This window comes from Salvia splendens, chromosome 2 (genome assembly GCF_004379255.2).
Source record: "Salvia splendens isolate huo1 chromosome 2, SspV2, whole genome shotgun sequence".
Lineage (NCBI taxonomy): Eukaryota > Viridiplantae > Streptophyta > Magnoliopsida > Lamiales > Lamiaceae > Salvia > Salvia splendens.
Window position 1 is genome coordinate 11,333,597 of NC_056033.1, and position 69,677 is coordinate 11,403,273.

Consider the following 69,677-nt stretch of genomic DNA (forward strand, 5'->3'; position numbering starts at 1 on the left):
CTTCTCCTTACTGTTATTTCTCCACAGCAGGGGATCCAACCCCCTACTTGAATTATATTGAGTAGTTTGGAAATTATTTAAAATTAAAACTAACTTTATTTTCTAGTACTCCGGTACCACCTTTTTGCTGCTGTTGATTTTATTGTTAGTTTCAATTTTCTAGTTCTTTCTATCCGTTTATTTTATTTATGCAAAAAAAAATTTTATATTTTATGAAATATTAAGAATAAGAAAATGAATTTATAATTTTTTTTTAGTTCAATTATGCAAAAAATTACTCCCTCCACCTCCCAATTTAGGAGTTTCAATTTACCATTTTCAGGTGTCTCACTTTAGGAGTCCCGATTAGAATAGTACTTCCTCCGTCCCACATTACTTGAGGCGTTTCTTTTCGGCACGGAATTTAAGGAAGTTATGTTTATTGAGTTAAATAAAATATAAGAGAGAGTAAAGTGAGAGAGAGAATGAAGGATAAAGTAGACTAAAAGTAGACTAAAGTAGGTGTGATTAGATGTTTTGTTTTTAGTCAAAAAGAGAAATGACTCAAATAACTTGGAACAACCCAAAATGGAATACAACTCAAGTAACTTAGGACGCAGGGAGAGCATAAATGATAATAGGCCACACATTTCACTAACATTTTCATACTCATATTTTATTGTAAAACTAATATATAAAAAAATGACTCACATTCCACCATCTTTTTCACCAATTGTTTTTACATTTCTTAAAACACATGTCGAACTCAAATGAGACTCCTAAAGTGGAACTGATGGATTATTTTTTCTGTCATTTTTCATGAAAATTTGAGAATAAGAAAATGAATGTGTAAATATGAATTGTTTGATTCTTTTGAATAGGTAGTGTTTCTGTCAAAAAAATTATTTATGCATTTTTTAGTTTTTGTGATAGTAATTTTTTATATGCTAGTATTAGTTCCATTCATCCTTTATTACGTGTCTCCCTTTATCTCGGTGTATATTTTAAAAACATAAATAAGAGCTATTTTAAAAAGGTAGAATGAGAGTCCTATTTTTATATACTCTATTATTTTTATAATAAACTCTAAGTAAAATGAGGTAATATGATGCATGGTCCATTTTAAAAAATAGTAAAAATTCAAAAAACATTTAATATGAGACATTTCACATAGAAAAATGGAACACATAAGATAAAATATTTTTTTAACAACATAAATTTTGACTATATAAAATATGGTGGAGTCTCTATTTGCAAAAATTTCTGCGTCCGCCACTGAGATGAAGCACATTTGCCACGGAAGTATGAATTGCTGCTCTCATGTATAAATACTCTCTGAATAAACATAGAACTACCCAAAATTCAAATGCCAATAATTAACAAAATAAAAACTTATGCAGCTTTTCAATCGTGAACACCAAAGAAAAGTTAGTTCATGTACATAAAAGTTTTTATTGGGATTAAAAGGAGTATTTTGTTAAAAGTGGTCACTATTATGAACAAGATTTACAGTTTATCCCAAATAAAAATCACACTCCCTGTGATTAAAAGTAATTAATAATAAATCTAATATTTAATGTACAAAGTTACTAAAACCGGTTCGATATAGAGTCATAGACGGACTGGACAAGGATTGGCCATAGGCACTGTCCACATTGTGTGATAAAATGAGATTTCGCTTTCAAATTGGCTCGTGAGTGGGAATGATAAAAGTAGGACTACTATAAATAAATGACAACCATGGATTATTAATACTCCATTAGTTGTTTTTTTCTACTTGCGTAATCAAACTAAATTATATCCGTGGCTCATTTTGCTCCCATTAAAATCCACCCTACTAGATACTAGTAGAGGCATTTCCATCTTCCACAATCTTCTGTGCCAAATATTTATTTGTATTAAAATTATGAATCTGTCAATCCACCCTACTAGATACTAGTAGAGGCATTTCCATCTTCCACAATCTTCCATGCCAAATATATATGATTTTGTATTAAAATTATGAATCTGTCACATGATATTATTTTATAGTATTGCATTTTTACTATAGGAACTTATCAAACCATGTATATCCGAAAATAGATGGATATGTTCCATAGTTATCTCGAATTTAGGCTAATCATTAAGTGAAGTGGATGGAGTACAAACTTCTCCAAATTTATTGTGTCTAATTTAAAATTTGCTTTATCGTTAGTTTATGAGTTTTAATCTACAGAACCAAATAATAGTACGACTACTCGTAGTATATATAGTCCACAGACAAGAACATGATGGAGTATAAGGTTAGTTGAGAAGTTGAAATCGAATTGGAAAAATGGGAGGGCAGCTTGACATAATGTTTCTTCCACTGATGGCTCACGGGCACATGATTCCAGCACTAGAAATGGCCAAACTCTTCACTTCCCGCGGCCTCAAAACCACCATCATCTCCACCCCTTCCTTCTCCTCACCCGTAATAAACGCTCAAGCCGCAGGCCTTGACATCGGCCTTGTCTCCATCTACTTTCCCCCGCATGATTCCGATCTGCCGGACCACATCACCAGCCTCGACCAAGTCCTCTCCGACGACGCCCTCATCCCTAAGTTTTTCAAAGCCTTGTCCTTGATCCAACACCCGGTCGAGGACCTGCTCCGGCAACTCAACCCCAACTGCCTCATCTCTGACATGTTCTTGCCGTGGACGGCTGATTCCGCCGCCAAGTTCGGCATCCCACGCTTAGTTTTCCACGGAACCAGCTACTTCTCCCTCTGCGCCGCCGAGGAGCTGCGGAGGCACAAGCCTTTCCGCGGCACCGACCACTTCGTCCTCCCTAATCTTCCCCACCGGGTGGAAATGGCGACGACGGAGGTCGCTGATTTCGATCTGAACGAGGATGCCGATGGTTTCTCCAAATGGATGAGGGAAATGAGGGAGGCGGATGGGAGAAGCTACGGCGTCGTGGTGAATAGCTTCTACGAGCTCGAGCCCGATTATGCTGACCATTACAGGAATGCTTTGGGGAGAAGGGCTTGGAACATAGGCCCTCTTTTGCTCTACAACAACAGTGCTGATGGAGGAGGAGGAGAGAGAGGAAAGAAGCCTAGTATTGACGTGGCCGCATGCGTGGCGTGGCTTGATTCGAAGAAGGCGAATTCTGTGGTGTATGTATGTTTTGGGAGCATGGCCAAGTTCAGCTCGGCTCAGCTGAAGGAGATTGCAAACGGCCTCGACGCCGCCGGCCATGATTTCGTGTGGGTTGTGAGGGAAGGCGGGGATGAGGAATGGGTGAAAGGGATGAGAGGCCTGATCATAAGGGGGTGGGCGCCGCAAGTAGTGATTCTTGATCACCCGGCGGTGGGGGGTTTCGTGACGCATTGTGGATGGAATTCGACTCTGGAAGGGGTGTGCAGCGGCGTGCCTATGGCGACGTGGCCGCTCTTTGCGGAGCAGTTTTACAATGAGAAGCTGGTGACGGAGGTATTGAGGATTGGAGTTTCTGTTGGGAATAAGAAGTGGCGGCGGGCGGGGCACCAAGGAGTGGGCGGGGAGGCGGTGGCGAAGGCGGTGCGGGCGGTTATGGAGGGGGAGTCGGCGGCGGAGATGAGGAGGAGAGCGGCCGAGTATAGAGAAATGGCGAGGAAGGCTGTTGGAGAAGGGGGGTCGTCTTATAATGATATAACTGATTTGATCCAACAGTTGACTGCCTATGGCTTGTAGATTCAGACTTTATTTTCTTCTATGTTTGCAAGAAAATTATGCGCACATTATGAGAGTATTTATTTTGAGTGTTTCTGTTTTCTACAAATAATGTTGCCAAAATTCCATCTCGGTTACTTATTCTATTTAAATTATTTTTTAGAAATGGAATTGATAATAAAGTAAGAAAGAATAAGATAAAAGAAGTTGAAGGGAAGGAAGGGAATATTCCCTCCGTCTCATAATAAAAGTTATATTTTATTATTTTTTTTAAAATAAAAGTTCTATTTCAATCATACCAATTGATTTTATATTTTATTATTGTTCATATTTTATTATAAAATTAATATAAAAAAGTTTGTATTATATTATGAGAGGAAGGGAGTAAATAATATAGGGAGTACTATTTATGTATATAATAGTACTTTAAAAAACAATAGTAAAATGGAAGAAAGAAATGCGTGAACTTTTATTCAGAGCAACGTGTACTATAACCAATGTTTTAAAAACCGGACCGGACCGGCCGGTTCGACCGGTCGGACCGCGAACCGGTAGATAGTCCGGTCCGGTTCACCCCTTTAAACCACCACTGCATTGAACCGCCATGAACCGGTGGAACCGGCCGGTCGGACCGTTGGACCGTGAACCGAAAACCGGTTTTCTATTTTTTTTTCAAAATTTTTTAAAATTTGTTGTTGGTAGAGGTTGAACTCATGACCTCTCTTCTAGTTAAAAAGACCTCTACCACTCCACCACATGGGCTCATTGGACAATATGAACATTAAATATTTTTATACATTAACCATTAATTTTATCTAACAAACTAATAATTCATTTTAATTTTATTATTCTTTAATATAATTGTTAATTATAATATATATAATTATCATCCTTTAATCCTTTATATTTTAATGATGCTCTACTTACTACCTATATTATTATTAGTACCATATAAGATTCATTAATTACTATAAATAACTTTTTTATATTACATACTTAATTTATATACCCTAGCTATTGATATTAATGAATAATATTATCTAAACTAATTAATAAGTACTTAATTCATATTTAATTATATATTATTTTACAAAATAAATTTTCTTAAATTAATATAAACATTATCTATTTTAATACATGAAATATTAAATTTTTTATCTAGACTAACTAATATTAAATATATATATCTGAATATATTTACTAAATTTTAATATTATTTATATTTATACATCACTAATTATCTATAAGGTTTAATGTTTTGTGATATATTATTAATTGTAAATCATTTACTAAATTTAATATATTTTTATATATATTTGCAACAGTAAAACTGTTAGACCAGTGGTTCGACCGGTTGGACCGGTTGAACCGTGAACCAGTAACGTCGCCGGTTCGCTTGCCGGTCCGGTTTTTAGAACGTTGACTATAACTCACTTTCCAAAACGTTTTTACCCACAATCATAAACCGTTGGGGAGAGGGGTTAGTGAAAGATAGGAGAAATCGAAATGGAGGGCGCTTCGTACTAGAGATTCCCCAAAATCAAAATCCGGGAGGTGAAAGACGACTACATGAAGTTCGAGCTGCGAGAGACCGACGCCAGCATCGCCAATGCGCTCCGCCGCGTCATGATCTCCGAAGTCCCCACCATCGCTATAGATTTGGTGGAAATCGAGGTCAACTCTTCCGTCTTGAACGACGAATTCATCGCCCACCGCCTTGGCCTCGTCCCTCTCATCTGCGACCGAGCCATGGCCATGCGCTTCTCCCGCGACTGCGACGGCGATGGCCAGTGCGAGTACTGCTCCGTCGAGTTTCATCTCCGCGCGAAGTGCATTAACGACTCAACGCTCGATGTCACCTCCAAGGACCTATACAGCTCCGACCACGCTGTTGTTCCCGTCGATTTCTCTGATGCTTCCTCCACAATCGATAATACAGAGTCTCGGTAGTAATGCTATTTTCGATACTAGTATGTTTTTTTATGTCTTCCCTGCTACTTTTTCTTCTTGCATTATTATTAGCTCGGGCTTTATTTCGATAAAAGGGGCCTCTGTTTGCTCGTTTCTGAGAGTTTTTATTGTTGTTGGATTACATATAAATTATTGATGCTCTTTCGGCTGTGAACTGGGAGGTAGTTATGCTTAGTGTAGAGCACAATAAGGGGGAGAAAGGGTTCTTGGGAAATAGCCACAATGTAGTTGAATTAAAGGGAAAACTGATAGAAATTCTCATTGCACGGCCTACAGTCTAATTCAAGCCTTCAAGGTCCTTGATATTAAGCGAATCAAAGGGAAAAACTGATAGAAATTCACATTGCATGTCCTGCAGTCTAATTCAAGTTCCCTGATATGAGGGAGTCAAGTAAGTATCATTACAGTCTTTGTACAAACTTTTATTATATACAGGTTCAATATAGTTAGCAAATGCAATGTGTGTAATCCTCTGAGGCAGGTACATTTCAATAACATAAGTTTTTCTTATCTCTCTATCATTTGCTCCCTCCCTATGGTAGGTGGTGGGATGTCAGTGATGGGGCTGAAGGCAGTGTTGGCTGACCCTGGTACCAAATACAAGCTTTGACATTAATTGACATTTTCATTACTCAAGGCATGAAATGGTTATAGGTCTTGACGCTAGTGGGGGAAAGGGAATTGGGTTTGAAACTCCGTTCCTTTTTCTTCTTTTATAGTTTTTTTCTTTTTTCTTTTATTTGGGAGGTGGAGAAGGGAAGATTGTTTTGGTCGCACTCCCCACTTATTCCTAGTATAAATGGTTGATGTTCTGTTTCTAGTGTTTCTACAAGTTTTCCTTTCATTATTTCTGTTCATCTTCTATTTCGTTTCCCTGGTCTACATTTTCCCCCCACCAGTTTGTGCTATATAAATGATCTGACAAGTTTAAGTTATTCCTTATATAGGGGAATTATCATAGTAAAGCTTTGTCGAGGTCAGGAGTTGATTTTGAGAGCCATAGCACGCAAAGGAATTGGCAAAGATCATGCAAAATGGTCGCCTGCGGCAACTGTCACTTTCATGTATGAACCTGAAATCTATATCAATGAAGAGTTGATGGAAACCTTGACTATGGCGGAGAAACAAGAGTTTGTTGACAGCATTCCCACGAAAGTATTTGACACTAACCCCCTGCAATGGACAGGTAGATCATTCATCTTGGTAGGCTGTTTTTGGCTTGGAATAGTGCAATCTTTGTTTACTCTGCTGGTTATTCCCTGATTGCATTTCTTGATAAGCTTGGTCTTATACAGTTTGTCATCATATAAATCCTTTTGTGCTCATAAAACAGCTCAAATGACTGTTTACGTGGGCATGTCCAAGTGTTTATTTTGATATATTTAATTACTTCTTATTGTTAGTTTCATACGCGAAGAAGCTAAACTAAGTTATTATGATTAATGGTCATTCATGTATTTGATTGTCTTGATATTATAACGTGGCCCTCTTTGATATGGATGGATATGAATCCATGCCTTTTAGAGCATCCACGGTGGGGCGCCCTAAGGCGCGCCCTAAAGCCCGCCCTATGCACCGCCACGTCAGCATTTTATCCTCTTGCCCTTCCACCTGCAGTGGAGCGCCCTATAGGTTTTACAACTGTTTTGTTAATTAATTTAAATGTTTTCAAATATATAAATGCAAACTAATTAAAAAACACAACGATTAACTAAAAACGGTCAATACTACATTGATTACAAAAAAGTTACACGAGTTAGAAATAAAAAAAAAGTGGCCTACTCCCCAACTTCCGGTGCAGCTCATCGATCAACCCCTAGAGATATTCGGCTCTGGCTGGATCCGTGTACTTCATAAGAGCGTTGTGCGTATCCAACAAAGGCCGCGCCATCGAAGCCATTGCCAACTCCGAGTAGGCAAGTGCCGCCGCGTTCGGGGTAGGGGTCGGGGTCGGGATCGGCGTTGGGGGCGGCTTGCGCGGAGGATGTCGCCTTCGCCTTCCCCTTGTTCTTCGCGGCCTTGACGCCTATGGGACGCCGGGAGGACATCGGTGTGCCGGAACTCTCTTCCTCCGTGCACGTCCGGTTGAGCTCCAACGGACGAGTTCCGCTTTCGCTGCTCGTGTAACCACCAGTGTCGGTGGTCTTCGTCCTCTTTGTCGCACCGGTGTGCAGAATCCCGCCTTGAAACTTCTGCTTGTCCTTCAAGAGCGCCCAGACGTTGAAATGCTTGAAGTCGTCGTACATGGACTGGTACTACAACAACGTTTTATCGCGCACATCGCTCAAGCTCTCGCCGCTTCCCTGATCCCTCAGGCACTTCTCGTACTCCGCCGCGAACAGGTTGACTTGCTTCTTCACCTGGTCCCAGTGCTTGCGGAGCTGCTTCCTTTGGCGCTTGTACGCGCTCGGCGGCTTCGCCTCATTGTAGCGCTCGGCGATGCGCTTCCAGTACTCGAGCTGCTTTTGGTTGTTCGCGAATATCGGGTCCTCCGATATATCCACCCAATACCTTGCCAAGACGAGGGTTTCCTCCGATTGGTAGTTCGTCCTCCCGTGGGTGAACTCTTCATTCGTCGACCGAAGTGGCAACTTGTACGCCCGGTGCTTGGTCCGCTTCTTTCTGGAGGGGGCGGGGGCGGCGCAGCGTGAAGGGGCGGCAGGCCGAGTTGGAGACGGCTCCATGTCAGAGAGGCCGTACGAATCCGTACTGAAATCTGGATAGTACTGCGTGTTGGGGTCGAACGATCGATATTCGTCACGTTGTGTACACGGCCAACGTGCACGATCTCCAAACATCGGGACTTGAGTAATCACCGAAATCCATTTTCTAGTGTAAATTGAGAGTGAAAATGCGAATGAAAATGTTACAAATGAGAAGGTGGGGTAAGGGGGTATCTATATAAATGAATTTTTCAAATTAAAAAATAAAAAATAAAAACGTGTTGCATCGTCCGTGCCATCGTCCGCGTTGCCCACAGTGGGCGGACGATGGCGCGGACGATGCCCTATCGTCCGTGCTTCTTCCGCGGACTAAGCGTAGGGCGCGGACGACGCATCGTCCATCGTCCGCGCACCCACAATGGCGGACGATGGTGCGTCCGAGGCATCGGGCGGCCTATCGTCCGCCCCACTGTGGGTTCTCTTAAGGTAAGAATAATTTTCATAAATTTTTTTTATTTATGATCAACTGTTGAACTTGTTTGTGGTGGCTTGATATCCTTAACTCAGACCAATCGTTAGTTCAGACCATCATTTTCTTCTTGAAATAGTTTAAATCAGGCTAATGGAATGTTATCTAATATGTTTTACATCATTGCCAATGCTATTTTACTCCTTTTCCTAGGTCTATGTTCACAATGCTGAGAATTATTTATACATGTGACGATGAAGTGCTCAAGAAAGCAGAGGCAATGGGGAAACCCGACTTTGTTGAGATCCAAGCCAAGGAAGACAGTTTCATATTCACCGTTGAGACAACAGGAGGCATAAAAGCATCACAATTGTTAATCAACGCCATTGAGATCTTGAAGCAGAAGCAGGACGTTGTTCGCTTGTCAGCAGACACTGTGGAAGCTGATGAGCAGTTTGGTGAGTTGGGAGCACATGCGCGGGGGCTGTGTAGCACCCCGGAAAATTTTTGACTTTTTTTTATTTGATGGCTTATTTTCGTTTTATTAATGTGGATGTTGATGCATTTTTGGAAATTGATTTCTATGAGGTTGTGTTAACGATGTGAAATTAATGGTTGAGAGTTATGTGGAATAATATGATATGTTTTCCAATGGGCGGGATTTAATTAAATAGGATCATGCATATTTGTGCCAGCCACTTTATTCAAATTCTTTTCGGCATTTCTATTTATTGGAAGTAATATCTTCTTTCTTGGATTTATTTAATTATTTTGGGATATTTATCCAAATTAAATCCAAAACCAAAATATTCTTATTTACTTTTCCATGATTTTCGAAATCTCCTATTTTTGGGAGAGGAGAAATTAAGTATTCTATAATTGATTTCTTACTTATTTCTTTCCATGAATGAATTGGAATATTCTAGCCAATCTTGTCTTACTTTATTCTATTAAAGATTTGGAATTTTTTCTGGTGGGAGGAACCTTAAACCACACGTCTACTTCTCATTATTTTTGGAGGATTTTACAAATTTCTCTACTCCGTATTATTTTATTCTACTCTGTGAAATACCAAATTAAATCATAAGCTAATTAAATAGCTATGATTTTCAAAAATCCTCCCCTTATTTCTCCCCATAATTCACGCCTCCCCCCCAAATCTCTCAAATCTTTAGTTGATTTATTCTCCCAAATCTTCAATTAATTGTGGGATATATTATTTCCTAACTCTATAAATAAAACCAAAAACCTAACCCTAAACCCATCTTACATGCCTCCCTCTCAAATCACACGCCCCTCCCCTTGCTCCATCTTCTCCCACACTTGTTTTTCTACTCTACTCAAGATCCTTTCGATTCGCCAAGAGTTTGTTGAAGAATCAAGAGTTATATTCGTTTCTACCGATTGTTTCGTTCAAGAAAGGTACAATCAAACCTCTATTCTTCATTCTTCTCCATCCAAACATTCTTTCGACTCCCTCATGCATCTAGTGAGTGTAGGGATTTCAAATCTAAGGATTTAATCGGTGGGGAATTTGTGTTTGCATTTATGTATGCGTTTTGAATGCAATTTTGTGAAGTTTGATTTGAATCTTTGGTGAATGATATGAGTTTATGGGCAAACATGTTTAAGAGAGTTTTATCAAACATGATTGTGTGTTATAAGCATGAGAATTGGTGTTTGGATGATTGAGAAGGAAACCCTAATTTAGAAATTGTGTGTCTGTTATCTATGATGTTCGACCAGTAGCTTCTGATGAGTAATTGACCTCTCAAACGAACTAATTTTGATATGAAAATTTTAATGAGTAAACTTCAAGGTGTTTTCCGTGTCTCGTGTAAATTTCAGCCCTTTTTATTGAAAAATAAATTTTTAATAAATTTTTTAAGTTGACTGCGCAAATCTGCCAGAAACTCGTGTTCTCGCCAATAATGTTTCGTTTTTCTGTTTGACTGACCAAATGACCTCCAATTGATGTGATTCTTGAACTAGATGAACAACTGAAGTGTCTTCTGAGTCGTGTTAAATTTTCAGCCTTTTTGGGCATTGGATGAATTTATGGTAAATTTTTCAAATGAACTGCGCAGTGCTGCCAGAAATTTTATGTTCCGACCAGAGAGTTTAATTATTGTTTTGACTGACTAAAAGACGTTATTTCAGTGTGAAAATTTGTCTGGATGAACTTGAATGTGTATTCTGTGTTGTGACCAAAATTTAGCTTCATATGAGGTCAGGTGAATTTTTAGTGATTTTTATAAAACGGTCGCGCAGTTCTGCCAGTTTTCTGCTTTGATAAAAGGATATTTATTTTCAAGTTTAAAAGTATTATATGATGCATGTATGTACAAGGAACGTTTTTAATGATGTGATCACGTGAGATACGTTGAAATATATTATGGTGTGTTTTTCCATCTTTGTGACGAACATTGGGTTGGGTAAATTGAGAGAAACGATGAGAGAGAAACGATAGGACATGCATGGTAATATGATTCTGTGGAAGGCTGACTTGTGTTGTCGTTGACAAGGGTGATTGTATTCGTGAACTCGAGGAACGAGAGTTGCCATAAGTTGGATTGTGAATTGTTAAGCAAACGAGGTGGGCTTTCTTTTCAAACCTCTTTATTTTTCCGAAAATATGATGTGGTGTTATAAGGGTGGTTTAAAGTGTTATGTCATGCCATGATTGTTTTGATGTTGAGATTTTTGCCTGATGCCTAGTTCGTTTGAGCTTGCTCCGTTAGGCTATAGGGCTATGTTGAGATTGTGCTTGATGCCTAGTTTGTGAGTTCGCTCCATTAGGCTATAGGGCTATGATAAACGAATTCGGGTCTGAGTAGGGCCGCAAACCCTATCAGGCTGTGTACACAGAGGGGATCGTGAGCCGTCCTTGCTAGTCGTCCGGTCACGTGGGCGAATAGTGTGGCCACACTTTCGTCGCACTATGGTAAGAGGATGTTATTGATTGATTGATGAGAAAGTGGGGAGATTGTTTTGACCGGCCGGTCTGTGAAAAGTGTTTTTGTGATACTCGTGATATTTCTTAAATAAACATAAAAACTCGAGTTCACCGGTATGGATGACATAACTGTTATAAAATGTTTTCGGCATGAGCCCATTGAGTACAACAAGTACTCAGCCCTGCATATCCTTTTTCTCTATGTGCAGGTTGAGGGGTGATGTTGCGGCGGATGTTGAGTGAGCTTTAGGAATTCCCGGATGCGTCGTGTCTTCAAACATGGGCGTCATCCTATGACTCTCCTCTGATACTTGTTTTTCCGCTGCCGTGTTTCGAATCGTTCTTGTTAAAGTCTTTCGTTTTGCCCCACACTACTTTTTAACATTATTTACCTTGAGATATTAACCCGCTCCTTAAATGTTTAATCGTTTAAAACTCTTCTTTTGAAGCTTTGTTTAAGATATTGTCTTTCATTGCTTTCCCCTTTTTCTTCCCTGCTCCTTCGTTCCTTCCCTAGTCACGATTTCCCCGTCTTTACTATCCTTAGTGAGGACGGTCGTGACAGGCTGATTTTATGTTCGGGGACTGTTATGACTTATGACTGCATCTTTCTTATCAAGGTGTGCATTTTGATTGAATTAACTCAATAAAATGAAATCTGATACTATGCTCTGTAATTACTGTTGGGAAATAAACACAGGCAATCACGAATATGAAAGATAATGAACACAAGAAATTGTTTACCTGGTTCGATACAATGTGTATCTACGTCTGGGGGCGATGTCAAGCCAGGGATTTCACTATATAATTTCAGAATGATTTAACAATGAGGGAGCACCTCTATTTATAAGCAACTAGAGAGCCCTAATTATAGTCAAACTAGGAAACATATATCACAAGGAAAAAATACTTCAAGAAAATAAATCCTAAACATGGTGGGAGATAAATTAGGCTCCATAATTAACAATCTCCCACTTGGAGACTAACAACTCCTAAACAACCATTTCCTCGTGATCTCATCCCTTCATCCGCTTAGCATCGCCTAACCTTCTCTTCAAGTTCCAAGGCCAATTGAAGCTATGCATAGCTTCAATTTCTCTAAGGTCGCCACCTTAGTAAACATGTCTGCAGGATTCTCACTTACAAGTATCTTCACAAGTTGCAGGATTTTCATCTCCACTAGGTGTCAGATGTAATGATACTTCAACTCCACATGCTTTGTCCTAGAATGAAACGCTGGATTCTTCGCCAAGAAAATAGCACTCTGACTATCACTGTAGAGTATGCTACTCTTGTTCTCCTTCCCAAGTTCATCTAAGAAACTCTGCAACCACACCATCTCCTTGCTTGCCTCTGTTGCAGCTACATATTCAGCCTCCGTAGTAGACAAAGCAACGGTCTTCTGCAACTTAGAAGTCCATGAAATAGCAGTACCACCATAAGTAAATACATACCCAGTTGTGCTTCTTTTCTCATCAAGATCATTGGACGCCAAGTCTGCATCCACACAACCTGCCAGCTCGACATTCTTGCCATTGAAACATAAGACACTTTCTGTAGTACCTCTCAAGTATCGAAGGATCCATTTAACTGCTTCCCAATGTTGCTTGCCCGGATCACCCATGAACCGGGCTCACTACCCCTACTGCTTGTGCAATATCAGGCCTCGTACACACCATTGCATACATAATACTGCCAATTGCTGAAGCATAAGGAATTTTCTTCATTTCAGCACGTTCTTCTTTTGTACTCGGCGACTCCTTCTTCGACAGCTTAAAGTTACTGCCTAAAGGCACACTTACTGGCTTCGAATTATCCATGTTGAATCTTTCCAATACCTTACCAATGTAAGCAGCTTGCAAAAGATACAATTTTCCTGCCGCCTTGTCACGCTCGATTCTCATGCCCAAAATTTGATTAGCCACTCCAAGATCTTTCATGGAAAATCGTTCAGATAATTGCCTTTTCAACTTATCCATCTCCTTTTGATCACCTCCTGCGATCAACATATCATCAACATATAATAACAAGATAAGATAGCTCTTATCAAACCTCTTGTAGTAACAACAATGGTCAGCGTAGCATCTTTTATAGCCAATCTCCATCATGAATGTACCACTGCTTTGGAGCTTGCTTTAAACCATACTCTTCTTCAACTTGCACACAAGATTTTCCATTCCTTTTACTACGAATCCTTCAGGCCGTGTCATGTACAACTCATCCTCCAAATCACCATGAAGGAATGCCGTCTTTACATCCATCTGATGTAACAATAGATTTTCTGCAACTACCATACTCAACACTAAACGAATAGTAGTTAGTTTCACAACAGGAGTGAACAGATCTGTATAATCAATACCGTATCGTTGCTCAAATCCCTTGACAACCAGCCTAGCCTTGTAGTGCTTGCTACCATCAGCTTCACCTTTGATTCGATAGACCCACTTGCAATGCAATGCCTTTTTCCCTTTAGGAAGTTCCACAAGCTCCCATGCGCCATTCTGGAGAAGAGAGGCAAACTCGCCATCCATGGCAATTTTCCACCTTCGTTTATCAAGGCCTTCTCCTGCCTCTGCATAACACTCGGGCTCACCACCATTAGTAAGTAACAAATAGAAATTAGAGGGCGAGTACCTATCAGGTGCACGTCGCTCTCTAGTCGATTTAGGCAGTGGAATAGTCGGTGGTGGAGTGCTTGGTTCTTCTTCAAGCACCTCTTCAGCATTCTGACTCTCCTTGCTCCCACTCGAGTTTGAGATGTCTAGCTCGACCACTTGGGGCTCAGAACTGCTGGGACTCGACGCCTCCAATCTATCCTTGTACAATACCTGTTCATTGAAAATGACATCTCTACTGCGAATAACCTTATGGTTCAGCTCATCCTAGAGTCTATAACCGAACTCATTGCCTCCATAACCAATGAACGTACACTTAATAGATTTAGCATCCAACTTACTTCTCTCAACGAAACTAACATGAGCATAAGCAACACAACCAAAGATGCGTAGGAAAGATAGATTTACCTCTTTTCCTGTCCAAACCTCCTCGGGTATCCGAAACTCCAAGGGAACTGATGGACCTCTATTAATTAGGAATGCAGCTGTGTTGACTGCATCTGCCCAAAAACTCTTTGGCAATCCACATTTCAACCTCATGCATCTTGCTCGCTCATTCAACATTCTGTTCATACGCTCTGCGATTCCATTCTGCTGTGGAGTTCCTTTCACAGTTTTCTCCATGCGGATTCCATTCTCGGCGCAAAACTCCTTGAACTTTGCAAGTTTATATTCTCCTCCATTATCGGATCTTAGACACTTCACCTTCAGCCCGGTTTCAGTTTCAACAAGGGCTTTCTACTTCCTAAAAGCGTCAAATGCATCGGATTTACTCTTCAGAAAATAAACCCATAGCTTTCGAGTAGAGTCGTCGATGAAAGTTATATAATATTCAGAGCCTCCTAGGGACTTCACAGGTGCTGGTCCACATAGATCAGTGTGGACCATCTCCAACTTATGTGTCTTCAATTTTCTGCCTCCTCTTGAGATACTCACCTTTTTTTCCCAAATACGCAATCCTCGCACAGGCCAACTTCAACAGTTTTCAGGCCAGGCAGTAAACCTCTTGAGCACATTATCTTCATCCCTTTCTCGCTCATGTGGCCAAGACGACAGTGCCACAAATCTGCATTATTTGTCTCACTTGCAATATCAATGCAATCTTTGGAGTTAGTTGTGGTATACAACGTACCCTCCTTCTTACCTCGAGCTACTATCATAGCTCCCTTGGTAATCTTCCAATTGTTGCAGCCAAACGTCACGGTGTACCCTTCTGCATCAAGCTGCCCAATCGAAATCAAACTTCTCTGCAATCCAGGAATGTGTCTGACTCCATTCAGTTTTATCACGGATCCATTGGACGTCACTACCTTCACGTTTCCCTTTTCCATGATATCTAAGGGCTCGTCATCAGCCAGATGTACCTTCCCAAAATCGCCAGAAACGTAGTCTTCCATTATCTTCACATTGCTGCAGGAGTGAAACGACGCTCCATAATCCAATACCCACGATTCCATCGGACTACTGACACTCAAGACCAACGTCTCGCCATCGTCATCAGACATGGTAGCGTTTGTTGTCTTCTTGTTCTTCTGATCCTTATTCTTATACTTCTTCGGTGCCTCACACTGATTTCTAAAATGCTCAAACTCATCACAATTCCAGCATTTTACTTTATCCAAATCCTTCTTGGATTGGCTCCTTCCTCTGGAATTTGATCTTCCACGATTTTGCTTTCCCTTCGATCTGCCTCTCTGTTCTGTATTCAGTGCGGATCCCGAAGTAGAAGATCCTGATTCTCTCCGGCGAACTTTCTCACCAATCATCAGATCTCTTACTCTGTCAACTGTTAGGTTTGTCTCTGCAGCAGTAACTGCTGTCACTGTGCCAGCCCAACTCTCAGGCAGAGACGATAGCAAAATCAGGGCACGAATTTCATCATCGAATTTTATATCAACCGAGTTCAGTTGCGAAGTAATCATGTTGAACTCGTTGAGATGTTGCGGCACCAGCTTTCCCTCTTGCATTCTAAAATTAAACAATCGTCTAATCAGATGTATCTTGTTTGCCGTTGATGGTTTCTGATACATGTCATCCAAGATCTTCATCATCTCCTTTGTCGACTTTGCTGCAGTCGTGTGATAAGCCACATCCTTGGACAACGATAGTCTAATCGCGCTCATCGCTTTTCTGTCCAGCAGCTCCCACTCCTCTTGTTCCATCTTTTCGGGTTTGGTTTTTAAAGGCTTCCAGAGATCTTTACCGTACAGGTAATCCTCAATCTGCATCTTCCAAAATCCGAAATCAGATCCGTCGAACTTCTCTACAGCAATTTTCTCGTCGATCCCCATCGTGATTTCTGCCTCTTAAACAGTAGGCTCTTGATACCAGTTGTTGGGAAATAAACACAGGCAATCACGAATATAAAAGAGAATGAACACAAGAAATTATTTACCCAGTTCGATATAATGTGTATCTACGTCTGGGGGCGATGTCAAGCCAGGGATTTCACTATATAATTTCAGAATGATTTAACAATGATGGAGCACATCTATTTATAAGCAACTAGAGAGCCATAATTCTAGTCAAACTAGGAAACATATATCACAAGGAAAAAATACTTCAAGGAAACAAATCCTAAACATGGTAGGAGATAAATTAGGCTCCATAATTAACAATTACTTCAAATTTCACTAGACTTAGTGATGCGATATGTTACTCAAATACTTTTCCAGTCTTTTCTAATACATTGTACTAATGTTTATTGTGGTCTGTGTGTATATAACTGTCATTCTATGAACGTTACGTTGCATTTATCATGTTTCACAAAAATGAACATTTCAAACCTGCATAATAGTTGGATTTATCTTATGGAGTAGTAGTATTCTTTCGTTGAGGAAGAGAAGATTGAAATCCATATATCGCCTTTCACGGGTCAAAAGGTTACCTAATTATAATGCACGGGGTACTAACAAAATTTTGTTTTCAAATGGGAACCAAATTTTTATCTTTCAAATATGATAATTATCTCTTTTTTACCCTTATAAATATTTTAATATTGTTTTTCTTTTGCAATATGAATAACAATGAAGGGATGTATTCAGATCCTTTTTCTATCTTTTGTTCTATTATTCTTTTTAATCTCAGCCCCACGATTTTATCATCCGGCGGTTAGATTGATGTCACGTGTTATTTAATAATGTAGATTTTCAGTTGAATAATGCACACCGACTAATAATGCACCATTATAGTGTAATAATGCAAATTTTCATTCTAATAATGTAAACAGGCCAATAATGCAGATTTTTCATCAAATAATGCAGATCATCACAACCATTCAATTCAATGATCCAAGGGTTGTGATCTGATTGAAATTTGCACTGAAAAGCTGTGAAGGACCTTAACATACCTCTAACAATGAATACAGTATCTTAAAATATAAATTTTAAAATATTTTAAAAACATTTTAGAGAACATTCTGTCTCATTAGTAACGTCTCAAAATAAAAATATTAGGAAATGTAGTTCTTAACTTTTTTTTTAGAATCTATACTAATCTAAAGTGCAAGTTTGATGAAAAGTCCTTAATGTCCTTTTTGGAGGGAAAATGGAAAGATGAGGTGTCTTCTATTCAAAAATAATTTTTTAAGGCAAAAACAATTGGACAAATAATAGCCCAATAAAATGCTAACTTCTTGAAAGAAGCGTTAAAACACATTTAAATAGTGCACTACCATTAAAAAAAATTTATAATTAAGTTATTAAATTTATATATTAATTAGTCTTATATTTGAGTTAAATTGGAATTGTGCTAGAGAGTTTAGTTTGCCTTCCATTTATTTAGGTTAAAATTGAGATTTAATCATTTATTGCAATACTTTTTCTCCGAACTAATTCACAAGCTAAACGGCAACACATATATGTAATGCTTACAATTTCCATCCTATATTTACTCAATTAAAGTTTTTAGTTCTTATATTTTAATTCGCCTCTAATTAAACCATACTACTAAGTTTATAGATTAAACTAAGAAATAAGATGACATTATATATATTTAAAATTAAATCTAACTTAGTATAGCTTCTTAATATAAAGAGTAGTCTAAATTCTCACATTATTCAAAACAAAACAAAATGCATAAAATATTATCGTTATTTTAAGTGATAGTAGTAGTAATTTACTTTTTATACGTATATGTGGCGGGAAGTAAGAAATTTATTCTTTCCAATATAAAAAATCCATTTAGTCTTTGGCAATGTATATCAATTTATGTTATGATCTGAAATTAAAAGAAAGAAATAAACAGTCAACTAAAATGTTATTATTGGACAATACAAATTTTCTAACTTGACTTCTCAAAGAAGTTTTAAATTTATATGATTTAAATTATTCATATATTTAATGTGGATATGTTTAATATTCCATATATTTTTTTCGAATTACTTTTTTATAAATTAAGCTATTAAATTTATATATTAATTTACCTTTTATTTGGATTAACGACTTGCATAGCACTTTCAATAAACATCTTTACTCAAACATATTTTCTTTATTTGTATATCTTATTCTAATTAATTCATACTCTTTGATCACTACCCACACATCTTATTTTTGTCATTAATTTTATTGTTTTTACTTCACTTAGATTATAAATTAAAATTGCATAAATGTTTCATTCACTGGGGAGTAGTAAATTCTTCATTTTGAGTGAGACAAGATAAGTACATTTCTGTTTTTTTAAATCTTCATATTGCTTTCAATTCTTATTTTCAATATATTTATTATATTTTATATTCATTATTTGAAACTCTTATGTCTCGTGTATAGCTCGGGTGTTAATACTAGTATATGTTAAATGGCACTTTTAAGATAATTTTAAGCATATTTTTGAGTTTGACAAATTAAAATGGACCGCCGTGTCTGCGGACTTCCTCTCCTTTTTGACCAAACTGAACCGTCGACTTCCAGCATGGTAGATTTCAAAGAAATATAGCACTCCTGTTTTTTTTTAAAAAATAATTGTATTTTAAAGTGTATATAGTGAAAAAAATTAGTACTAGTACTAACTTCTATTTGCTTAGGTCAGAATCTGAATTTGATAATTAAATTATTAAAGAAAAACATTTTAATGACATTATAACGGCAAATGTATACTCCCTCTTCTTTGCTCCTTGACAAATTTATCAAGAGTGTTATTATTGATGCTCCTTGACAAATTTATAAGTGTTATTATTGCAGCAAAAAAGGGATTCATTTGCCTTAGGCAGCCTCCACATTCCGGTCCGACATTATGTGGCTTGTGCTTGACATCATGTGACTTGTATCTGAGAGATTGAAGCAACTACTATTATTGTATCAAAAAATGAGATTATGTCGCATTAACAGCCTCCACACTCCGGCCTGACATCATGTGACTTGTGCCCGAGAGATAGAAGCAACTACACGACAGTAATGAGATTCGAAGTCATTGTTTATTTGCTATCCATACATTTCTTGTTTATTTGCTATCCATACATTTCTTGTTTATTTCTATGTCATACTATCACTTACTCCACCTAGATGAACTTCAAGGCATTTATTTTGGTAGAACTTCAAGATAAATGCTGGAAAATGCATACCCATGCTCACGGTTCACATCATTACTGTTGCATAACAAGTAGACGTAGACTCTATATTACATTAGTGTGACATAAAACTATACTATAATACAGTACATGACAAAACATGCTCGTTAATGTTACATTCAGTTTATGACATTATATCCATCTTCTTAGGAGGAACGTAAGTGGCGATATCCTGAATGAGAGCAGTAAGATCATGATAAGACGACCCTCCTTCCTCAACTGCCTTCCTCGCCATCTCCTTATAATCTAAGGCCCTCCACCTCATCTCCACCTCAGCTCCCCCCACCATAACCGCCCGCACCCCCTTCGCCACCGCCACTTCTTATTCCCAACCGGAACCCCAACCCCCAAAACCTCCGTCACCAACTTGTCGTTGAAAAACTGCTCCGCGAATAGTGGCCACGTCACCATCGGTAACCCCGCGCACACGCCCTCCAGAGTCGAGTTCCATCCACAGTGCGTCACAAATGCCCCAATCGCAGGGTGATCGAGGATCGCAACCTGCGGGGCCCACCCCCTCACAATTATGCCTCTGCCTTCCATCCTCTCTTCGAACCTTTCCGGCAGCCACTCCTCCTCGCCTCCGTCTCCGCTCCTCACAATCCAGATGAAGCTCTGCCCGGAGGCGTCGAGTCCATTCGCGAGCTCATTCAACTGGGCCGGAGTGAACTTCGCCATGCTACCGAAACACACGTAGACTACGGAATTGGCCTTCTTCGAATCCAGCCAAGCCAAGCATTGGTCACCGTTGATTTCGTTTCCGTTTCCATTGGTGCAGAGAGCAAGAGGGCCTAAGCTCCAGGCCTTCCTCCCCAAAACATCTCTGTAATGACGGGCGTAGTCGGGCTCGAGCTCATGGAAGCTGTTGATGACGACGCCGTAGCTTCTGGAGTCGGATTCCCTCATCTGCTGAATCCAGCGGCTGAAATCGTCTTTGTTCTCGTGCAAATTGTAATCGGAGACCTGCGTCTTCACGAGCTTGACTTGGTGAGGGAGATTGGGGATGAGAAAGGGCTCGGAGTCGTTGAAAGGCTTGTGGCGGCGCATCTCCTCGGAGACGCAGAGGGAGAAGTAGCTGGTGCCGTGGAAGACGAGGCGCGGGATGCCGAATCTGAGGGCGGAGTCGGCCGTCCACGGCAGGAACATGTCGGAGACTAGGCAGTCTGGGTTGAGGCGCTTGACAAGATCCTCGAAGGGGTGTTGGAGGAGAGAGAGGGCTTTGAAGAACATGGGGAGAAGGGTGGGGAGGGAATGGGAGGGTGATGAGGTCGATTGGGAAGCCGGAATCTTGAGCGGTCATGACTGGCTGGGAGAATGCCGGGGTGGAGATGATGCTGGCTTTGAGGCCGCGGGAGGTGAAGAGTTTGGCCATGTCGATTGCTGGGATCATGTGGCCGTGGGCCATCAGTGGGAGGAAGAAGAAGTGAAGCTGTTTCATTGTTACTGATGGATGCTACTAGATGGAGGTGAACTGAGTGCAGACTAGGACTAGGCCAGTGTATACATATAAAAATACTACTCCTACTATATAAGTGAGGGAGTCACACTTGTCGCTTCATGAGAATGTGAAATGGGCTCTTCCACGGACAGCAGTACAAGTGCATCGCCGCGTGTATGCCTATGCATCATCACCTAATTGAATACGGATTTGCAATCACCAGCTAAGAGCATCCGACCAATTGCTCGTACGTCCGTCCGTGCCAGCGGCGCAGTACCACTGTCCGTCACTGCGCTCTTGCCGCTGGCGAGCAGCCGACGTGGCGCGTTCTGATTGGCCAACGGCATTTCTGTTGGAAATTTAATTTTTTCTTTTTTAAAAAAAATCGAAGCCATCCACAACGTTGTTGCTATACCGTTCCTTACACTACTATTTGCGGGCCCCACTGTACTTTTTTACTTCATTCCTTAACTAAGGAACGGAACTTGCAACCCTCCGTTCCTTATCTGTTTCTTAACCGTTCCTTAAATTACTATTCATTCAATTTCATTTTTTATTTTTATTTCCAACTCAATTCAATTAAAGCAAACACACTTCATTAAAAAACACACAACATAAAAAAAATTACAACTTAAAATTCTAAAAAATAAAAAACACACAATTAAAATCCTAAAAAATTAAATGTTGCATAATTTAAAATATAAATTTAAAGAAAATAAAAAAACTACTCCGCCGGCGAATCATCCCCCGAAGGCGGTCGAGGTGGAGGGGGAGTCGGAAGGCCAAGTTGTGCTGCCATATGCACAATTCCGTTCCACCAGGCCGCGCATTGGGAGGGCGAGAAGCGGGAAGTGTCCGCCATTGTGGCGGTCATGTACACTGCCATAAGGGTGTTCGAGCCTCCCCCGAGCCCGCCTGGCTTGATTTGCCTCGACCCTTCTTCGCTCTAGCCGCCTTCGTCCCTTGCGGCCGACGGCGCCCACGGCTGGATCCCCTGTCATCGCCGGCCATACCCGCAAACTCCTGCGGTGCACACTCTTGTTCGCCGCTGCCCTCGCCGGTGTCACCAGACGAGTATTGGCCACTCGCCGTGTGTTTTGTGCGCTTTGAGGTTGAGCCCGAGCTGGAGCGGACACCGTCGGCCCACCTTTCTTCTTTGAATTGTTTGAATTGTTTACCGGTGTCCTGGTTGTAGACGCGCAAAGCCGCCCTCAGAATGTCGGCTCCAGAAGCTCCGCTTTGGTAGTGCGCCGCTTCGGTCGAGTAGATGCAACAGAATTTTTTGACTTGTTTGTCGACTCGGCCAAAGTGAGAGTGGAGCATCTTATATGTGCGCTTCCAGGACCCTTTCGGCTTAATCTGGTGGTAGATCTCGGTGACCTTTTCCCAGAAGCACTTGTTGGGTTGTTGATTCTCGACGATGGGATCGTACGAGACGGTGATCCAGGCGTTGTACACCGCCATCGTTTCGTTGTTGCTGTACGGATGCCGGCCTAGATCCTCCTCTTCCTCATCCTCCTCTTCGCCCGCCTCAGCCTACACCCAGAGTGGGTTCAACGGGGAAATCCTCCCGAATCTGGGATAATCCCTGCGAATACCGCGGGGCGGAGGGACGAGCGTATGCATCCACGTCAAAAGTGGGTGGTTGGTACCCACACGGCGTCGCCGAACCCGTCGTGCCCGACGTCGACAAACCGGAACCACCCAGTGCGTTGTACATGGTCTCCCAATCGTTAAACGTGTTGAGATCCCACTCGATATGGCCACCACCGCCGAAGTTGCCGTCGCCGGACATTTTTTGATGAGATGTTAGATGAAAATTGGAGAGGAAATGAAGTTGATTTATGAATAATAGATGTGTAGTTGTGTGTGAAATGAGGACGAATTAGGAGTATTTATAGAGTAAAAAAATAAAAAATAAAAAAAAATAGATGTGTAGTTGTGTTCTGATTGGCCAACGGCATTTCCGTTGGAAATTCAATTTTTCTTTTTTTAAAAAAAATCAAAAATAATATCAAAAAATAAAAAAAAATATTTTCACAATCCCAAAAAAATGGTCGTTTTTCTGACCGCTTTTCTGGATTTTTTTTATCCCCAAAATCATCTATAAATACACACATTCATCATCCATTTTTCACATCAAATCATCTCTCATTCATATTTTTTCATACAACTTATCTACACCTTCATCTCTCACTCAAAACCTGAAATGGATTTTACCCATCTCATTGCGGAATCGGAGCTCGAAGAACAAGAATACTATGAACAACATCGTGCCGCTTATGAAGCCTATGTCGCAGCGAATACCCCTGCCCCTCCTCCTCAACCAACTAGATCAACTAGCCGCTACATTCCTCGTGACAGGGAGGGAGCCCAGGAAAGGCTCGTTGCCGACTATTTTTCCGACCAGCCGCGGTTTCCGGAAGATTACTTTCAGCGCCGTTTTCGCATGTCAAAGCGCTTGTTTATGCGTATTGTCAACACATTGGCTGCCCGTGTTGAATACTTTCAAACAAGTACAAACGCAGCCGGTCGGCAAAGCCTCTCGCCGTTGCAGAAGTGTTCGTGTACCATCTGACAACTTGCTACTGAACAAACGGCTGACCTCTTCGACGAGTATTTGCGTGTCGGTGAGTCCACTGGAATCATTTGCCTTAAAAAATTTTGCGAGGGCGTTCGTTCAGCCTTCGGTGATGAATTCCTTCGGGCACCCACCACCGATGATTGCCAACGGTTGCTTCGTCTTCACGAAACAGTCCATGGCTTTCCCGGTACGCTTGGCAGCATTGACTGCATGCATTGGAGGTGGAAGAATTGCCCGACTGCTTGGAGGGGGTAACACTTAAGCGGCCCCAAAGGCGGCGGCCCAACACTTATCCTTGAAGCGGTCACCGACTACCGCCTATGGATTTGACATGCATATTTTTGTATTGTCGGATCCAACAACGACTTGACCGTACTTTATTCTTCACCACTCTTCACTGATTTGTTAAATGGTGTAGCACAAGCGATCGACTCACCGTCAACGGAAATACATACCACATGGGTTACTATCTCGCCGATGGTATCTACCCAAGGTGGTGGACTTTCGTGAAGACGCTCAGCAACCCGCAAAACCCGAGACTGGTTCTTTTTCCGCAGCGTCAAGAGTCCGCTCGGAAAGACGTCGAAAGAGCCTTTGGGGAACCCGATTCAACATTGTGAAAGCCTCGTCTCAGCTGTGGTACGTGAAAAATATCGCCGACATCATGTACACGTGTATTATCTTACACAACATGATTATAGCCGACGAAGGACCGAGGGCGGCTAGATTTTACGACAAGGATGAAGCCGGAAGCTCAACCGCGAGGTCTCCCCCACGCCGAGGTGTGCATATGACGGTGGGTGAGAGGATCGAAACAAGGCACACAATGCGCGATACCCGAACCCACGTTGCGCTACAAGAAGAGCTAATCAAACACATGTGGGCGAAATTCGGCCACGAGTAGTGGGTTTTTAATTTTATGAATTTAATTATGTAATTTTTTATTTTAAGATTTTAATTATGTAATTTTTTTTTGTACTTTGTAATATTATTATCTATATTTTTAATGAATTTTAATATTGTGGAAATGTTTTTATTTAAATTGAATAATAGAATGGTGGGACCCTTGTGCTCGTCCTTGTGGAAGAGCACGGATGTGGGTGTTGTGCTCTTGCCTAAGAGTAGGCAGAAAAAATGGGTTCGGGCCTACATCCGTGCTCGTTGGCAAGAGCACGGAGTGTGAATGCTCTAATGTATTTGTGTAAATATGTGTAGCAAACAACTTAGTTTTACTGCCCACGAGCTTTGCAATTAATATAGTGACAAGTTGCCAACAAATAGGCGATAACAAAACCTTAAATTGGCGTTGAAATCTGCTGGCATGAGCAAGTGATATCAAGTCTCAAGCAGTCAAGAACAGTCCATAGTGGCTTCCCCACTCCCCCCGACGGGGACATGCTCCAGCCGCCCTCCCCACCACCCCAGGGAAACATGTCGGAAAAGGATCCGGACCTGGAGTCGACGGTCCCTCTAGTGGGTATGACCTTCACGGCGCAAAAACCAGCGAAGAAATTTTCTCGGCGCAAAGCAACCCCGAAGGAGAGAGCGGGCGCACCCTCATCTTGCGAAGTTAGTGAAGATGGGAAGAAGAGAGGAAGAGGACATATCCACCACTATCTCTTCCCGATCCCGGAGTGCCGGGCAATCAGGAGAAAAATCGCCGTTGAAAGCAGTCTGACGAAGCATCATGAGTCCCTAAAAGACCTGCTCGAAGCTGTGAACCCACAGCAAAAACAACAGCGCGAAGGTTCCCCTCCCCCTGAGGTGGCCACCCCGGCCCTCCCGACGAACTATGGCCAGCCCGCAAAGGGTGGCTTACCGGAGGAGACGGTCAAAGAGGGTGCAGAAATGACCGTTGACAGCCTGCTCATACAGTACGAGAATATCTCTGCGGACAGAACCTTGGAGGATGGGAATTTGACGGTTAGTGAGCTTGTTTCACTCTATAGCTCTAATACAAATCCACCTTCGAAAAGCCAAAAGAATAATTGCCAAAATGAGGAAGTCTCCACTTTTGACCAAGCGGTTTTAGTCTATGAGCTGGATAAAGTGAAGCCTAATAGAGATAACGTGTCACCTGCTGGGGATAATGAATATCTTTTGGATGTGATGGAATCACAACCGCTGCACCCTACCCCATCAGCGCCAAGAGCCAACGCTGACTTTTTGTACGAAACCCATCAGCCTAAGTGGAATGGAGCAGTGAAGTTACTCCGATCGGTTAGCAAAATCATTGATCCTCAACCGGTACAACCACTGGTGATGACCCCACCAAACATCCGGACAAGTTTTGACGAGGAATTCCCTCCTCTCAAACATGACCCGCGGAGCAAACGGCCAGGGGGCCTCTCGGGTGGGGCAGGAACTTCGGTCGCGGCATCCCATAGTAAGCCACCAGAAAACTTGAGGACAGCTCTTCCACAAAACCCACAACAATCAAGAGAAATGGACAATCAGGCACCACTGCGAACAGGAGCCCATCCCGAGAAAGATAAAGGGTTGAAAGCGTCAATGGCGGAGATGGTCAGGTCAGGGGATTTGTATTGAGATCGACATCCACAAAATCACGACTGTCGTTTGCTAGGATTTGTATTGAGATCGACATCTCAAAACCGCAACCAGAGGAATTTGTGCTAGATATACTGGGGAGAGAGCATAAGCAAAAGGTCGTTTGGGACAAAATCCCACCATACTGTCGAGACTGCCGACATGTTGGCCACGCTAGTGCAAATTGCTATGCGTTCGGGAAAAAAGAAATGCCAAAAAGGCAAAACTACAACAACTCGGGGGTCCGTCACCAACAATCTGCACCAAAGCATCATATGGAACATCAGAAGAATGCACCCCCGGAAGGGAGGAAGACTCCGCTGCAAGCCATAAATGATACCTTCTTGGGAGGCAAGAGTTTTGCAGGGGAGGGGACCTCGGGGGATCCAAGTAGGAAGCAAGGTGATCGAGATGTAGACGGCTTTCGGATTCAAGGACGGAGGAGAAGGGGACGACATCCACAACAACAAAGGGCACCAGAAAAAATGTCCCAACCAGGATCAGACAATGAGTTAGAAGGATGGATACCTGCAGACATCTCATATGGGAGGAACGCCTCTTCTCTTTCCCCTCCAAGGGGAAACAGAGGAAAAGGAAGCAGTAGGGGTGGCTTTATTGGCCATGGCACACCTCGCTTAGTATCGCAGTTCGGGAAACCGTCATACTACAAGCAACTGGAGAATGGAGAGTTTGTAAAAGAGGAGTCTGAGGAGGAAATAGAGATGGAGGTGGATACTGGCAACATCACTTCCATTGAACACTTGGTCATACAGAGTGGCTTCGAAGAGACAACCATGATGAGTCAACAAAAACACCAAAAAAAAAGTGATCTTGATGGAGGTACAGGGAGAAACGAGGCCTTCCGCCTCGGGGGCAGTATAACCTCGTTATGCCACACAACTTTCTGTTTTGGAACGCAAGGGGCATAGCTAACGCAAGCACCCAATGCGTCCTAAACCAGCTGATTAATTTACACAAAATTTCTTTTGTTGCTTTGATTGAGCCTCTGATTCAACCTCGCTCGGATGTTACTCGGAAGTTGAATCTGGACTTCAAGGGCTCTAATAGGAATGGGAAAATTTGGATCCTGGCCAAGCAAGAGTAGAATGTGGAGGTAGCTTTAGACTCAGAGCAGCTCTTCCACCTGATCGTTACAACTGCCACAATCCCAACCCCCTTCCACGTCTCTGCAGTCTATGGTAAATGGTCGAGAGCGAGTCGGCTTCTGCTGTGGAACTCACTCCGACGCATCGCAGGCTGCATGGAAAATACACCGTGGATCATTGGGGGAGACTTCAACATCTTTCTTTCGGAACATGAGAAACAGGGGGGTCAAGAATGCAATACCGAAAAAGAAAGGGAAATGATGGATTTTGCGGAAGCTATTACGGACTGCCAACTGTGGGATCCAGGAAGTGATGGCCCCGAGTTCACATGGGCAAGAGGAGAAGTGTTTGAGAGAATTGATAGAGTGCTACTTGGGAAATAATGGCAAACCATTTTCCCCACTACTCGAGTCACAACCCTCCCGAGGATCATGTCTGACCATGGCCCCCTCTTGGTTAGATGTAGCCGGCCTCCGCCACCCTCTCGTCCCCCGTTCAGATTCCAAAATATGTGGACGCGACATCACACGTTCCAACAGGAGGTCGCACGGATCTGGGAGACGGAAGTTGATGCTTGTGGAATGAGGAAGCTTCAACTCAAGCTCGCATTGGCTAAAGGAGCTCTCAAAGTGTGGAACAAGGTGGTTTTCGGCAACATCTTCGAAAAAGTTAGGGAAGCAGGGGATAGAGCCTCTCTCGCTCAAGCTGAATTCGAACGAGACCCCTCCCCAGCAAACAGAAGCATCCACAACCAAAGAGGAGCTGAATACCTACTCACCCTCAAGATGGAGGAGGACTTCTGGAAACAAAAGGCCGCGGTCAGGTGGATCGTTGAAGGGGAACGAAACACCCGCTATTTCCAGGGAAGAGCAAAACAAAGGAAAATCCGAGCAAGAATTCATGAAGTCTCGGACAACAGCAGACAAATCACAGGGGATGAAGAACTACGCTCTTCGACGGCTTCTTTCTTCAAACAGCTCCTCACCTCAGAGGATATTCCACTACATGAACCTAACCTTGATCTCATTCAACCTCTCCCGATAAATTGCGAAGTTGGCAGGATCGAGGAGTCTCCGCTTGAACCAGAGGTGAAACAGGCAGTGTTTGATATTGCTGCAGATGGAACGCCTGGACCGGATGGATTTTCATCCCTCTTCTTCCAAACCTGCTGGGATATCGTCGGCAAGGACGTTACAGAGGCAATTCAAGACTTCTTCGGCGGAGGAACCATGCCAAGAAGCTTTACTTCCACAATGATTGTGCTTATCCCAAAAAAGGAGAAACCGGTGACATGGTCGGACTATCGGCCGATTAGCCTTTGCAACATCACAAACAAAATCATCTCAAAAATCCTGGCAACAAGGCTTGGGCCCTTCCTGCCCTTGGTTACTTCCCCAAACCAGAGTGGTTTCATCAAAGGACGACTGCTTAGTGACAATGTCCTTCTGGCGCAAGAACTCATTCATAATCTGGGAAACTGTTCTCCTACGCCGAACCTCGCACTTAAGCTGGATATGACCAAAGCATACGACCGGGTCCAATGGAGCTTCCTCCTCAGGATCCTCACCAGAATGGGCTTCCCCGCACGATGGATTGACATGGTGGACAGGTGCGTAAATAATTGTTGGTTTTCAGTTTTAATTAATGGAGCACCTGCAGGTTTCTTCAAATCTACACGAGGCCTCCGGCAAGGCGACCCGCTATCACCGGCACTCTTCATCCTAGCGGCAGAGTACCTTTCTCGAACTTTAGACAAGCTCATCCTTGGGAGACGAGAGATGGCTTTCATCACCACTAGGCATGCACCACAAATATCCCACCTCGCCTACGCTGATGATCTGATTGTGTTCACACAAGCCAAGGAAACCTCCCTGCGGCAGCTGGTGCAGACTCTCGGCCTTTATGAAAAGGTCTCGGGGCAGATGATCAATGCAGAAAAAAGCCACTTTTTCCTCGATGAAAAACACACTGCATGGGCCCCGAGGATTAAAAGAATAGGAGGCTTTCAACAGGGAAAACTCCCGTTTATCTACCTGGGGGTGCCGATCTTTAAAGGAATCAAGAAAAATGATATGTTCCTCTTCCTCTGGAACAAGATCTCGGAAAGAATCCACTCCTGGTCCCACAGATTCCTATCTTTTGGAGGAAGACTTACCCTAATCAAAAGCACATTAGGAGCTATTCCACTCCATATCTTCCAAGTACTTGAGCCTACAAAGGAGGTGATTAAAAAACTCGAAAGCCTTATGGCGCGGTTCTTCTGGGGAGCGACAGGTGAAGGAAGGAAAACTCACTGGATAAACTGGGATCTAATTTGCCACCCTTATGATGAAGGAGGCCTTGGTATTAGGAAGTTGCAGGAAATGACGGATGCCTTCTCGATGAAGTTGTGGTGGAGACTACGGGAACAAGGATCACTATGGGCGAAATTCATGATGCTAAAATATTGCTCAAAAGCTGCTCCGTCTAAGGTAAAGTACACGGGTAGGAACAGTCCTACGTGGAAGCGCATCCTCAAGGCTGGGGCGAAGGCTCATCACCTCATCAAATGGTCCCTGGGGGATGGTGAAATCAATGTGTGGGAAGATATCTGGTTCGGAGATCAGCCCCTCAGTTCACATTGCAACCCCTTTGCAATACTCCCACTTATGAAGGTCAACAAATTTTGGTGTGGAGCTCAATGGAACATGGGAATGCTGCAGGGCATTTTGGGGCCGCTGGGAGTACCTAGGGAGTTAATCGAGGCTATTAAGGATATCCCGATCGAGGAAGGAATGCAAGACAGAATGAGATGGAGCTTGACTCCACGTGGAAACTTCTCTGTCACTTCGGCGTGGGAACTCTGCAGACACCACCACCCCCATACTCCGGTCTTTGGGCTCATTTGGAATAAACACCTCCTCCCCTCTATGTCAATTTCCATCTGGCGGCTGCTTGCGAACAGGATCCCGGTAGATGAAAAACTACAATGGAGAGACGTCTCGATTGCCTCGAAATGTCGCTGCTGCAAGAAACCCCAAACGGAATCGAGACAGCACCTCTTCCTCAATGGGGATAGAGCGAGGAAAATCTGGCTAAAATTCGCACGTTGGTTCCCCAACGCGCCTAGAATTGATTTTGGAAGTACCAACTTTGAACGAAGGATCAGAACGTGGAGCCGGAACCTCGTTCAGCCGGCCAAGGATCATGTCAGCATCATCATCTCGTGTGTTATTCTATGGTTTCTATGGATTGAACGAAACAACCATATCCACAATGAGACAACCTTTAGCGTCGCCCAGATCGAGCACCGAGTGGTGCTGCATCTCCAGCATGCCACCCGTGCTGGAACCTTGTCAAGAAAACAGTGGGCGGGGTGTTCACCAGCGATCGATATCCCGCTGAAGCTGCCCTCCCTGCAGTCAGAAAACAGACCAAGACCGGTGCTCTGGGTACGGCCACAACCAACATGGATTAAGCTCAACACGGATGGTACTTTCCTGCCAGCGACGGAGAGTGCAGGGGGAGGTGGTATCCTCCGGGATGATCAGGGAGAAATTATCAAGGGCTTTCACCAGCCGCTTCAAGCGTTCTCGAGCATGGAAGCTGAACTCCTTGCTCTTGCACAGGGTCTTGAGATGGCGAGAGAAGTGGGGAGAAACATTTGGATTGAATTGGATGCAAAGGTAGTAGTGGATAATATCATTGGTGGAAACCTCGGAGCAGCAACAAATCGACATGTAATGGCCAGAATCAGAAACGATCTTCAAAAATTCGAGTGGAAGATCTCACACATCCACAGGGAAGGCAATAAGGTGGCAGATAAGTTAGCCTCCATGGGCTGCCAAGAGCAATCCCGAGTTACTTTCAGTAGGAACTCGGCCCCCCCCTCTTGTCAAAGCGTTAGCGCGAATGGATTAGCTGGGAATCCCATCCTTCCGCCTCCACCCCCCTTAAATTTTAGCTTTTCCAGTGATTGAGTATATAGGTGTCTGCTTCTCTTTTGAGGTGGTCCCCTGTCTACTGTAATGTGGAATGTGGACTGTGGTGTGTGGAGCGTGGCGTGTCTTGAGTTTTGTTATGTTTTTGTGTAATTACAAGGTGAGTAGTTTGGTGTCAATCACACGTGTGCGGATGTGACAACAAATTACTCTCCTATGATGTTCCCGTGCCACTTTTGGGCATGATTAGCGTAAACTGCTTTCGATGGAATGAAAAGATGAGGGGCCCACGAACCCTCCACCGTAACGGTGTTTCATAAAAAAAAAAACAACTTAGTTTTCTTATTACTTATATCTATGGTAATAGTTTTGGCTATAATCAATTTTATACTTTGAATGTGAATGCAATTGGATACAATGCACTCTTGTTATGGATCCATTGGCTTCTCTCATAGAGGCTCTAATGAATGCAATTGGATACCATGCACCTTTTTCCAAGGGAACACTTGTTTCTAAAACCAATTTACAACTCAAAAGATTATTAACTTGCCAGTTTCTGTGCACAACGTCACGAAACTATGAGTTAAAACTACAACCATGAGCATGATGTTTCAATTGTTAATCATACAAAAAACCTGGATTTGAGATAAAGAACGTCAGTATCTTTACACTTTCATGATCTGTATGTGGAAAGTAACTCATCTTTCAAAAGAACATACAATATACATAACAGAAGGCATCTTCAAGAAAAACAAATGAGGTCAATTTTTGGATGCAGACTGAAAGATGAAGACTGCAGTGAGAACTACCACCAATGCTGTGACTGCTAACGCCACTGTTGGCAGAGGATCTGCGAGGCCAAAATTCTGCCAAGAGAGGAAGAAATACATAATTCAGTAATCTACGGAAAAGGAAAAAAAAAGGAAACTTAGAAGTATCATGGGACCTGTTGGTCTAAGGCTACTCTAGTATCAATTTTTCCCATTTGATATGTCGATTGATATCTCTACAATATACTCACCAACAAGGAGGTAGAAGAAGAAATAGTATGCTATGCCCATTTTGAACCTCATCAGAACAAGGATGCAAATACCAAACCATTGGCTTTCACGATAAGTATTTTCATATACGGCGGAAATGCTAGATTATAACAAGTCACAAAAACCTTTACATCTACAAAAGCCTATGGATAAGGCTTTGTACAAAGGATACTACTACTACTACACATTGCCTGAATTATCATATATGGTCCATAACCACCATCAAAACAAGCTATTCTTGATACCTTTAGCTACAGTTCAATTTCAAAGAGCCACCCATATATGTTGCACTCATAAGATAGTAGATGGTAATGCTACTCAATCAACAATATAGGAGTAACTAGAACCCAAAACCTAAAGACAACGGCTGTAGCCATGATAGTTAATTATCCAAAGCCTAAAGGTATATATGGTTGGAACATCTTTCCAATAAAACACAATATATCAGGCTGTGAAATACTACAGGTAATTATGCATAGATAGTAAATTATCATCCATGAAGGGATACTAAATCTGAAGAAAAGCATAGACATAGATGGCATATAATGTAGAGTATACCTCTAGAAGCCCCTTGCCAGTAGCAACTTCAACACTAATAGCAGCAGCAAAACCAACCATAGCGAGTCGTCCCAGCCATACATCTAAACCACTGCCTTGTTCATTTGTACTCTGCTCACATCTTACACACACTGATGTTGAACTGAGAGCAGCAGCCTTTCTCCGGTAGATTGGTGGTGTCCGAATCGCTGAAGACCAACATAAATTATCACATCTTGACTTTCAAAACCAAGAATCTTAGCTATATCAATGTGAGCGTAGAAAATCCATAATCAAAATCAAGTATATACGCATACGCATACGCATACGCACACGCACAGAGATTGAACATCAAACTATAATTTCTCAATTCTCACAGAGAGGGGAACCAGTGGCGAAGGCGGTGCCGAATTGACGAGAAGAAGAAACTAATTTGGCATGATGAGGCATACGAGTATCTGCACAGTAGGAGTTGTTAAAACTTGTAGATGAGAAAGAAAGGGGCAGAAGAAGCAAAATTGTACCGCGAATTGAGGCATAGCAACAGAGAGAAGAAGATAGCACGGTGGCCACCATTGTATCCACCGTAGACCTTTTCCGACTGCTGCAACAATATCCACCCAGAAATGCGAGTGGTGAGGAAGCACCCAGGAATCCGATTTATTTCAACTCACTTTATAAGCTACTGTAGTACTAGTAGTCATTCAGTTAGTTTGATTAAGTTGTAGGCTTGTTTGTAGCCTCCAATTTTGTCGTTAGCTTCTACTAGCATATTTTTTTGTTAACGAAGATAGAAGGATAATTATGTATAATGTAGCAATAAAACTCTTCAAATATTATTAACTTCTTTATCAAATCTCTTACTTTGGACAATTATACTTTTCAGAGAGTAAGGTCGACTATATATATATGAACTCTCATTTGTTACAATTGATATACCCTCAAAAAATGCAAATCACCCAAAAACAAAAGGACGCAACGATTCAGTCACATATTTAATGTAATTATTAGATAATCGACAAATTCACCGTACATTTGATCAATATAACTTGATCCATACATGAAAAAAGGAGAGAGTTTATTCGTGATACATTAGTATAGCAATACATTCTCATGGCCCAATCAGACATGGGCCTTCTCAGTCCAAAAATTGGCGAGAAATGCTAGGGCTAATGAGTGACCCAACTGAATCTGGGCTTCAGTAGTAAGATGCAGATTATCTTCTTTCAGCTCCAATCCCTTTGCATCAACACAAAACAACATTGGGGAGATCCATTCCCCCAGTTGTTATGCCCAGATTTCATCCACGTATTTCTTTTCAATTCCAGATGCAAGTGCTACCTGCAATTAATTTCAAAATATAGTGAGAGACAAGAAATTATAGAAGATCTCAAATGCGGAAGGTACAAACCTGAACAACGGGAAGATTGGGCAAATTGAGATATCTGCACGGACGTTGTGAATAAGCTCCTCCATTTTATGCTTGTAGGCCTTGACTTCTTCCTGCGACGTCGTATCGCTCTCCCCCTGATACCACAGCAGCGCCGCGATCTCGCCTTCCGCCAACGGCACATGGCACCAGCCCGATCACCCCCACGCACTCCTTCACCGCGTTGGCGAAGGGCCTCCCGGGTCCCACGCCGAACGTCTTCTTTGTATCGATGTCGTGATGGAGAGTCTCGTGCGCCACCTCCCAGCGGAGGTTGGCGTCCAGCCGGTATATTTTTTGGCCGTCGGGTCCGGTGGGATGACGCCGTCCCAACGTTTTTGCGCCACGCCTCCGCGGCCGGCCATGTTGCTCTGCCCCGATAAGATAAACAACTTTTTGGTTGAACTCACAATTTCCATTTCTCTAGATGGATTTCGAGGGATTTGGTTTTACTCTTGAGGTTGGTTTTCATAGCATTAGCAATGGTGACCTATCTCCGCAGTCCATCTAAGAGTCTATCTTCATTTTTTCGTGCTACATCAGCAGACCTATCTTAGAGCTTATCTCTCTAAAATGAGAGTCCATCCCAGATTTTCAGAGCCTATTTCATTTCTACATTATCACTATTTTATTTCACTTTTAATTGTTAGATATAAATTAAAGACAACGTAATATACAGCAAAAAATATATTCCCTCCGTCCATGAAAAATAGGACACATTGTGAATTACATAGGTTTTAATGTGGAATTGGTAAAGTAAGAGAGAAGGAAAAAAGTAAGAGAGAAGCAGTGTGAGTGGAATGTGGAGTTCATATTTTTAGTAAGAGAGAAGAGAGAAAGTAAGAGAGAACTATTGTTAGTGGAATGTGAGGTCCATGTTATTAGTAAGAGCGAATAGGAAAAAGTACGGGAGAAGTTGTTGAAAACTTTCCTTTTTTAAATGTGCTCTATTTTTCGTGGACAACAAAAATGGCAAATGTGCTCTATTTTTCGTGGACGAGGGATTATTTCATTTTTCGTTCCCACATCCAGACAATGAATGGGTTGCTCTCGCCGATGTCGGAATCGGAATCCAAAATGGGAGTGAAATTAAAAGACATTTCTTGTGAAAAAAAAATGTGAAGTAGAGAAGGAGGTGGGTGTGTGAAATGAAGGAGAGAACATTGAGGTATTTATAATAGGAGAAGAAAATTAAAAATTTTATTTTAAAAAAATATGAAAATCGGCTCCGCCATCGGCCCGAGCCTCCGCAATGGAGGCCCCTCTAGGGCTGATGCAGAGCCGATATGCCATCGGCTGGGGCGATGGGGCGGAGGTGTTGGGGAAGGGCGAACGGCTCCCTCCCCACAATGGGAGCCGATTAGAAGCTATCCGGTGGCCGATCGCTCGACCCTTGCGATCGGCCACCACTGCCGATGCTCTTAGTGAGATATATTTGGTGTTAGGTTGAATGTCTATTCTTCTCCCAGTGACAAAAATAAATATACTAGTCCTTCCTCGTGCGCTTTATTTTTGCCGCAAGTTAAATAGTAGTACTAATTAAATAGTACTCGTACTAACCCAAGGGTTGTGGTCGACTGAATAAGACTCGTCCATCCTCTATCATATAGTTACAGGGTCGATTCTTGCTTTTAGATATAGAACAATTTTTATTACTTGGGTCAGTTGTCTCACCCATTAATGTGTCTACAAATCTGGCATAGTGAATAGTCACTAAACCCGATGGTTGATACTCTTGGTAATTAACAAAAAAAATAGAGATATTTTCTTTTTATCCATCCTCATTAACTATTAACACTACTTTAACTACTCTTCTTTTTCTCTTTCTAATTTTATCAGTTGTGCATTAGTTATCTTGTCATCCCAAATATCTCTATTTAAAAAATATCCCAAATATCTCTATTTTTTGGGATGAAAAAAATAATTAAATATAAAAAAGAATAAAATACGAAGAGAAAAGGTAGGAAAAAAATAAAACAAGAGAAAGAAATAGAAAAAAAAGTAGAAGAAAGAATAAAATAAAAGAGATAAAATATTATTTTTCTAATAAAAAAATGCATCAAGTTACTTGATATATCTCACTTATCATACGATGATGGATGAAGTATGTAAGATTTTTATAAAATTGATTTAGTTTCTCTAGTTCATTCGCGGGTTTGGGGGATAAGGTGGAGGACCGCTCACTCCCGATCGTAGTCGAACCAGAAATATTTGTATATTAAAGTTAGTAGCTTAGTGGTTGTTTTGTTGGTCTTTTAACTAAGAAGTCCATATATCAAGTCATCAAACCTCATTGAGAGCATTTTTTCATCTCTTAACCTTCTTTCTTTATTTTACCAATTCATATCCCTTCTTATTACCAAATCAAACCATTAAAATACTTCATAATTCTATATTTTTATTAGTTTACATATACTATTTATTTTTAATTAAATAAGTTTTTAAAAATAATTAATACAATACATTTCATTTATTGTTAGAAAATACTTATTTTATATGATGTTTATTGCATCTTTTTCCTTACACTCCCTCCGTCCGCTATTAAATGTCTCATTTTTCCTTTTTCATTTGTCCGTCAATAAATGTCTCATTTCACTTTTACTATATTTGGTAGGTGGACCTCTCATTCCACTCACATTTTATTATAAAACTAATACATAAAAAAATAGGACTCTCATTCCATTAACTTTTTCTGTCCACTTTTCTTTACAAAGTTAAACAATTTCTTAAAATCAGAGCCGGTTAAATATGGGACATTTAGTCATGAACGGATGAAGTATCAAAATAAACATTTAAAATATATATGGAGTCTAAATGTGTAATATTTAACTTAGAGTTACTTTTGTATTTTAGTATTTTAATTAAAAATTATATAATAATATTTAATTATGCCCGTGCATATTCGGATTCTGGATCCGCCGAGTTCATTGTTTGACTGTTTGGTTTCTTTGGACGGAAAGAAATGGTCACAAATGCAATGGTATTCCTTTTCATCACTTTATATTATTTGGCAGGTTGGACATAGGGGTGGATCGGTACGGTATACCGTACCGACTGTGCCATACCGCATACCGTATCGGAAATTACGGTATGTCAAAATTCCATGTACGATAATTTTTGATATCGTTACCATACCGTAATAACGGTATGCGGTATGTTAACGGTATACCGAAAAAAACCTATTGTATCCAAAATATTTATAAATGTAATATATATATATATATATGTAATATACATTTTTTTAAATTTAATATAATATATATCCAAAATATTACATTTAAATTTTTTAAAATTTTAGAGAATTCTATTTTTAAAATTTTTTAATATAATATATATATATATATATATTATGGGGTATGTTAAGGTCCTTCACAGCTTTTCAGTCCAATGTTCTTTTTAATCACAACCCTTGGATCCTTGAATTGGATGGTTGTGATGATCTGCATTATTTGACGAAAAATTTGTATTATTAGTCAGTGTGCATTATTCAACTGAAAATCTGTATTATTACACTATAATGGTGCATTATTAGTCGGTGTGCATTGTTCAACTGAAAATCTGCATTATTAAATGACACTTGGTATCAATCTAACCGTCGGATGACAAAATCGTGGGGCTGAGATTAAAAAGAACAATAGAACAAAATATACAAAAAGAAAATGAATACATCCCTATATATTATAACATATTTAATATATATATATAGATAGATGTGTGATCAAATACAAACTCTCTATAATACAAACTATACAAACTGATGTCAACGGAGTATACAAATTATGTCAACGGGGGCTGATGTCAACGGAGTGTACAAATTCTGTCAACGGGGGGGCTGATGTCAACGGAGTGTACAGATTTGTAGGAAATGTTGACATTAGAAAAATCTCTTATATTAACCGTTGATTAATTGTATTAAGTGAGTAGGATTAAAGTTTGTATAGTTTGTATTATAGAGGGTTTGTAGTTTATCACACCCCTATATAGATATATATATATATATATATATATATATATATATATATATATATATATATATATATATATATATATATATATATATATATATATATATATATATATATATATATATATATATATATATATATATAATAATCTATCGGTATACCGGTATACCATGGATTCGGTATACCGCGGTATAGAAAAATTGATATCGTTACCGTACCGAAACACTGCGGTATACCGAAAAATCGGTATTTTTGGTATTTTTCCGGTACGGTAAGTCCGGTATTTCGGTATAATTTCCCACCCCTAGTTGGACACCACTGACGCACTTACATGCTGGTTGGTAAGCTCGGTCTTATTGACTAGAGAGATTGTTTATCGTCCGTCTATTTCATGTCTATCTATCTCCTAGACAGTGTGTTCTGCGGTCATTCATGGTTCTCTGGCATCTACTGATCCACCAGATGCACCTTGGATGAACTCTTAAACCCTAAACTCTGAAAATAGTAAAATGAGACGATTATTAACAGATGAAGAGAGTAATTCATTTTACGTAAGATTATCGGTAGAGGGAGAGAGTAATTTAGTTTATCTAATCCAGCGCATTAAGAGTAGTACTCCATCTGTCCCATAAAAGTTGTCACATTTTTTCATTTCTTTCCATCCTACAAAATTTGTTATATTTTTTTTTGTTTACCTTTTTAAGTAGTGGATCTCATATTCCACTAACTCATTCTCACTCAAATTTTAATATAAAATTAGTAATATATAAAAATATGATTCACATTCTACTAACTTTTTCAATTTATTTTTTATTATATTTCTTATAATTCATATTCTACCAACTTTTTAAATATATTTTTTATTATATTTCTCATAATTCGTGTTCAATTGAGATCTGACAAAACTTATAGAAAGGAGTGAGTACAATTTTGTTTTCTTTGTACTCTCTTTATGCATGTGCTTTGGAGTGTCATGGCTCTTTCAAATAATAGTAGTAGAGCAGTACTATGTTTATTACTATAGACACGTGTTCTCTTATGCATCTTTTAGGTTGGAAATATCTCTATTGGATTTATACCCAGGATTTATAGAGCCTACTTGGTTCCGTAAATAGTACTTCTTAATTAATTGTTAATATATGTACTCCCTCCATCCCACATAATTTGGGACACTTTGACCGGGCACGGGTTTTAAGAAATGTAATAAAAAGTGAGTTGAAAAAGTTAGTGGAATGTGGGTACTACTTTTATATATTAGTTTTATAATTAAATGTGAGTAGGAATGAGTTAGTGGAATATGGGGTCCACTACCAAAAATTGTAAAAGTGAAATGGGTCAAATTATGTGGGACGGTAAAAAATGGAAAACTGAGTCAAATTATGTGGGAGGGAGGGAGTATTTTTTAGACATTAAAGTTAAGAATAATGTGTTAAATAAAGAGTGAATAAAATAAGAAAGAAAAATAAAATTATGTTAATTTTTACTAAAAATAAAAATGACTCAGTTATCTTGGAACTTTTCAAAAAGAATATAAAAAGAGTACTATATAATTATATAATGATTAGATATTAATTCAATTTTGGGTTGCATTTAATTGAATGGTCAGAATGCGGGACAATAAAAATAATAATGGTATGAATTTTATTAAGCCTATTTTTTATATAATTGAATAATTATATATACATATTAAATTAACTTCCTTCTGTCCTATTAAGTGACTCGTTTTTTTTTCGGAACCTCCCATTTAAATGACTCATTTACTACTTTTTTTTTGGTAAAATATAAACACAAGTACACTTTTTTTTTCTTTAATTTCTCTCACTCTTCTATTTTATTATCTCTCAAACTTTAGTTTTTCTCTATTTAATTTTCTAAATATCATTTTTTTAAAAATCTGGTGCTCCAAATTACAGCAAGACAGACAAAGCATATCATACAAAAACTTAGTACTAAGTATATTTTGCAATTAGTAGTTTAATCTAATTTAAAACCATTTATGTAAGTGTACGACCATTTTTTGACTTTTTACTTTTATTCTCATTTTGATATTATTTTCTTCTTTTCTCAGATTAATTTTTAGAGTATTTTTTCATCATTTATTTCTCCAATTTCATCCCCTGCTAGTAGAAATGGTAGTGCAATCTAAAATCTATGGACTAGTCTGAATAGGTCGTTAAATTTAAAAAGTTAGAGTTAATATTTCTAATTCAATAAAACTACAACCTAATTAGCCCTTATTGAATTAACATTAATCCAGAGTAGGACTGACTCAAAATTCGATAGACTAACTTAAAAAGCATGCAAAATATAGATTGTTAGGGTGAAATTTTTAACCCGATAAAATTACAACTCGATTTATCCGCAACCCGAGTAGGATATTGCTCTTTAAACCATGAAGTTTTGCCAAATTTTAATATTTCACACGAACTTTAAATATGGTCTAAAATATGACAAACCTTGCATTTCATTTGTTATTTCCTAACTCGGCTTGAATAAGATATTTTAGTGAAAAATATATTTTATGTGAGCAACTGTGAAATGTTTATGATATTTTGGATCATTTTTAAAGTTTGACACAAGTAGAATAAAAAGCTATGCAGAAAGCCTTGTTGATTTAGTTATACCAAATAGCTTTAAAAAGCACGTACATATGCTAAGCAGATATAATTATTAGCATGTCACGAGAAATAGCCAACTAAATAAAAAAAATTGTAATATTTTAATAGATACGAATGTCAAAAGATTATAATCTCATAATGACAACGACAAATAAATATAAATACACAGTTATGTAAATAAAAATTTATTTAATAAAAGGTCGACGTCAAATCTTGATTTATTTTTTACTCCACTTACCAACTACTTTGAATAACAATAAATTTTATGTCAATTATTTGATTTTATGAAATAAAAAAAATGGAATTGAATTAGAATATTTGATCTTCAAATTCAATTTCATAAAGTTGCCATTACAATATTAGGGTTTAGGTGACATTTATTGGGTAACAAAATGGGTGATATAAGAGTCTGCCATCATATGACCCAGTTGAGCCTCAGTAGTGATATGAAGATTGTCTTCCTGCAGAGGCAGTCCCAAAGCGTCAACGCAAACCACATTCTCCACACTAATTCCTTTCTGTGCCTCTCTAACCTTGTCTAGGTACCCCCTTCCACATAGTTTATACACAATCCAAAATTAGACAAATAATGCATGAGAGCTAAAGGATACTACTATTAAGTGAGAATGCACTTACAAGGATGACAGCAAGAGAAGGCAAATCGAGGTTGATAAAAGAATAAGCTTCTCAACCTTGTCTCCATACAGATCAGCATCCTCCTTCAAGAATGTGTCCTTCTCCCCTTGATACCACCGCACCGCCGCCATCTCCCCGCCTGTGGCCTTCGCCCGCTTCACCATTCTCTCGTAGAGCTCCTCCCCTCTGGCCCAATCCTTCATCTGCATCCCCGCTGCTCCTTCACCTCTGTTGGCGTCGTGGAGGGGCTCGTGCGCTGCCTCCCACTCGAGGCCGGCGTTCAGCAGGAAGATCTTCTCACCATCAGCGGCGTACTCAGGCGGGACGAGTGATGCTTGCGGACGCCACCGCGGCCAGACATGTTGCTCTGCCCTGCTAAGATGAAGACTTGTTTGGTTGGCTCCATGTTGTAAGCTTCCAGTTTTTGTTTGCTCAATCTAATTTAAGGCATCATCATAGTGGACTTCTTTATACTATATAGTAGAGCAATCATTTACTCCATCAAACTATACAGCAATGGCCTCAGTTGACTTTGTAGCAGGTCGATTCTCGTTTTAGTTGACTTTGCTGCATAGATGACTTCTACCACATTTTATATGATAGACGGAGTAACATTTAGTGACACCTTCTACGGCGTGCCCCCAGCTTGCAGGTCAACTCCCTTTGATGAGATCATTTCTATTATTCATTTTAAACTCCATTATTCATACATAACTAATGGAGTATGTAATTGTCATTGATTGTTTAATGCAATTTGATGCCAAAGATACAAATTACAGATTATTCTAATGAGCAGCGAAGATGGATGTACAATGGCCGGAGCTGATCATTATAATTTCCATTGAAATCGAATTAGCACCACAGCAATAGTATACACAAGAGTTGCACAAATTGCATATATCAATGTTACAACCAAATCCTTACCAACCAAACTAACATACTAATGATTACTTGTTCAAAAATTTCAGTTGTAACTGTTAAGCTAACAACGGCTGATATCACCATGAAACCAGTAACTGTAATGAAAACAAGAAATAAAAGAGCACGCGGTTAAAGACTTCCATAAACTTCTTACTATACTGGCTGACAGCCTCCGTTCACTGATGTTCTAAAAATTTGATTCAACGGTCGCAATTAGAATGCAAAGCAACCAAGAAGAAGGCACCTGCAAGTAGCACTGTCACTTTAGAACCTAACAAATTAAGTACACATGACTAAGCACAACTGGACAAAACCTTCTAGGTTTGACACCACAGATCACCACATGTTTCAATGTTCTCTATAACTATATCAATGAGTGGCAGGCCGAGTATTTTATCATGATTATACAATTAAGTAAATGCCAGAAGTTAGGAAGTTACAAAACATCCATCTTATCAATGCAAATGTAAAATTATACAACTAGAAGAGATATTTGAATTTCATGTCACTTCATTGGACAACAACTCTTACCCTTCAGGCTTAAGATTTAATTTAAGCATATGTCAATCCCCTAATGAAAACATTCACAAATTATTCTATGAACATGTTCAGGAGAAGAAATGTCTACTAGTAAAGATGTAAAAGCATCAACATGTAATTAAATGTTCAACGAATAGATCTAGTACAAATGCATGCAATAGAACTTGTCAGGAAATTACTAATGGGGGATGCTAATTTCATGTGTCAAGTTTGGACCAAAAATAGTAGTATCCTCATAATTTTCCTTCAGCAAAGGTAATGAGTACAAGTGAGCGAGATTCCACTTAAATTATTTTAGTAGTCTAGTGCAGCAGTTGTTCAGCAAAGTTAATTAAGCATATTCACAATACCTTTAAGGTAACATGCACCTACCTTATCGTTAAACATATTTCCAGGAAGCAGACGGCAAGCACTTCGTCAGAAAGTAAAAGGGAAAAAATGACATCAATATATGAATTTCACAAAATAGACCTGGGGTAAATGGATCATGCAGCAGCTAGCCATAGTACACTCAGAAGAATACATGTATGACGAGACAAATGGACATTTATACATAGGGAGAAGAAATTACAATGAGTTTACTCGGTCTTCTTCTCCTTCTTCAAAGGCAAAGGAATCTTTTGAAGTACCAGACTATAGATCTTCTCATACTGTATCCGAGCAATATTATATGCAACACTCAACTTATCATCAATTGGACTTTGGTACTTGTCATACAGCACAGGAAGTGATAAACTAACAAGAACGCCTGTTGCAATATAATTCCAACAAGAAAATGATTACAATTAGCAGAACAGAGAATGCAAATATACTACATACCGCATAGTTCATACTTACAGATGTAAATCATCGTGAGAAAGTTGAAGAAACTTCCAATGTAGGAAATTACCCACAATAGTATAGCAACCTAATAAGCATGGCAAATAGACCACAGAGTCTCCACAATCAGTGATTGGCACAACGAGAATTAAAAAGGCAAACATAAACGAGGAGCATAACTAAGTTTTAAACCTTCAAAAAAACTCTCCAGTTTCCACCAACTGCAATGTCATGTGCAATTGACAACGCATAATTTACCCAGACTCGCATCTCATCAGCAGCCTTGGCAGAAGTCTCTTCTGAAATTTCAAGATTAGGGAGAGGCGGCAGTGGTCTAAAGTCATAGACAGAATTCATTAATTCAATACCACAAATTTTCAAATGAATTAAATCATACTAGCATGTAAAGTAAAACTCATCAAACATCTGATGCCCTGAAATCCCTTATTAAAAATGAGGAACACCAAACTGGAAACACTACTCATGCACTAATATCCATATCAAGACCGACAATACCATTGCCAAAGAGCCAAATGCATTTACCCATTAATAGCACTTCCTATTGTATTCCTTATCTGAAAAGACATGATCAAATATACCAAATTGGATAAAATTATTTGTCTAGTTCACTTGACAAGAAGCTACTAATCTACTCCAAATAGAATACAACACTCAATTGAGCACAGATACATATGCATCTACTCATCTGCCTACTAAGAATCGACGCAGATTTTCTACCTATTAAGAATCGACGCAGATTTAGCCCAGCAGAATAGTATCACGATGAGCAGCAATAAAACATTCGACATGAATGACAGTAAATTGTATCCAGCCCTCTCGAATAGGAACCAAAGCGCAGTTGAGACCACGAGAAAAGCGGCGGTGTGAGTCCATTTTCTCCAAAGTATCACATCAGCAACTGCATCAGGAATATATGAAAATAAATTCCACATGATAGATAGATCCAAATCAGCATCGTACCCAAAACAGTCCATAATCCACCCATACGGTAACATAATGACATATTACGTTAAATTTTTGCATGTATGATTACGATCTGAAACATGAGCGAGTATGATGGTACCTGCACCACCGCCTAAAGCGCGATGAACAGAAGATCGATGAGATTTTTCCATTGAGGATTAGGGTTTTTGGAATGGAAGAAGTTGAGAAATTTCAGGAAATCGAGGGAGGGAGAATTTGAAGAAAGGATGACTGACTGCCGATTTCCCAATTTTAGTGTGCAGTCCAACCCAAATACGGGTTTTCCTATTTTTCTCATCGCTAAACAAAACTCATTCGTGAATAACGAAATTCAAATACTACTAGTAAATTCTACTAAAAATTTTAAAATTACTACTACAAATTTTATAAATTCTAAAAATTTAACTTCCTAAAAATAGAACACTAATTCTTGGTTAAGTGTCACCATCGACAAATTGTGGTCTCCATCTTCCTGATATCATAATCATCGATGTTCACTGCCGACAAATTGAAACGATTGTTGTTGGATCTCGCAACTAGATCACCGGACCAGGCAAAATAGCATTAGCTGACGGTCGCCAGTTGTTACTTCTGACGAATTCATTCATCTCCTCCAGTGAATCGTAGTTGATGAAATCCTCCGCTGGTTGTGAATTGGTCGAATTTGTGATTCGTTCTTTCCAATTTGGTCAGGTTGTTTCTCTATTGTCAGTCCATTTTCCGCAATGGTTGACATGCTTCCAAGTCTTCTTGTACTTGAAAGCCTTCATGTTCTTCTCCTAATAGGTGGATATTGTCTCTTTTTATACTTATATAGATATAGATTGTTAGAGCATCCGCTACACATCCGCTACACAGTCTCCCTACCGTCCCTTAAACTACTATTTGAGGGTTCACCTTTACTTTTTTACTCCATCCCTTAACTAAGGGACAGAACGCTCCGTCCATTAACCGTCCCTTAAATTACTATTCATTCAATTTCATTTTTTATTTTTATTTCCAACACAATTCAATTAAAACAAACACACTTCATTAAAAAACACACAACATAAAAAAAATTACAACTTAAAATTTTTTAAAAAAAACACACAATTAAAATCCTAAAAAATTAAATGTTGCATAATTTAAAATACAAATTTAAAGAAAATAAAAAAAACTACTCCGCCGGCGAATCATCCCCCGAAGGCTGTCGAGGTGGAGGGGGAGTCGGAAGGCAAAGTTGGGCTGCCATATGCACAACTTGGCCTACTCCCGGCGTGGGATCAACGGGAAAATCCTCCCGAATCTGGGATAATCTCTGCGAATACTGCGGGGTGGAGGGACGGGCATATGCATCCACGTCAAAATTGGGTGGTTGGTACCCCCGGCGTCGCCGAACCCTGGGTGCCCGGCGTCGACGATCCGGAACCACCCAGTGTGTTGATCATGGTCTCCCAATCGCCGAACGCGTTGAGATCCCACCCGCCGGAGCCTCCACCGCCGGAGTTGCCGTCGCCGGACATCTTGTGATGAGTTGTTAGATGAAAATTGGAGAAGAAATTGAGAGGATTTGGGAAGAATAGATGTGTAGTTGTGTGTAAAATGAGGATGAATTAAGAGTATTTATAGAGTAAAAAAATTAATTAAAAAATAAAAAACGGTAATATTACCATTCGAAATTTTTTTAATTTTTTTAAAAAAATTGAATTTTTTTTTAAAAAAGATTTATTGCGTCAGCACGTGATGACGCCCACTCGCGGCCCGGCGAGTGGGCGTCACGCACTACGCAGGGGCGCGCCACGTCGCCAGGGCGCGTGGCGAGACAGCCCGTCGCTTGTCTCGCAGGCACGGGACGCGGGACGGGCTCGGGATGGGCGCGGGACGGTTCGGCGAGCTGCAACGCGTCGCGCGAGCGATCCGTCTCTCCGCGACGAATCACGGGACGCCGGCGCGCCGCGCAGTGGATGCTCTCAGGATCAACGAATAGATTGTTTGATTCAACATCTTGTGATACAAGTCACTGGTGGAATTGCTTATTATAATTTGACGTAATGGATTTTGGAAAAAAATATTTGAAAATAGAGAAGGTTGAAGAAAAATGATAAGTAATTAAAGAATATGATAATTGTGAGGTGTGGATAAAGTTAGTATGTGTGCAGGAGGGTGACATAAAAAAAATGTAAAATTATTGTTGTCAAGCAATAAATAAGAAGGAAAAATTGAATTTTATAACGATTATTTATCGGTCATTTGCTATACGCATATTGGCAAAGCTAGTAAGGAGGTTGGGGGCGATGAAAATTTAGAAAAAAATAAGAGGTACTCTGGTAATTCTACTATTTATTAATATATTTAATATTTATATTTTTTATTTTCATTGTGATTTTCCACTAATTGAGTTGTTTGTTTCCCTTCTTTGTGAATTAGAATTTGTTTGAACCCGCCGTAACTTCTTACACCCACCCCCCTCTCTATGACTATATGTGACAATATCTTTGTTGCATCAAAACGTCTTCACATTGTCTCTCTTATATCTACTTCTTCATCACACTTTATTTCTTCGTCTCTACATATCTCATCGTCTCTCGGTCATATTAGTGTCGAAGCTTCATCGTCTCTTTTCAGGCGCTTTTAATTATTTCAGCATATCAACAATTGCCGTATGCATCTATAGTTTATTTGACTCATCTTCAAATTTTATTTGTCTCTCATTATTTAGAGCACCCGCAACGCTGTGTCGTTGCAGTGCCTAGGCCGTTCCGGAGGAACGGTTCCGCGGTGGCACGCGTTGCAGCCGCCGTGTCGTCACCAAACCGTGCCCATGCCGTGCCGGGTGTCGTTGCCGCGGCCCGCGGCACGACACGTTCCGCCACGTCGCCTCGCCTCCCATTCGACGCGTGACGCCCACTCGCTGCTCCGCGAGTGGGTTTCGTCACGTGACGCAATAATTCATTTTTTTTTAAAAATCGAATTTAATTAAAAAATAATAATAAATTGCAACGGTATTGTTACCGTTTTTTTTTTGCCGTTTTGTAATTTTTTTTATTTTTTTATAATTTATTTATTCTATAAATACTCCTATTTCATATTCATTTCACTCACAAACACACATCTATTCCTCTCAAATTCCCTCTATTTCCACCCCAATAGACACGGTTATACAAGAACGGTTATCTATTCGTGCAAGGACACGCGACTCTAGCGCCCACACCCAAGTCCAACAGGATCTAATTGAGCACATTTGGACAAACTTTGGCGAATGAAATTATTAAAATTGTGTAATTTTATTTTTTTAGGATTTTAATTGTGTGCTTTTTATTTTTTTTAAGTTTAAGTTGTAACTTTATTTTAATGTTGTGTGTTTTTTAATAAAGTGTGTTTGTTTTTTTATTAAAGTGTGTTTTTTTAATTGAATTGAGTTGGAAATAAAAATAAAAAATGAAATTGAATGAATAGTAATTTAAGGAACGGAGGGTTGCAGGTTTCGTTCCTTAATTAAGGAATGGAGTAAAAAAGTACAGTGGGGTCCGCAAATAGTAGTTTAAGGAACGGTTTAGGAACGGTATATGAACAGCGTTGTGGATGGCCTTATCTCTTTTGTTGTCCCTGTCAATGCCGCAACTATTTCTAACAATGCTAGCAGCCTAGCACAAAAAGCTACCTCATATCCATTAAGGCCATCCACAACGCTGTTCCTATACCGTTCCTATACCGTTCCTTAAACCACTATTTGAGGGCCCCACTGTACTTTTTTACTCCATTCCTTAACTAAGGAACGGAACCTGCAACCCTTCGTTCCTTAACCGTTCCTTAAAATACTATTCATTCAATTTCATTTTTTTTATTTCCAACCCAATTCAATTTAAATAAACACACTTTAATAAAAAACACACTTTATTAAAAAACACACAACATTAAAAAAAAATTCAACTTAAACTTAAAAAAAATAAAAAAAAGCACACAATTAAAATCCTAAAAACATAAAAAACACAAAATAAAAAACACAAAATAAAAAACACACAATTAAACGTGGGAAAATAAAAAAACTACTCCGCCGGCGAATCATCCTCCGGAGGCGGTCGAGGTTGAGGGGGAGTCGGAAGGCCAAGTTGTGATGCCATATACACAATTCCGTTCCACCAGGCCGTGAATTGGGCGTACGAGAAGCGGGAAGTGTCCGCCATTGTGGCGGTCATGTACGCCACCATAAGTGTGTCCGAGCCTCCCCGCGAGCCCGATCCCGAGGCCGACTGGCTTGATTCGCCTCGGCCCTTCCTCGCTCTAGCCGTCTTCGCCGCCTTCGTCCCTTGCGGCCGACGGCGCCCACGGCTGGATCCCCCGTATTCGTCGGGCATTGGATCCCCCGTACCCCCAAACACCTGCGGTGTACCCTCGCTGGCCTCACCGGTGTCACCAGACGAGTAGCGGCCGCTCGCCGTGTGCTTCGTGCGCTTTGAGGTTGAGCCCGAGCTCGAGCGGACACCGCCGGCCCACCTTTCCTCGTCCTTGACGAGCTGCCAAATATCAACATTTGTCCTGGTAGAAGACGCGCAAAGCCGCCCTCAGAATGTCGGCGCCCGAAGCTCCGCTTTGGTAGTTCGCCGCTTCGGCCGCGTAGATGCCGTAAAATTTTTTGACCTGTGCGTCGACTCGGCCAAAGTGAGCACGGAGCATTGTATATTTGTGCTTCCGGGCCCCTTTCGGCTTAGTCTGGTGGTAGACATCACGGACCTTTTCCCAGAAGCACTTGGCGGCTTGTTGGTTCCCGACGATGGGATCGTACGAGACGGTGAGCCAGGCGGTGTACACCGCCTTAGTTTCTTCGTTGTTGTACGGATGCCGGCCCAGATCCTACAGTTCCTCCTCCTCGGGTGCCTCAGACGCAGCCCTAGAGCTTCCACCGCCTCGGCTTCCTCCCTGGGTGGGTTCTACGGGGATATCCTCCCGAATCTGGGACAAACCCTGAGAAAGCCGCGAGCCGGGTGGTCGAGCGTAGGCATCCACATCGAAAGTGGGTGGTTGGTACCCACCCGGCGTCGCCGACCCCTGGGTGCCCGGCGTCGACGACCCGGAACCACCTAGTGTGTTGTACATGGTCTCCCAATCGCCGAACGCGTTGAGATCCCACCCACCGGAGCCGCCACCGCCGTAATTCCCGTCGCCGGACATTTTGTGAAGGAGATTGAAATAGAAAATTGGAGAGGAATTGATGTTGGTTTAGGAAGAGTAGATGTGTAGTTGTGTGAAATGTAATAAATTAGGTGTATTTATAGAATAAAAAAATAAAAATAAAAATAAAAAAAATTAAAAAAAAGTTAAAAAAACGGTAATATGACCGTTTAAAAAAAAATTTATAAAAATATATTTTTTTAAAAAAATTAATTATTGCGTCATCGCTGACGTGTCCCACTCGCGGGCCGGCGAGTGGGAAACACGCACGAAGCGGGGAGCGCCACGTCGCCCGAGCGCATGGCGGCACAAGCCGTGCCGCGTTCCGTGCCGTCGGCACGCGGAACGGAATGGGAGCGGAACGGTGCGCCGCAACGCGTTCCGCGGCGAAACCGTTCCGGCGGAACGGCACGCGGAACGCCGGCGGCACGCGTTGCGGGTGCCCTAATAGCGAGGGAGCATATTTTCTCTTTTTGTGGTTCTATTGTCAAAATCTTGGCTCCTATCCTTGCCTATTCCAATAATATTAGTTTATGCTCTTCTAATTCCACAAAAATATGCACTCTTTTCTTTTTAGTGTGTTCTATAAGAATATGTATTTTTTCATTTTAGAAATTCCTTTATCTCTAATATGATGGAACTCATTCTCTATTAACAATACTTTAATTACTTTTCTTTCTATATATCTTCTACTTTACCTGTTGTGCATTAAAAGTCGTGCCTAACCAAAAGTGCATATTCTTGTATGACAAATGGTGTATATAAGTAACTTTATTACTTCTTGCATTTTTTAAAAATAAAAACTTTTTGAAACGATATAAACTTTAATACAAAATACTATAGTAAATTAAGGAAGAAATAGAAATTAAAATTATGTTGATGGGAAAGAATCACACCTCACGGACTGAAGAAAGTTTTCTAAAATGAAATTTTTTTATTTCTGAAAGATAAACCAAAAAATTTAAAAAGTTTTATTTTTAAAAGGAGTGAACTATAAAATTAGCCCCTACGTATGATTGATCGAACGCTAGAGGTACCCATGTTTCAAAAAATACACCAGACGTCTCTACGTATGAATATAATATCATTTGAAGTCTTTTTCCACTATTTATGGTCTTCCATGTCCTTCTCATCCTCTTTTTTTTCCAAAATACCACTCATGGCATTTCAGCCTTTCCAATCATTCACCATTACATTTCATTAATATAAATAAATATGAATTATAAGAATATTGTAAAATAAATTTTAAAATATTACTTTTTATATAAACATAATACCAATAAATTATAAATACTAGAAATATAATACACATATTAATCGAATGATATAATGGTAATTAAATATATTTTATTCCCAAATTATTTTCCTTAAGAAATAATAATAAAGATTAAAATATACTACTAATATACAAAAATTATTTTCCCCACACTTTTAAAACTAATTTATACTAGGAATATATAAAAATTCTTATTACTATAATATTATCATCACTAAAAATGGCTAAAGGCAAGAGGGAGAAGATTGCAACAACCCTCATTTTCAAACTATTTTCAACTTCTCAAAAGTGTTAAATAATGGAAAGACCGGAATGCCCTTGGGTGGCATTTTGGAAAAAAAATAAGAGTGAGAAGGGCATGAAAGACCATAAATAGTGAAAATGACTTCAAATGATATTATACTAATACGTAGAGACGTCTAGTGCATTTTTTTAAATATAAATACCTCCAGCGTTTGATTAACTATACATAGGGGCTAATTTTGTAGTTCAATCTTAAAAAAAATAGTATATGAAGTATTGTATTTCTAAAAATTACGATTAGAAGCGTAACACTTTGAAGGAATATCACCACCTAATCCTTTGGGCCGTACGATTCAGCCCGCTCTAGCATTTACAGTTTACCGAAGCCGAGTGACAGAGAGGAGGGAAGGGAACAACAAAAATTTAGTACTTGAAATTTAAGAGATCTTCAAACCCAATCCATCGATCACAAATCAATAAGCTGGAGTAATTAAATCAATCCACCGCAGAATACATCAGAGAAGAAGAAGATGCCTACTGCTTCAACAACAAAGGGCCGATCGGGCCCTCAAGCCCGGCCGAATTCGTTTTTCCCCTACCTCCGCAGAATAGTCAAGGTTTTGCGCCCTTCCTCCCGAATTCTCACGCGTATGATTTCTTTTTTGTCCGAAATCATAGCAGAAATCTCAGATCTGATCACGATTTTCTTCGTGAATTTTGATGGATGGTTTCCTAATTGCTGTCTCATTGCATTTTCATTAGGAGTTTGTGGCCTGATTAGGCCTTGATGCCCTTTTGTTTTGGTTTGTGAAGTTATACGCCTTTCTACTCGTGGCTTTATTCATTTGGTTTGCTGTTGTTGATAGGCTGATGCGAGTTATTGTTAATGTGAGTAGGGATTCTTCTGGAATCAGGATTAGAGCAGCTGGTGCTTTCAATAAATGTTCCCTAGTTGATAGCGAACAATAGGTGTTGCCTGTGTTGGTTGTTCGAGCTTGATCTAGGGTGACAGTTTATAGTTGAAAGGATACAATTTGGTTTGGTGAAATTGTTGTGGAGGTCATTGCTGCTTAAATTGGTGAAATATGGCTGTATAGTTAAGGTTATTGCTGAAGCATGTAATGTATTACTGAATTTGCTTAAAGATTGCATAAGTCGAATCTTGTTGTTTTCCACAATGGTGGGCTTATTTGCTTTAATAATGTAACCTCTTTGTTAAAAAATGCTGAGTTTAATTCGACTGCTACAATAACAGAAAATAAAAGCTTACAGCTAAATTTTTGATGTGCTATATTTACTGGGATTCGATTTTTATTAACTTGTTCCTATGTGAACATGTTTTGGACATGTTCTCTTAGTAACACCAATTATTTTATGGCTAATTGCAGTGGCAACAGATGGATATTGAGTACACTTTCTGGCAAATGCTTAACCTATGCACATCACCAAAAGTCGTGTGGGTATCCAACCTCTGCATAATATTTTTGGTTTTCTAAATGTTCATGTGTATTCTGTATGTTTTATCTATAGAATGTTTCCATCATATCCTTCACTGTGTTGAAAAGCTTTTCAGGCAGATAGATGCATTTTAGTTATGTTAATTGGTGGGTTCTTGTACTACTATCATATAGTATCTTGGTTTTGATTTCTGCAATTATAATTTGTGAACAAATATGGAGTTTTTAAAATCAGTCAATCCGTAAATCTGTAAACTACTAAGAATCACAGGTGTTAAATAAGCCAAATGAGGTTAGGTTTTATATGTGGTTTATACATATTAACTTAGTTATCTCCGATTCTCCATCCGAGAGAGAAAGATATCATAGTGCTCGTAGTGTCACTTTTAAAGACACTTACTGTAAAATTATGTGGTTTCATGAATTATTTTTTACTCAGATTTATCTGATGACTTTACTTCCTTATTTTACATGTGGAATTGTACGATGGGTGCAGATATCAACACACCAAGTATCACAAGCGTGAGTCTCCTCTTTAATCTTTTGCGGTTTTTGCTTTGTTAAATATGTGTTGACTTATTGTACCGATGACGAACATCTTAAATGATGCCTAATCACATAGCATACTTTCTTTACTTGTCCCATGTATTTTTCTAATGAATGTTATTTTCATCTAAGTCTTAATGAAGCTATTTATAATTTAAATATCAGTCACCAATACGTGATGTTTGGTTTACTTTTCATAGATTTGCTAATATTATTATCAAACATTAACTTCCTCGTGTGTTCAGCTCAAATTTTAGAATAAGCTATCTTCACTCTTCAGGCATTCTTTACAAATTGTACTAGCATTAGCTTCAAAGATGTCCAGCTAATCTGTTAGCATCTGTGTTCAGGCATACAATATTATCACATTTATTATGGTTTTTCTTTGTGGAACGTTAATATATTTTATCTGAAGGTCTACAAACCAAATGTTCTTCATGTAACTGTAAACTGTGTAAGTTGGAAAATTAATATTTTCACATTTATAGTTCGATATGGACTGGTTAACTTATTTCTTGGTTAATCCTATTCTGTGTCTTATACCCTAAATTTATAATTTATTGCTCCAACTGGTTGTAAGAATTATTGCTGATTAGCAGTGCACTAATTCCCTAAAATAAGACAATCTTTTCTTTTGCAGAAACAAAGAACCAATGGGCACGTGATGATCCTGCATTTGTTGTCATATGTAGTCTTCTTTTGTCAGTTTCCCTTGTTGCATATTGTGCTGCGTAAGTATCTTTGACACTTTGTCTATCACATCTGCTGTCATAATTATTGATCAGTATCAGACAAGCCCTCCCTAGAATTTCTTTTGTACTCCCTCCGTCCCACTCAAATGTCCACCTTTCCTTTTTAGTTTGTTTCACTCAAGATGTCCATGTTCTATGCTTGGAAATAAATCCTTCTCTCCTTTCTAATCATTAAAATATTATATTACTTTTTCTCTCTACTTAATTCACCTAACAATCTTGAGTGGGACGGAGGGATTAATTAATATGTTAACTATCAATCTTATCGATATTGCTTCAATACAATTTTTGTTCAAACAATTTTTTTTTGGGATCAAATTTCTAAGTGATTGGTTGTTTTTTTCTTTTATTTCTTTCTTCTTTTTTTGTGCTATACACTTATGTGAATTGTTGCATCTTATCCGCTGACTGCCCCTATATTGTTGTTTTTTCATGTGTACCAGGTATGACCATAGTGCAGGGCATGCTGTTTTTGTAGTTATTTCAACTTTGTTCATCCATTTCTTTGTAATTGGTGCAATTTTGGCTACAATTTGTTGGTAAGGATATTTAAGAACATGGATTGCTATAATTACATAAATTTCGGAATAGCTTGCTCAGTTTTGTTTTTCATTTCAATTAGTGAACTTCTATTTCTCCAAAGTGTCACTTTTTGTTTAATCTTCATCTTATGAATTTTTATTGGAGATACGGCCTTTCACCGAGTCAGTTTCAGTATATTCATGCAGTAACAAGTAATTTTTGGATTCAAATGACTGCCTAAGGTCTCATCCTAGTTGTAGAATGTGTGATAGTCTGTTGGCGCATAAGTTTTAAGGTTGAATGTTGAAGTACTTGCTCGTGGTAAATCTGGTGGAATGATTAGGTTTTATATTCCATGAACCTTTTGTAGAAAAGTCTCTTATTAATACAATAGTTGTTTTGTTTGCTTAACAATGAGGCAAGTATGGAAAAAAGAAGTATAGCATCTTCTAGAACTTTTCACATTGACATAGAGGATAAGCTTTGGGGTCAGTCATCTCAAATTTAGATGTAGTTAAATTTTGACATGCTTAAATATATTTTCACAAAATAAACTGAAATTCGCTTCAGAAATGACTCACCATGCCAAGTAGTCTCGTTTACATACACAACATCTCAATCTACCTATGTTGCTATGCATTAGAAGCTTCTCAAATCCACATGAGCTGTTTATTAATTAATACTCCCTGTCCACGAAAAATAGGGCACCTTCTGAATGACACGGGTTTTAATGTAGAATTGGTGAAGTAAGAGAGAAGGGAAAAAAAGTAAGAGAGAAGTAGTGTTAGTGGAATGTGGGGTCCATATTATTAGTAAGAGAAAGAGAAAAAAGTAAGAGAGAAGTAGTGTTAGTGGAATGTGGGGTCCATATTATTTGAATGTGCCCTATTTTTCGTGGACAACTAAAAATGGCAAATGTGCCCTATTTTTCGTGGACGGAGGGAGTACTATTATGTTGTAATTCCGTCTTTATCACGTCATGGAGGTTTGTTGGGACGTCTGCGTGATGTGTCTATTTGTGGATGTCATGAATGTCTAACTGACAATTGTTTGGCCATTTTTCTTCAGGTTTTTCACTAACAATTATCTTCGAGAAGAAGCTCCAAACAGTTACGTGGTGGAGCAACGGGTGGAATGGTAAGTATTTTGAGCTTTCTATCGGAGTCTGTTTTGTTTGCTAATCTTTTATCCCTTTCTATTGGGTGACTGTATTTCCTTACGTGATTACAATCACTACTTCTGTACATGTTTGTGTTAAGATTTAAGGTACTATATATGTATTTGTTTGATGTCTCTTTGAGCTAAGGACTAACTTTTCATCATTCTTCTGAAGGTTGTACGCCTTTGATGTACACTGCAACTCTTTCTTCCCTGTGTTTGTGCTGCTTTATGGTAAGTAAAAAAAAAGTTTGCCACTGATTCTTGCTAACTATATTCCAGATAATTATGACATTATGTCCGTTTTTGCAGTTCTTCATTATTTTCTATCACCACTGCTAGTGGCTCATGGGTTTGTTCCTTTACTGCTATCAAATGCGCTCTTCATGGTAGCTGTATCATACTACCATTACCTGAATTACTTAGGTTATGATGGTGAGTTAAGTCTTACCACATTTATGTCTTTTCATCTGTAAAGTTGCTGTTATATGTTATGTCTAGCATTGGGCTACAAAGCTGTTCACCCTTTCATGAGCACAAGTCTAGAAATTTAAACCTATTTTGCCAAATCCAAGTGTTGCATTAATACTTGTACCTTTGCTGTGAGATGATCGCGTAGCCTTGCAGTGGTGAAATTTATTTAAAAGTCCATTAGCACTCTTGGATCTGAAGTTCCACTAAAATAAATGCAATAAAGTTACCTACTGAAAAATATGCGCATTTTCATGAGTAATATTTTAGCATTTTCTTATCTTGCTTGATTGGTGCAGTATTGCCCTTCCTGGAGAGGACCACTTTGTTCCTGTATCCGATTGGTGTTGTCCTAGTTCTTTCCCCCATACGTAAGCATTGGGACAATATTATAACTTAACTACACCTTGTTTGATAAAGTATTAAGTAATTTACTCTTTTTTGCAGTATTTCTCAGTGGCTTCAACCCATCGAGATATTTCATGAACATGTATTTTAGCCAAAGGCAATACATCAGCTAGCAACTCCTTAGGTAGCATGGCACTACCTGAGACGATCCTGTAAACACAGCAGCTTGATACTGGTTTTTTCCCCACGGGATAGATTGGTTGAGAGGATTGTCTCGGTGAGACATGTTAGGCCATTCGCTGCTGAGGAGTTAAGTAGGAATCGAGTGCGGAGCTCCTTGAGTGGTTTCTTCCTAACCGGGACAGCGGATTAGTGTAGCAAATTTGTAATGTTTTTTGCTTCTTGATTGACTCGTATTCTGAGCTCACTATCAATGGCCTGCTATAGTGAATGTTCATAATAGAGCTAGGCTACACTTCTAACAGTAACGATTCAGAAAGTATACCTTGTCCTGTTCCCTTTGTGCTTAGTCAGTCATATTCATTGTGCCTACTGCCTATGTATGTGTAAACTACTTGTTCATACAGTTATACCTTCTACTTTTATCTCATTTTGTGAGTTTGTTGGTTGCTAAGTTGGTCATCTGTACTTTCTTTTATTATGTTTTCTTTGGTTTAGGGGATGCAACTCCATGTGCGTGCTTTTGTTGTAGAACATTCTATTCTACTAATTTAAGTTTGTAGCTCAAAATGCCCCTTTCAAGTAGATTTCTCCTTCAAAATACATGGAATTAACTTGGCTAGGATCGCATGATCAGAGTTCAATGTTAATGGGTCCATTCGAAGAGTTGAGGTTCAAAGGAGGGAAGTATGAGCAACAGCAATACATTGAATATGAAGCTTTAATAATCTCTTAACCTGACGAAGTAATCTCCAATGTTATTGGATTTTTCATTATCAAATCAAAATGAAGTTTACAAAATTAGGTTGACACTTGCTCCCAATTACATCACAACTAGAGCAATTTGGTGGCAATGGACAACAATTAATAAATGATTTAAGAATGACCCAGCTCCCATGAACCCAATCACGGTCTGTTGCAACGTGGAGTATATGATATATCTGACTTCATCTTCAGTAAGTTGGCAGGCCATTAGTGAAATATGGTCTTACCTTGAGACGAGAGATCAGCAGCGGAAGCATAATACATTACTCCACCCTATCGGAAACTATGATTAGAACTCAGTAGGTCCCAACTTCTTTGCATGTGTGCAGGCAAAGGAGCTCTTAACACAATATCTCTGATTCGTGCAGAGTCTACATCACTTATGTTGCCATTTTGCAAGACAACTGAAATGTCCGGCACGACCATCTCCTTGCAATGAAGATGGAGGGAGAATTGTTCATCTGATATGCTTCCACTTTCCAAATCAGTGTCCTTTTCAACTTTGGATGGCATGTCTCCCAGTTTAAGATGATCTGAAGAGGACTCGAGATAGTGTCCTAGTTTCTTATGAGCTTGTCGCCCATACTTGTAGTCTCCAACTATTGGTGTCCCCAATACTTCCGCACAATGGACTCGAAGCTATTCAACAATGACAAAGTCAATACAAAGGGCAAGTCTAGCTAACCTTATTATATCTAAGGTTTAAAGGGAAGTTGTGATGGGACTTATAAAAAATTAAGAGATGTAATAATAACCTGGTGCTTTCTTCCAGTAAGTGGCGAAAGCTCTAACCATGTATAACCTGCAATTTACCACTCCACTGAATAAACCATATTTTGGATGCTAAACTAGTTAAGTAATCAGTGTAACACTACAGGAAAAAAAAGGATAAGTGCACGAAAATATTTATCGTTCTCATTCAGAAAAATGAGCATATAATGTCACTTTATTTTTAATAAAGGTCAATAAACAGCTGTAACATCTTTTTGTTTTTCCGAGAACCTTACAGTAAACCATAAAGATTTCAGGAAACGGATAAATATGGTGTGAAACTTTCCTGATCCCTCAGTTAACAGTATGAGTAAACTCCAGACCATACATAAATTATTCAAACTTCAGCAAACATGCACCCTTTATTTAATGTAGTTGATGCGACACTGATCCACTCTTCGAACTGACATAGATGATGCAAATATATTAAATCAATATCTAGCACAGCCTCTTCATTTTGCAATCTGCAAATACTACTAACTGAGCCAGTAAAGTGGAGTAAACATTTGTAACATTATTAGGAATAGCATACTAGACAATCAGACAATCAAACGGGAAAAAGAAAAAAATAGGGAACAGAGTTAAAACATGGTGGAGATGGCTTAAACAACATGCCTTCGAATGTACACATGATAGTATATAAGACATCGACGAGAACATTGACGAAACATTTGAAGACTGCGTTAGGAACGAACCGCTGGGTGAAGATGCTATTACTCGATAACCTGTTACAGCATGCTGCCCTGACAATCTGTTGCTATTATCAGCCACAGTAATTCTCTCAGATTTTCCATTGTCAACAACCACCTGAATAAGAAATGAACAAGAAAAAAAAAGAACAAGGATTTTAATTAAATTCAATTAAAAAAAGAGCTGAATCCATAAATGAAATTTTCCAGACGTGTAATCATCACATCAGTATAATTAAGCCTCATATGCAGTAAACAGTGCAAGATAGAACATTTGTTTCTACTTTCCGAGTATATAGTATCTTGGAATTAGGATGTAAAAAAATACACATAATATCTAGGTAAGAATTCAGAAATGGCAAAAAAATCAAATGTACATCCAAAAGATTGTCGAAAAAGCACGAGCATGACCATCACGTGAAATATAGGAAAACCATGCATCAATCATCTTTTTTCCAAGATCGGAGATCAGGTAACATTGACAATTATGGTTTATGTGCCTCCATATCATGAGAAATCAAAAAAGACAATCTAGATTATGTTAATATAAACCGAGCATAGCATGTTGCAAATTATTAAGAGTTTAAGACCATGTAAAGACCTTGAGAAGATATAGGACAGATGAAAAAAAAAGATTTGGAGATGCTAAAGTGACTCTTAAGGTGGAGAAATGTAAAATTCACCTTTATCAAAGGGACAGAAACTGACCCTTGTCGACGTCTTGGAGATCCGATAACTAGAGCCCAATACTTCTTATGAAGAATTCTTTTACTTCCAAGAATCTGCAAGAAAAGGTAACCCAGATGACTTCTACATGATGACAGATGTATCACTGTGAAGGCATTGATATTGATTTCTTTGAAAAGCTTATGAAATGCAGAAGCAGTAAATAACGAAATGTATTATCTAAAATGAGGAAGAAAAGTTACATCATTTGAAGCTCCAATGGTTTTCTCACGAAAAACAGAATGCAGGACTGTAGTGCTCAACTGTGTCCTTCCCATCACTAATATGCCGCTGCTGTCTCTATCAAGTCTGTGTACCTACCAACAAGCTAGTAAAACAACTATGTACAAAGTAAAAAAAAGGTAGCTAACTACATGAAGAGAATGGGCCAAGTTCATTTTTTCAATAAACCTGAAAAAAAAAGAAAGAAAACAACTTCCAGGAAATCTAGTCAAATATGTACTTTTAAATATCTAAGACCAGTACATGGCCTAAGATACGAGGGAAAATGTTCTGAAATCGGAGAGCATAACAAAATGAAGTTTCTTTCATATAGCTCCGCAAATAATTTGATAAAAGGCATAAAATATTCTTCAGTGGAGATACCATTCAAACAGTTTATTAGCACACGAAGGATTTCCATCAATATTCCAACTTTCAACTAGAATCCTAAAAGTGCAGTTGAATGTTTCTTTACACTTGGATGCAAAAGTACTCCCACAAAAGCAATTCGTCAGCATTTTTCTAATACTCCTATAATATATAGTTAAATTAACAAGAGTAAGAAGAAAGCAAAGTCATAGAAACTTTGTAGAAATGAGAGCTTCGACTGTACTGCAAATTCATGGCCTCGCCACCCAGGAAAGAGATAGTACAGATCAAGCAAAGATAGTATCATAGTTCAGGAACGTGAGCGATGTGATTACTGATTGTTGGGAAATATTTTGGTTAAATAGGATTAGGAAATCCTATTAGAATGACTTGGATAACTTAGAATCGTGTAGAACACTTTTAGATCAAGTATTTTGAGTGTATCAAAATCAATGATCGGATAAGACTAAGTTCTTGCATTGTGTTACTGATTTCTGTCATCTATTTAACCATAACAAAACAGTTAATTAACTGTTTTAAACTGCCAAAGCAGTTGCCACCAAAATCAGAAAAAGTTCAACCGAATCAACTGAATTCTGATCCAAAACAGTTAATAACTGTTTTAAACTGCCAAAACAGTTGCCACCAAAATCAGAATAAGATAGGAAAAGGTTCAACCGAATCAACTGAATTAATTCACCAGAATTAAAGTGTTAATACACTAAAATTCCAACATTCCTCCCCTATTTTAGTGTATATATAAGCATGATCAAATAAACAAAACAGAAAACAAAATTATGCATAAATGAAAATATCACAAGGATTGAATTTCCATTTTAGTATATTAATGTACAAATATTCGAATTATAAGAGTGGTCTAAGACTTGAACTCTTACAATTTCTTTGAATATCAGTCTTAAGATACACATAACTTTCCAACTAATCAATCTAAACCTGATTGTTGGGAAATATTTTGGTTAAATAGGATTAGGAAATCCTATTAGAATGACTTGGATAACTTAGAATCGTGTAGAACACTTTTAGATCAAGTATTTTGAGTGTATCAAAATCAATGATCGGATAAGACTAAGTTCTTGCATTGTGTTACTGATTTCTGTCATCTATTTAACCATAACAAAACAGTTAATTAACTGTTTTAAACTGCCAAAACAGTTGCCACCAAAATCAGAAAAAGTTCAACCGAATCAACTGAATTCTGATCCAAAACAGTTAATAACTGTTTTAAACTGCCAAAACAGTTGCCACCAAAATCAGAATAAGATAGGAAAAGGTTCAACCGAATCAACTGAATTAATTCACCAGAATTAAAGTGTTAATACACTAAAATTCCAACATTCCTCCCCTATTTTAGTGTATATATAAGCATGATCAAATAAACAAAACAGAAAACAAAATTATGCATAAATGAAAATATCACAAGGATTGAATTTCCATTTTAGTATATTAATGTACAAATATTCGAATTATAAGAGTGGTCTAAGACTTGAACTCTTACAATTTCTTTGAATATCAGTCTTAAGATACACATAACTTTCCAACTAATCAATCTAAACCTGACACCTTAATAACAAGTCTAGTGTCCATATCCTTCAATAAACATTTATAAAGCTAAGTCCAGAGCTTTATTGGAACAACTTGGATTCCATGTTTATATAGGTAGCTTTTCATCTTGTCCTGCCAAAACAATTTGTCAAAAAGCTATTAAGAAGCAAAGCTTCAACCTCTTTTAAACTGACAGAATAATACACATACCTCGGATGGTTTGAACATGTGTCAATCTCACATGTTTAGGCTTTCCACATTGAATTCTACATCTAACATCAAGTTAGAAGAGAATTGGGTATCCTAAACAGATAAGATTAGATGGACTTAAGCCCCACCCTTTTAGCAGATTTGATAACTAAATCTTTTGCCAAGCCTTTGGTTAGATGGTCTGCCAGATTTTGTTGTGTCCCAACAAATTCAACTGAAATGACCCCATGAGTGATCAACTCCCTAACCATGCTATGTCTGACACCTAAATGTCTAGACTTCCCATTGTAAACTTGGCTATACACTTTAGCCAAAGTTGCAGCACTGTCACATCTCATTGAGATAGGTGATATAGGCTTAGGCCATAAAGGAATTTCATATATCAAATTCCTAAGCCATTCTGCCTCTTTTCCAGCTGCAGCAAGTGCCACAAATTCTGATTCCATTGTAGAATTTGTGATACAAGTCTGTTTCTTTGAAGCCCATGAGATGGCTCCACCTCCCAGCAAGTAAATCCAACCACTAGTAGAGGAATGATCCTCTAGATTGGTTATCCAACTTGCATCCGAATATCCTTCCAAAATTGAAGGAAAATCAGAATAACACAAACCATAGTTCATGATTCCCTTGAGGTACTTGAATAGCCTCCTCACTGCCTGCCAATGATGTATGCTTGGATTAGGAGTAAACCTGCTCAACCTTCCAACAGCAAATGCTATATCAGGCCTAGTGCTGATCATAGCATACATCAGGCATCCAATTGCTTTAGAGTATTCCAATTGGGAAACTGCCTTGCCTTTATTAGGCAAGAGTTTTACATTAGGATCTATGGGAGTACTTACAGAAGTACAATTTCCATAATTGAACTTCTTCAATACTTTCTCAATGTAATGAGATTGTGTAATAGAAATCCTGTGATACGATCCCACATCGGTTTCACACGAAAGTGTGGAATAGCATATAATAGGGAGTCAAGCATATAATAGGGAGTCAACCCTTTACCTTTGACCATGGTTTTGGGTTAAGTTAGGGCTTCCTATCTTATATGCTTAACAATTGGTGCGGTGAACGATGGTTAGCTCTCGATCGGACACGCGGCTGGAAGAATTGGAGAAGGCTGCGGAAAATCTGGAACAGGGCAGGCTCTTGTTGGACGCGGCGGTGACTGAACTGAATGCCCAATTCCGCCGCACCGACGACCAAGTAATGGAGGTACGTTCTAATCTGAACGCCATGCGCGAGGAGATGCGTGCGGGGTTCGCTTCACTCAAGCTGAAGGATAAGTCCGGACCGGAGGACGAGGCCACCTCAGCGAATCGGGGGTCAAAGTCGACAGCTGCGGGTGGTGTATCGACGTCACCCATGCCTACCTTTGACGGCTCAGAGGCCCTCGCGTGGCTGGCAAGAGCAGAGCAGTTTTTTCTGATCTCGGAAACCCTTCCCGAGCACCGGGTTGGCGTCGCCATGGTAGCTCTGGCAGGCGCTGCCCTCCCGTGGTACCAGTTGTTACGACAACGAGTCCCGGATCTGACGTGGGCTCGATTTGCAAGGGAATTGATGAAACGTTTTGGAGGCAATGGAGCTTTGAATGAATATGAAGCATTCGCCGCAGTCCGTCACACCGGCTCCCTAACGGACTTCGTGGCTGCTTTCGAGGCGCGACTCGCACAGGTTCCAGATATCTCGTGTCATCAATACCTGGGATTTTTTATGGCGGCACTTCGCCCTGAGGTCCACCTACAAATGAAGGCCGCCAAAATCACTACGTATGAGGATGCGGTCGAATTGGCGTTGGACATTGACATGATGGCATCCGCCCAGCCCCCGCGATCAGCGCCCACCCAATCATCCACCCAGCCACAAACATATGCAAACCAGCCAGCTCGCTCTTTCTCAAAGGGGTACTCCCAATCCCCCTCTCACTCCTCTGGCTCGTCAAGACCCCTATCCAAACGCTTCCGGAACGTGTCTCCAGAGGAGTATAGGCGGCACATAGCAGCAGGGACCTGTGTCAAGTGCGGCCTGAAGTTCGGGCCGACTCATAGATGCCCCCCCAAGACGCTCAACGTCCTGATCTGCGAGGAGGAAGAAGGATCAGCCGCTGATTCAGATCCCGAGGAGTCAGAACTTGTGGACAACAACGTGGAGCCGCAGCTCTCCGTCCTATCCCTGAATGGGCTGGACACGACCAATACAATGAAATTATTTGGGGAAATCGACTCACAACAGGTCAAGGTGATGGTGGATAGCGGCGCTAACTACTGTTTCATTTCAGAACAGTGTGCCCAGCGGCTCCAGCTGCCGATTACTCCCACATCGCCCTACTCGGTGGTGTTGGGCGACGGGACCACACGACGAGCAGCAGGGCTCTGCAGGGGCGTGCTTCTTACATTAGAGAAGGAGAAGTTTGTGGTCTCATGCTATGTCTTTCCCCTCCGGAACATCGACGTAATTTTGGGGGTATCGTGGCTCGCTTCTCTCGGATACGTCTGGGCAAATTGGCAGCACTCTTCCATGGATTTTTCAGTCGACGGCCAGCACGTTTCGCTCAAAGGCGATCCAACTCTAATGCGGCGGGCCTGCTCCTCCCAGGACCTCCGCTGCCTCGAGGAAGGTGACTGCTGCTGGGTCCTCCACTCGGTACAGAAAGAGGTCGTGGCGGAACCTTTCGGGATCAGCTCGTCCCTGTCCCAGGCAGCCCATTCGCAACTGCTGAAACTGATAGAGGAGTTCCCTTCGATCACACGGGAGGCCACGGGTTTACCCCCCCGCCGCCGCACTGACCATCGCATACCTCTGCGACCAGGTACTGACCCCGTCTCTGTCCGCCCATATCGGTATAATCATTTACAGAAAGATGAAATGGAGAAGCTCGTCGCCGAGATGTTGACTTCCGGGGTGATTCAGCCAAGTACTAGCCCTTTTTCTAGCCCGGTACTCCTTGTGCGTAAGAAGGATGGCTCTTGGAGATTTTGCGTCGATTACAGGGAACTGAACAAGCGGACCATTCCCGACAAATATCCTATTCCAGTGATACAGGAATTACTTGACGAACTACATGGGGCCAAGTGGTTCAGCAAGATCGACCTGAAAGCCGGCTATCACCAAATCCGGGTAGCCCCTAACGACGTGCCCAAGACGGCGTTTCGCACACATTCCGGTCATTATGAGTTCCTGGTTATGCCGTTCGGCCTCACCAACGCCCCGGCAACATTCCAGAGCTTGATGAACGACATCTTCAGGCCGGCGCTACGCAAGTTCGTTTTGGTTTTCTTTGACGACATCCTCGTCTATAGCACGACCTGGGCAGATCATATGCGCCACCTTCGACGTGTTTTTGAAGCCTTGCACGCTCACGCCCTCGTCGTCAACTCCAAAAAGTGTCTTCTTGGGCGGGACAGCGTCGAGTATCTTGGGCATATCGTGTCCCTTGAGGGTGTTAAAATGGACCCCGCCAAGATCTCGGCGGTCCTCCGCTGGCCGACTCCGACTTCTTTAAAGAGTGTTCGCGGATTTCTCGGCTTAACAGGGTATTATCGCCGTTTTATCCGCGACTACGGCAAGATCGCAGCCCCCCTTACGGAGCTCTTAAAGAAACCACCGACACCCCACGCCAAAGCCGCTTGGATCTGGCCAACGGCGGCAGCCTCCGCTTTCGACGCTCTTAAAAAAGCACTGACTTCCGCACCTTTACTCCGGATGCCAGATTTCACGAAGGAATTTGTGATTGAATGTGACGCCTAGGGCCGAGGCCTAGGGGCGGTATTAATGCAGGAACGTCAACCGGTGGCCTACTTCAGCAAAACCTTGTCCCCTAGGAGTTTAGCAAAATCAGCCTATGAGAAGGAGCTCATGGCCCTCGTCCTCGCGATCCACCATTGGCGCCCCTACTTGTTGGGCCGCCGCTTCATCATTCACACGGATCAGCGCAGTCTGCGTCAACTGTTAGCTCATCCACTAGCAACTCCAGCGCAACAAAATTGGGCGGCCAAGTTATTGGGTTACGATTTCACTATCGTATACAAGGAAGGAAAGCTGAATAGGGCGGCCGACGCCCTCTCCCGTCGAGATGAGGACGTGCTGGAACTCTCCGCCATCTCAACTCCGTCATGGCCGGAATGGTCAACGATTCAGGCAACTTTGTCCTCGGACCCGGCCCTATCAAAAATCAAATCTGCACTGGAGGCCGGACAGCCAACCTCCCCTCATTACGAGCTGGTGCACGGCACTCTGTTTTACAAAGGGAGGATTGTGGTCCCCCCCCATTCCCCATGGATACCGAGGCTGCTGGCAGAGTTCCATATCACGCCTACCGGTGGACATTCCCCCCAAAATCCCTCATTTAGTCCTGAATATGAGAGCATAGAGTTAACCATTTCTTTCAAAACTCTATTCTTTCTCTCTGATATTCCATTCTGTTGTGGTGTGTAAGGGGCAGTAGTCTGATGAATTATTCCTACTGATTCAAAGTAATGAGGGTCGTAATACTCACCTCCCCTATCTGACCTAAAGACTTTTATACATTCACCCTTTTGTACCTCAACTTCTGTTTTGTACACTTTGAATTTCTCTAAGGCTTCATCCTTAGAATTCAGCAAATATACAAAATAAAATCTAGTTGAGTCATCAATAAAAGTAATGACATATTTTCTATTTCCAATTGATGGGGTTGAATGAAAGTCACAGAGGTCACTGTGAATCAACTCCAGCAGTTTTGATTCTCTCACAACATCACTAAGTGGTTGCCTTGTTATCTTTGTTAACATACATGTTTTACATTTATCTTTGCTAACATTAAAGGCCGGGATTAGGCTACTTTTAGACATTTCAATAAGTCTTTTATAATGAACATGTCCTAACCTCTCATGCCACAAATTTGAAGTTGATTGTTCATTAGTGGTGATCACATAAACAGACTTATCCTCAAATGGTGATTCAATGTTTAATCTTAACATTCCATTACATAAATAACCAAAACCAACAAACACACCATGTTTAGATAAAACATATTTTTTTGCTTCAATTACTTGTTTGTAGCCTAGGTTATTTATTACAGTACCACTCATTAGATTCTTTCTAATAGTGGGAACATACAATACATCTAATAGCAACAATTGTTTTCCAGAAGTAAACACAAGTCTAACATTTCCTATTCCTTCTACTGATTCACTAGAGCTATTCCCCATCCTGATCACTGATCCATCAGAGATCATCTGCAAAGATGTAAACCATCTTTTATCCTTGCATACATGGTTTGTAGCCCCAGAATCCACCCACCAAGTGAGTTCATCATCCTGTACATAGAATGAACTTGGTGTTTCAGAAACATAATTCTGAATAGAAATGTTAGAATTAAGTATATTCATACCTTGAGGTACATTGGGATCCTTAGATCCACCAGTTCCAGGATTGGAACCACTGGTACTTGTCCCAGTCTTGAACCCTTTCTTTCCAGACCTACAATCTTTCTTGAAGTGGCCTGGTTTCCCACACTTCCAGCAGACATACTTTTGTTTCTTGTTGGCAAAGGATTCTTCTTGGTTCATTTTCCTTTTCCCTTTAAACTTCTTTTCATTTTCTATCATGTTGACAGAAGAAGAAATAGCAACACCCTTTTCCTTGTTCTTTTCCATTTCTTGAGTTCTTAAAGACTCTTCTATCCGGAGATGAGAACCAAGTTGCACCAAGGAAAGTTCTTCCTTTTGATGCTTTAGAGTGTGTTTGAAGTCTCTCCAAGAGGGGGGTAATTTATCAATGACACTAGAAACTGAAATGGATTCATCCATATGCATCTGGTGTTGTTGAAATTGCCCAAGAATCCTTAGCAATTCATTGTATTGTTCCATCACTGGCCTAGAGTCTAACATCTTATAATTATTGAAATTACTAACAAGAAATTTCTTGCTAGAGGCATCCTCTGCCATATATTTAGACTCTAGAGAATCCCAAAGTTCTTTGGATGATTCAACATTTTGATAAATATCGAAAAGAGAATCTGTCATACCATTAAGGATATGCCCTCTGCACACATAGTCATCATTTTCCCATTTCTGCCTTCTTCTTGTCTGTTCTAGGGATTCATCCTCTGCAGATTCAGGCATGGTGGTGGTGAGAACATGAACAACCTTCAGGGTGGTAAGCAAGAAGTGCATCTTCTTTCTCCATCTTCGAAAATCCACTCCTTCAAACTTCTCCAATTTTGTGAATTTTGCAGTCATATCTCTAACAGAATCATGTCCAGTCATCTTCTAAATACTTGATCTTTGTTGGGGAATATTTTGGTTAAATAGGATTAGGAAATCCTATTAGAATGACTTGGATAACTTAGAATCGTGTAGAACACTTTCAGATCAAGTATTTTGAGTGTATCAAAATCAATGATCGGATAAGACTAAGTTCTTGCATTGTGTTACTGATTTCTGTCATCTATTTAACCATAACAAAACAGTTAATTAACTGTTTTAAACTGCCAAAGCAGTTGCCACCAAAATCAGAAAAAGTTCAACCGAATCAACTGAATTCTGATCCAAAACAGTTAATAACTGTTTTAAACTGCCAAAACAGTTGCCACCAAAATCAGAATAAGATAGGAAAAGGTTCAACCGAATCAACTGAATTAATTCACCAGAATTAAAGTGTTAATACACTAAAATTCCAACACTGATTGGCATATGCCACTGACCTAGTGAGCTTAGTGTCTATATGAGAACCAAAGAGTTCTTCAAACTCACCAGACGAGGAGGCTCCATGCAGTCATATCTCAAATATTTGGCAGCCAGCTCATCTAGACTTCTCCTTATCCCAACGCCACCCTGAAAAGAAACTTCTGGTAGTGTGAAACAGAATCCATTTTTAGCAATATAGAAAGGGTTGAGGGGCAGGGAAGAAGCAAATATATTACCTGAACAGGCATTCCAGGTGGTTTATTGATGACAATTATAGCAGAGTCCTAAAAAGGTTTTAATCAAAATCAGGCTCCCTTCACGCGCAACCAACTACAGAAAAGTAAAGGGCTAGCTACATTCTACTAACTACAATACCTGACACTTTATACCTTATACAAATCGAGGCTTTGAACAAATCTCCGTTCTTCTTCACTGGAAAAGCTCTGGTTCTCTTCGGCTGTTGGGTGAGACGTATCATCAACAGATTTGGGAAGGCATATCCTATCACCAACGTCCATCAAATCTTTAGCTCCTACCTTCAGACACAAAAAAACAAAAACAGGCGTTGAGGTAGGAATGACACAACTAGAAAAATAAATAACAAGAGCATGAAGTTGCAT

General features: G+C 40.0%; 8 protein-coding genes and 3 pseudogenes across 10 annotated transcripts in view; 4 read left to right on the forward strand and 7 right to left on the reverse strand.

Moving 5' to 3' along the window:
* The first annotated feature begins 2,127 nt into the window (after nt 1-2,127).
* On the forward strand, nt 2,128-3,792 carry LOC121766011 (scopoletin glucosyltransferase-like). The gene has a single exon (XM_042162344.1). It carries the CDS (start codon nt 2,294-2,296, stop codon nt 3,674-3,676), a length of 1,383 nt encoding a protein of 460 aa, XP_042018278.1. The 5' UTR covers nt 2,128-2,293; the 3' UTR covers nt 3,677-3,792.
* A 1,342-nt stretch (nt 3,793-5,134) lies between these two features.
* Nucleotides 5,135-9,335, forward strand: LOC121760974 (DNA-directed RNA polymerases II, IV and V subunit 3-like). The gene is made up of 3 exons (XM_042156557.1): nt 5,135-5,601; nt 6,574-6,812; nt 9,019-9,335. Exons 1-3 carry the CDS (start codon nt 5,225-5,227, stop codon nt 9,267-9,269), a joined length of 867 nt encoding a protein of 288 aa, XP_042012491.1. The 5' UTR covers nt 5,135-5,224; the 3' UTR covers nt 9,270-9,335.
* Nucleotides 9,336-20,016: 10,681 nt separating this feature from the next.
* Nucleotides 20,017-21,330, reverse strand: LOC121772148 (annotated as a pseudogene).
* Nucleotides 21,331-28,076: 6,746 nt separating this feature from the next.
* Nucleotides 28,077-31,526, forward strand: LOC121773661. The gene has a single exon (XM_042170562.1). It carries the CDS (start codon nt 28,077-28,079, stop codon nt 31,524-31,526), a length of 3,450 nt encoding a protein of 1,149 aa, XP_042026496.1.
* Nucleotides 31,527-32,091: 565 nt separating this feature from the next.
* Nucleotides 32,092-33,755, reverse strand: LOC121767892 (stress enhanced protein 1, chloroplastic-like). The gene is made up of 4 exons (XM_042164229.1): nt 33,589-33,755; nt 33,442-33,522; nt 33,086-33,273; nt 32,092-32,353 (listed from the first exon to the last, which is right to left on the reverse strand). The coding sequence occupies exons 1-4, from the start codon at nt 33,638-33,640 to the stop codon at nt 32,249-32,251; spliced, it is 426 nt and encodes a 141-aa protein (XP_042020163.1). The 5' UTR covers nt 33,641-33,755; the 3' UTR covers nt 32,092-32,248.
* Nucleotides 33,756-34,046: 291 nt separating this feature from the next.
* On the reverse strand, nt 34,047-35,652 carry LOC121769082 (annotated as a pseudogene).
* Nucleotides 35,653-41,491: 5,839 nt separating this feature from the next.
* Nucleotides 41,492-42,214, reverse strand: LOC121773669 (annotated as a pseudogene).
* Nucleotides 42,215-42,535: 321 nt separating this feature from the next.
* Nucleotides 42,536-45,745, reverse strand: LOC121788047 (reticulon-like protein B11). 2 transcript variants are annotated; one of them, XR_006047565.1, is made up of 6 exons: nt 45,077-45,745; nt 44,731-44,911; nt 44,185-44,326; nt 44,011-44,080; nt 43,546-43,921; nt 42,536-42,877 (listed from the first exon to the last, which is right to left on the reverse strand). XR_006047565.1 is itself a non-coding variant. In XM_042186904.1 (6 exons), exons 1-5 carry the CDS (start codon nt 45,126-45,128, stop codon nt 43,752-43,754), a joined length of 615 nt encoding a protein of 204 aa, XP_042042838.1. In that variant the 5' UTR covers nt 45,129-45,745; the 3' UTR covers nt 42,536-42,877; nt 43,745-43,751. The 2 variants fall into 2 exon arrangements, 1 of the variants encoding a protein (XP_042042838.1); XM_042186904.1 differs by having other exon boundaries at nt 43,745-43,921.
* Nucleotides 45,746-51,956: 6,211 nt separating this feature from the next.
* LOC121788057 (protein unc-50 homolog) lies at nt 51,957-57,507 on the forward strand. 2 transcript variants are annotated; one of them, XM_042186919.1, is made up of 10 exons: nt 51,957-52,260; nt 53,032-53,099; nt 53,597-53,622; nt 54,287-54,377; nt 54,842-54,937; nt 55,989-56,057; nt 56,254-56,312; nt 56,391-56,513; nt 56,849-56,920; nt 56,997-57,507. In XM_042186919.1, exons 1-10 carry the CDS (start codon nt 52,174-52,176, stop codon nt 57,068-57,070), a joined length of 765 nt encoding a protein of 254 aa, XP_042042853.1. In that variant the 5' UTR covers nt 51,957-52,173; the 3' UTR covers nt 57,071-57,507. The 2 variants fall into 2 exon arrangements, with proteins under 2 accessions (XP_042042853.1, XP_042042861.1); XM_042186927.1 differs by having other exon boundaries at nt 52,162-52,291.
* Nucleotides 57,508-57,815: 308 nt separating this feature from the next.
* Nucleotides 57,816-69,677, reverse strand: part of LOC121788069 (RNA pseudouridine synthase 4, mitochondrial-like) — a 12,580-nt gene continuing 718 nt past the window's right edge. Inside the window, exons 3-10 of the mRNA XM_042186941.1 lie at nt 69,447-69,593; nt 69,294-69,341; nt 69,124-69,204; nt 60,232-60,345; nt 59,986-60,084; nt 59,309-59,420; nt 58,598-58,644; nt 57,816-58,481 (exon numbers count right to left, since the gene is read on the reverse strand). Coding sequence (XP_042042875.1) covers nt 58,116-58,481; nt 58,598-58,644; nt 59,309-59,420; nt 59,986-60,084; nt 60,232-60,345; nt 69,124-69,204; nt 69,294-69,341; nt 69,447-69,593 — 1,014 coding nt within the window. The 3' untranslated portion in view covers nt 57,816-58,115. The remainder of the gene's footprint in view (nt 58,482-58,597; nt 58,645-59,308; nt 59,421-59,985; nt 60,085-60,231; nt 60,346-69,123; nt 69,205-69,293; nt 69,342-69,446; nt 69,594-69,677) is intronic.
* LOC121788085 (secreted RxLR effector protein 161-like) lies at nt 62,302-63,286 on the reverse strand. Its single transcript, XM_042186962.1, has 2 exons — nt 62,393-63,286; nt 62,302-62,314 (listed from the first exon to the last, which is right to left on the reverse strand). The coding sequence occupies exon 1, from the start codon at nt 63,139-63,141 to the stop codon at nt 62,500-62,502; it is 642 nt and encodes a 213-aa protein (XP_042042896.1). The 5' UTR covers nt 63,142-63,286; the 3' UTR covers nt 62,302-62,314; nt 62,393-62,499.

What these genes read in the sequence shown, in the direction of transcription:
- LOC121766011 (XM_042162344.1), top strand. Translation starts at nt 2,294, where the DNA reads ATGGGAGGGCAGCTTGACATAATGTTTCTTCCACTGATGGCTCACGGG.
- LOC121760974 (XM_042156557.1), top strand. Translation starts at nt 5,225, where the DNA reads ATGAAGTTCGAGCTGCGAGAGACCGACGCCAGCATCGCCAATGCGCTC. An exon ending in ATCGATAATACAGAGTCTCG is followed by an intron (nt 5,602 to 6,573) that starts GTAGTAATGCTA and finishes TTCCTTATATAG; the next exon opens with GGGAATTATCATAGTAAAGC. An exon ending in TAACCCCCTGCAATGGACAG is followed by an intron (nt 6,813 to 9,018) that starts GTAGATCATTCA and finishes GTGACGATGAAG; the next exon opens with TGCTCAAGAAAGCAGAGGCA.
- LOC121773661 (XM_042170562.1), top strand. Translation starts at nt 28,077, where the DNA reads ATGTGGACGCGACATCACACGTTCCAACAGGAGGTCGCACGGATCTGG.
- LOC121767892 (XM_042164229.1), bottom strand. Translation starts at nt 33,640, where the DNA reads ATGGTGGCCACCGTGCTATCTTCTTCTCTCTGTTGCTATGCCTCAATT. An exon ending in CGCCACTGGTTCCCCTCTCT is followed by an intron (nt 33,274 to 33,441) that starts GTGAGAATTGAG and finishes GTTGGTCTTCAG; the next exon opens with CGATTCGGACACCACCAATC. An exon ending in CTGGCAAGGGGCTTCTAGAG is followed by an intron (nt 32,354 to 33,085) that starts GTATACTCTACA and finishes CTCTCTTGGCAG; the next exon opens with AATTTTGGCCTCGCAGATCC.
- LOC121788047 (XM_042186904.1), bottom strand. Translation starts at nt 45,128, where the DNA reads ATGGAAAAATCTCATCGATCTTCTGTTCATCGCGCTTTAGGCGGTGGT. An exon ending in CGCTTTAGGCGGTGGTGCAG is followed by an intron (nt 44,912 to 45,076) that starts GTACCATCATAC and finishes TTCCTGATGCAG; the next exon opens with TTGCTGATGTGATACTTTGG. An exon ending in ACTGGAGAGTTTTTTTGAAG is followed by an intron (nt 44,081 to 44,184) that starts GTTTAAAACTTA and finishes CATGCTTATTAG; the next exon opens with GTTGCTATACTATTGTGGGT.
- LOC121788057 (XM_042186919.1), top strand. Translation starts at nt 52,174, where the DNA reads ATGCCTACTGCTTCAACAACAAAGGGCCGATCGGGCCCTCAAGCCCGG. An exon ending in ACCTCCGCAGAATAGTCAAG is followed by an intron (nt 52,261 to 53,031) that starts GTTTTGCGCCCT and finishes GGCTAATTGCAG; the next exon opens with TGGCAACAGATGGATATTGA. An exon ending in ACACACCAAGTATCACAAGC is followed by an intron (nt 53,623 to 54,286) that starts GTGAGTCTCCTC and finishes TTTCTTTTGCAG; the next exon opens with AAACAAAGAACCAATGGGCA.
- LOC121788085 (XM_042186962.1), bottom strand. Translation starts at nt 63,141, where the DNA reads ATGTATGCTATGATCAGCACTAGGCCTGATATAGCATTTGCTGTTGGA.